General features: G+C 34.0%; 5 protein-coding genes, 1 long non-coding RNA gene and 1 other non-coding gene across 14 annotated transcripts in view; 4 read left to right on the top strand and 3 right to left on the bottom strand.

The window, feature by feature from the left end:
- Positions 1-5,584: 5,584 nt before the first annotated feature.
- On the top strand, positions 5,585-5,691 carry LOC130499352 (small nucleolar RNA R71). Its single transcript, XR_008938230.1, has one exon. It is a non-coding gene; the product is annotated as a small nucleolar RNA R71 (small nucleolar RNA).
- A 3,193-nt stretch (positions 5,692-8,884) lies between these two features.
- On the bottom strand, positions 8,885-11,647 carry LOC130499147 (uncharacterized). The gene is made up of 6 exons (XM_056993081.1): positions 10,857-11,647; positions 10,258-10,676; positions 10,058-10,184; positions 9,659-9,970; positions 9,370-9,582; positions 8,885-9,277 (listed from the first exon to the last, which is right to left on the bottom strand). The coding sequence occupies exons 1-6, from the start codon at positions 10,857-10,859 to the stop codon at positions 8,963-8,965; spliced, it is 1,389 nt and encodes a 462-aa protein (XP_056849061.1). The 5' UTR covers positions 10,860-11,647; the 3' UTR covers positions 8,885-8,962.
- Positions 11,648-12,683: 1,036 nt separating this feature from the next.
- Positions 12,684-16,296, bottom strand: LOC130499146 (uncharacterized). 2 transcript variants are annotated; one of them, XM_056993079.1, is made up of 5 exons: positions 14,345-16,296; positions 13,706-14,249; positions 13,523-13,622; positions 13,125-13,459; positions 12,684-13,055 (listed from the first exon to the last, which is right to left on the bottom strand). In XM_056993079.1, exons 1-5 carry the CDS (start codon positions 16,071-16,073, stop codon positions 12,722-12,724), a joined length of 3,042 nt encoding a protein of 1,013 aa, XP_056849059.1. In that variant the 5' UTR covers positions 16,074-16,296; the 3' UTR covers positions 12,684-12,721. The 2 variants fall into 2 exon arrangements, with proteins under 2 accessions (XP_056849059.1, XP_056849060.1); XM_056993080.1 differs by lacking the exons at positions 13,125-13,459; positions 13,523-13,622 and having other exon boundaries at positions 14,345-16,295.
- Positions 16,297-32,620: 16,324 nt separating this feature from the next.
- On the top strand, positions 32,621-33,208 carry LOC108820128 (uncharacterized). The gene has a single exon (XM_018593108.1). It carries the CDS (start codon positions 32,621-32,623, stop codon positions 33,206-33,208), a length of 588 nt encoding a protein of 195 aa, XP_018448610.1.
- Positions 33,209-39,478: 6,270 nt separating this feature from the next.
- Positions 39,479-41,443, top strand: LOC108819240 (uncharacterized). Of its 7 annotated transcripts, XR_008937525.1 has the most exons (6): positions 39,479-39,724; positions 39,797-39,908; positions 40,225-40,320; positions 40,434-40,592; positions 40,665-40,791; positions 41,154-41,443. It is a non-coding gene; the product is annotated as an uncharacterized LOC108819240 (long non-coding RNA). The 7 variants fall into 7 exon arrangements; XR_001944212.2 differs by having other exon boundaries at positions 40,434-40,791; XR_001944213.2 differs by lacking the exon at positions 41,154-41,443 and adding an exon at positions 40,892-41,118 and having other exon boundaries at positions 40,434-40,791.
- Positions 41,444-52,487: 11,044 nt separating this feature from the next.
- LOC108818787 (probable methyltransferase PMT18) lies at positions 52,488-55,243 on the top strand. Its single transcript, XM_018591722.2, has 5 exons — positions 52,488-53,415; positions 53,561-53,771; positions 53,855-54,155; positions 54,279-54,746; positions 54,913-55,243. Exons 1-5 carry the CDS (start codon positions 52,678-52,680, stop codon positions 55,127-55,129), a joined length of 1,935 nt encoding a protein of 644 aa, XP_018447224.2. The 5' UTR covers positions 52,488-52,677; the 3' UTR covers positions 55,130-55,243.
- A 15,753-nt stretch (positions 55,244-70,996) lies between these two features.
- LOC108820129 (uncharacterized) overlaps positions 70,997-72,089 on the bottom strand; it is a 4,708-nt gene continuing 3,615 nt past the window's right edge. Inside the window, exons 5-8 of the mRNA XM_056992900.1 lie at positions 71,917-72,089; positions 71,732-71,821; positions 71,214-71,612; positions 70,997-71,067 (exon numbers count right to left, since the gene is read on the bottom strand). The exon at positions 71,917-72,089 is cut by the window's right edge and continues 748 nt beyond it. Coding sequence (XP_056848880.1) covers positions 70,997-71,067; positions 71,214-71,612; positions 71,732-71,821; positions 71,917-72,089 — 733 coding nt within the window. The remainder of the gene's footprint in view (positions 71,068-71,213; positions 71,613-71,731; positions 71,822-71,916) is intronic.

Raw genomic sequence — 72,089 nt, forward strand, 5'->3', positions numbered from 1 at the left:
GCCCTAGAATTGCACCAAATCGACCCGATTTTCCCCAATTCAAAACCCAAACCCTAGGGTTTCAATCCAAAGAGAATTTCGGACCAATACCTTGGATAATGAGAGAAATGCGAATGAAAACAGATGGAGGGCTTGAAATCGAGTGGTTTTGGGCAAAGATTCAATGGAAATCGTCAAGAATCGAGAGAGAAAAGGGAGTTTTAAGATTCGGCTAGGGTTTGCGAAATAAGGAAGAAGAGGCGGATGTCGAGTTAAATGAGAAGTTGCCTCGACATCCCCGTGTCGATCGATACAACTTGTTGATATCGATCGATTTTATGCATATGTGAAAGTGAATGCTTTGAAAATAATTAAAATGTTACTAACTAAAGATTAAATTTCTAACTAAATGAATTAAGTAAAATAAATATGAATATAAATGAAATTAAAATTGAAAATAAAGTTAAATAAGGATGAAAATATGAAATTAAAATAAAAAAAAAAAAATGGGTTGCCTCCCATTCAGCGCTTAGTTTAAAGTCTTTAGCTCGACTTAGGATAACTGTTTTTAGTTATCACCGGGTGGTAGCAGCGGAAGGGGCTTTATATCTGGTGGTTTGGCCCAATAATGTTTTACTCGCTGCCCGTTTACTGTGAACTCGTCGCCTTCTTCACTAACGATCGTTAGTGCTCCGGAAGGTTTTACTTCCTTGATTGTAAAAGGTCCTGACCAACGAGATTTTAGTTTTCCAGGGAAAAGGTTTAATCTGGAGTTATATAGGAGAACTTGATCATTCGGTTCAAAGTGTCTAGATATGATTTTCTTATCGTGATAAGCTTTTGTTCGTTCCTTATATAACTTCGAATTTTCATATGCCAAATGTCGTATTTCATCGAGCTCGTTGAGCTGAATTAGTCGTCTCTCGGCAGCTGGCTTAATATCAAAATTTAATAATTTGGTTGCCCAGGCTGCCTTGTGCTCCAGTTCAACTGGTAAATGGCATGATTTTCCGTACAGCAAGTGAAAGGGTGTCGTTCCCAGTGGTGTTTTATAAGCGGTCCGATATGCCCATAAGGCATTGTCTAGTTTGCGAGACCAATCTTTCCTGTCTATTCGGACAGTCTTCTCCAAGATTTCCTTGATTTGTCGGTTCGAAACTTCCACTTGTCCACTGGTTTGTGGGTGATAGGGTGTAGCCACTCGATGGTGGACACCATTCTTCTCAAGCAATCGGTCGAAAACTTTGTTGATGAAGTGTGATCCACCGTCACTAATGACTATTCTGGGAACTCCAAATCTTGGGAAGATAATGCTCTTGAAAAGTTTGATAACTACAGATGCATCATTTGTTGGAGAAGCAACTGCCTCAACCCATTTTGAGACGTAGTCTACAGCGACCAGGATATATTTGTTGCCATAAGAAGATGGGAAAGGACCCATAAAATCTATTCCCCAACAGTCGAAACTTCTACTTCCAAGATAAATTTTTGTTCCATCTCATGTCTCTTGCTTATTTTTCCTCTCCGCTGACATCTGTCGCATTGTGCTATATGAGCATGAACATCGCGAAATGTTGTTGGCCACCAAAATCCTGCTTGGAGAATTTTGGAAACTGTTTTAAAAGTAGCGAAATGTCCTGCGTAATCAGAGCTGTGACATTGGTAAATAATGTTCGGAATTTCAGCTTCAGAGACGCATCTTCTATATATGCCGTCAGAACAGTGCTTGTAGAGATAGGGCTCATCCCAATGGTATCTCTGAACTTCACGAAAGAATTTCTTTCTTTCATAACCTTTTAAATTTTCTGGTTCAAAATCAGCGGCTAAATAGTTGACTATATCGGCATACCAAGGGCGATCTTTGATGTTCCGTCCAATCGCGTTTGCTTCTTGTAGAGAGACATCAGATATATTATGATTCAAAGCATTACAAGCAACCTTAACTGGTATGTCAATAAGTTCTGTTGATGTTCTATCGCTGATGGATATGATTGATCTTACATCAGTAGTGTCGGTTGTCAATTTGCCATTTGATTCGTCCAGCAATCCGTCAGATATGAGCGATATGTGACCTATGAATGACGTGTCCAAAAGAGTTATATTCTCTGTAGGAAAGAAATCGTCTATAAGAACTTTATCCTCAATTTGAATCCTGGAAAGATGATCAGCGACACCGTTGTCTACTCCTCTTTTATCTTTGATCTCGATATCGAACTCTTGGAGTAGTAAGATCCATCTTATTAGTCTTGGTTTAGCATCTTTCTTCTGCATTAAATATTTGATGGCAGCATGATCAGTGTGGACTATAACATGTGCTCCAACTAAGTATTGGCGGAATTTTTCGAAAGCATAAACCACTGCTAGTAACTCTTTTTCTGTGGTAGAGTAATTCCGTTGCGCTTCGTCGAGTGTGCGACTCGCATAGTAGTATAGCATGTAGTTTCTTATCTTTTCGTTGTCCTAGAACCGCTCCAACTGCGAAATCACTCGCATCGCACATAATCTCGAAAGGGAGATTCCAATCTGGTGGTTGTACGACTCGGGCAGTTATAAAGACTTTTTCAGCGCTTCGAAAGCTTCCTTATATTCTGGCGTAAAATCGAATTTAACTTCTTTGCACAAAATATTGTTCAGGGGTCTAGCAATTTTACTGAAATCTTGTATGAATCGTCTGTAAAATCCAGCATGTCCAAGGAAACTTCGTATGTCTCTATCGTTTGTGGGTGCCGGTAGACCAGTCATTACTTCAATTTTAGCTCTGTCTACTTCGATTCCAGCTGTGAAAACTTTATGTCCAAGGACTATACCATCGTTTACCATGAAATGACATTTTTCCCAATTTAGGACAAGATTCTTTTCTTCGCATCTTTCCAATACCTTGCACAGGTTGTCTAGGCAATCCTTAAAACTTGATCCGTAAACCGAAAAATCGTCCATAAAGACTTCCATGAAATCTTTGATCATATCTGTGAATATTGACATCATGCAGCGTTGGAAAGTGGCTGGTGCGTTAAATAGTCCAAATGGCATTCTGCGATATGCAAATGTTCCGTAAGGACAAGTAGAAGTTGTCTTTTCTTGATCTTCAGGATGTATCGGTATCTGGAAAAATCCCGAATATCCGTCAAGAAAACAGTAATATTTATGGCTAGCCAGTCTTTCGAGCATTTGATCGATGAAAGGTAAGGGAAAATGGTCTTTTCTAGTAGCAGCATTCAGTTTCCTGTAATCAATAGACATTCGATGTCCAGTGACAGTGCGTGTGGGGATAAGTTCATCTTTATCGTTTTTAACCACTGTGATCCCACCTTTCTTTGGTACAACATGCACAGGGCTTACCCATTTACTATCTGAGATAAGATATATAACTCCAGCATCCAGAAGTTTAATTATTTCCTTTTTCACTACCTCTTTTAGGTTTGGGTTGAGTCTCCTTTGCTGCCTAATAGATGTTTTTGCATCTTCTTCGAGGTGGATGCGGTGCATGCAAAGGTCAGGAGCTATTCCGGGAATATCATCGAGAGAATACCCGATCGCTCTCCGATACTTACGCAGCTTGTTTAAAAGAAGCGCAAGCTCTCCATTCTTGAGATTAGCGTTAACAATGACAGGGTATGATTTATCGCAAAGGAATGCATATTTCATGCCAGCTGGAAGTGGTTTCAGTTCCACCTTGGGCGCTTTTTCTTTAGTCCATTTGGTCGATGAAGAAAATGAACAATCAATAGTTTCCTTAAGGAATTGATCCGTAATGATTTCAGAATCATCAATTTCTTCATTTGCATCTCCGATACTTGCGTCCATAAGGTTCACATAATCTTCTGTTCTGCTATCTACGTTCATAATTTCTTGTTCATCAGGAGTGAATGTGTCTTCTGATGAATTGGTAGCACATATATACGTAAGGTATTCTTTCTCCAGCTCAGAAACTTCTTCTGTGTAAAAGGCGTGATCGTCTATCAGAGGACGTTTTACTAGTTTTTCCATGTCGAAGTTCATTGATATATCTCCGACATTTAAGTTAATCTTTCCTCCTTTACAATCTATTATTGCTCCTGCTGTAGCCAAAAAGGGCTGACCTAATATAAGGGGGTCTTGCGGCAATTGTTTATACTTGAGTACAACAAAATCTGCTGGTATGAAGAAATCATCAATTTTGACTGGTACATCTACGAGGATTCCCTCAGGTACCTTAATAGAACGATCAGCAAAAACTAGCGTAATAGGCGTTGGAACGAATTTATTATATCCTAGTGAAACTGCCACAGAGTATGGCATGAGGTTTACACTAGAACCAAGATCACATAGAGATCGAGGAAAACGTGTGTTTTGTATCTTACAATCTAGGACAAAACTACCAGGGTCAGACCTTTTGATTGAAGTTTCTCCTTTTATCATCGCACTTACTTCCTCTGACACCAGCATGACGCTTTGTTCTCCACTCGAGGATATCATATCTTTTACGTACTTTTTCACCGAGGGGGCTATCTTAAGAGCGTCACTGAGAGACATCTCGAGAGTGATCTTGTCGAAAGCCTTTTTGCAGATTGCATGTTCCAATGCTTTCTTAGTTTGTGGTTTGTTTGGAGGAAATGGGGGAGGAGTTCTATAGACTCTTTCAGTCCCGGTAGATTGTGTATTGCTATTGCTGGTGCCGCTAGACGGTCGATCGTTTTCCTTCCCAGAGGATCGATCGACATTTGGTTCGTCCAGATGGTCGATTTCGACTTCGGCATCGGGATTCTCTTTGTCTAAATCTATAGTTTTCCCCTGATTCTTTTTATTTGAAGAGATTTTCCTTTGTTCTGATGTTCCTGAGTCGGAGTCATTGTCGAGAAGTTCTATGGGGTTGGAATTTCTTTTTCCCGCGTTATCGATGAATTTTTTATTGCTGGCATATTTTCTGGGATTCGTTTCAAGGTATTTTCCGCTTCGTAACATCACGACATATACCTGGCGTTTTGCTCCAGGGTTAGCATCGGTCCTTCCAGGAAGACGACCTATCTCTCTTTTTAGAGTAGTTGCAAGGTTAGCAATTTTGGCTTCCATTCCCCGTAGGTGTTCAATTAGAGAATCCATCTTCTGATTTAGCTCACCGTAAACACTATTTACTTTTCCGTTGAATTCGGATTTCATTTTATGGTTTCCTGTAAGAGCCTGTTTTAGATTGTACTTTTCTCTTCCAGTACGAGACTGTATACAGATTTCATAGTCTTGTGTAAAGCAGTCGACGTTAAACACAGAATGAGAATCAGTATCATCTAATTCTTCTATAAAGTCGAGCTCATTGTCTGATATAGGAGGAGTTTTATTGTAGTACTGACTTAGGTTAGGTGGGTTTCGATCTGTTAGAAGGGAATGAAACGAATTTATTGAATTTTTAATCTCGGCTAACTCAGTATTTTCTATTGAGATTATAGTTTTTTCTTTTTCTTTTTCTTCATTCATCTCTTCATAAGATCTTCCTGTTGCCATGTTTTCGATTAGGCGTCTTGCTTCCATAGGATTTCTAGTAACAAAATTCCCTTTGCTTGCTGTATCAAGCGTTGTCTTATAGCTCAGAATAACACCTTTGTAAAAGATCTTAAGAAATTGTGGTTCTGGATAACCATGGTGGGGGCATTCGAGTTCGTAACTCTTGAATCTTCCCCATGCATTTTTGAATGATTCCTGAGGATCTTGACGGAAGGTAGAGATTTTCCTCCTCACTTCCCAATAACGAGTATCGTCGAAGAATTGCTTAAGGAAAGCATTTCTAATCTCTTTCCAGCTAGTCAGGGATCCTCTTGGTAGACAGTTTAGCCATCATAAGGCTCCCCCTTCTAATGAAAATGGAAAAAGTCTGCAACGAATATACTCGTCTGGAATTAATTCCTCTAGACCCTCGATGTGGTCTTGTGGATGTTCTACAGAAGATCCTTTAAAAGGGTTTTGACGCATCATATTATAATAATCAACATTAAACTTGGTTTTCGAGGTGACGTCGTCAGGTATTCTGATAGCGGACCTATTGGAATAGGTCCTATCGGGGTTTAAGTAGTCTTGCAAGGGCAATTTAATTTCGTTACCTATGTTCAAGGTAGAGTTTGACTTAACAGGGATTTCAGTCCCCTGTTTTTCATTAGTTTTGCTAGAAGTGTTGCTTGATTGACCTATTGGTTCAGTTTGGACTACTTTCTCATTATTAGCGTCGGTAAGAGGGTACTTACCTGCTTCCGGCTGAGTGGTATTGATCGATAACGTTCCGGATGAAACGATCGATTCTTCCGTATCTGCGTCGCTCGATTGACAATGTTCCGTGTCGATCGATGCTTGGCCGACATCTGTATTCTCCATCCTTTGTGTTGTAAAACAAAAGAATAGAAAATTAGCAAAAGTAACAAAGTCTATGCTAAATTCTAAATTAAATCTAAAAGTAATAAGAAAGAGTCCCCGGCAACGGCGCCAAATTTGATATCACTCAAATTACCCTAAAAAGTGAATTACTCTCTCAAATAAGAGGTTCAGATGCAGTACTTAGGGATCGAATCCACAAAGACTCTAGGATTACTTGAAGGCTTAATTAAATAGAAATAAAGATAGACTTAAGGTTTTATATGTTTTAAAGCAGTAAATATTAATGTGAATAAGGGAGTTGTTCAGTAACTTAAGTGAAGGTTGTTTCTAAATGGGGGAGAATAGCTAGATTCAGGTATTTCTCATGTATGAATTTATGCAGTTTGAAAGCGACATTAGGGCTTTAGTCCTTTGAACTCAATCAATTGGTACGACCAGTAGGGTCTCCTTTACTAGATCCCGGATCTCAACTGTCGTTTGTTGATCTCGGAAAAGAGTCGATCGATACGATTTTTGTCTTAATCGATCGATACACCTTTCATACAGTCGATCACTACAACGATGGTTGTGTCGATCGATGGTAATTCTAGCAAGCATTATCGATTTGGTTGAACACGTTCTCTAATGATCTAGACCACCTTTCGCATGAGTCTAGTCAGTTAGATCACTTTAGTTTGTTTCAGTGTATTGAGAGTATACAGTTGGTTATCTCTTCAATCCTAAGATCTAGATTTAAGGGTGATCAATCCTAAATCTAGTATTAAGAATAACTAAGTGAAAGAACTAATTTAACAACCCTAACAAATATCTCAATCTCATCACATGATTCACCCTTATGAGAAACCTAAATCTAACAATTAGGTTTACTCAGACATATTCATGAGAGACAAGATCATGATGGTTTGAATAAAACTTAATATGAAATAAGGAACACAAAGAGTAATGAGTAAGATAAAAAGGGAGTTCAAGATCTTCTCTGTTTTGCAGTCTCAGATCTATCTCTCCAACTCTAACTCTTCTCCTAAGGTAACCAAATTGCTTCTCTTCTCCAATAGGTCTCTAGGCAAGTCTGCCTCTAAAATGATACAAAACCCTAGTATATAAAGCCTAACAGGCGGCCACTGACTAATTGTGTAAATAGCACACTTTATGATACTTGAAAATCTTCTAAATCGTAATCCATCGAATGGCTAAATATCGATCGACACTCTTCCATCTCTGTCGATCGATTGTAATTGACTCTAATCGTCCGATCTCGAATGATTCCTATCGGTCGATTCTTCATTCGTGAGAATATTCCAAAAATGCCTTAAAAGTATTGCTTTCTTCAATTAAGTACCTGTGCCTGAAAATACTCTAAAACACTTTGAAAACGTAATAAATATGATTGAAAACTCTCATATACCATGGCTAAAAACGAGTGAAATTCATGGTATATCATATAGACACATAATTTGTTGTTTTAGTACCTATGAGGAAACATTCTTGCAGCGATCCACTCATAACCAACTGAAAATATTTCAGACTTAGAAACATGTCATCATTCACATGATTCGATCTAGTTGTTGTGTTATGAACAAAGCCATTTTGTATGAATATTCAGTTGATCTGTACATCCGTGTTGCTGGACTGAAAGTGAAATTTTGAATATTCCTCCAAACTCCAACTGGTAGAAGCCGCCCCTTACTTTCCCGGTACATCTTTTTGCACGAAGCATGAATTTAGCATCTCTTTAACATGTACAAATACAAATCAGGAATAGGTAGTTATTTAATAGAATTAAATGAAACAAATAACAATAAATCTATAGTATACAAATAATTAAAAACATACACGGTCATCTGCTGAGATGATTTCAAGTGTTTCTCCAGAGACACAGTTGTACTGTTTCCACGTATGTAACACTTTCACATGCCCTTCCAACTGGTTTTGAAAGGCTTAACATCACCCAAAGAAATTCAGGCAAAAGAACCACTACAAGAAAACAAATAATTAACGAGGGCCATTTTCCTCGTTAATTCCTCGTAAAAGGAGGTTTACGAGGAATTAACGAGGAAAAGCCTTTCGTCGTTTTTCGTCCGTCGTAAAAAAGGATTCGTCGCCATTTCCTCGTAGTATAGCGAGGTTTCTCTTTCCTCGTAAAGACGAAGTTAATATTTCGTCGTAAGTTCCACGCCCCATTTCCTCGTAAATCACTCGCCTAATTTCCTCGTACAAACCACGTGAACCTCGCGTCGTTACTTACACGTAAGATCCTTGAAATCATATCCTCGTAAATTCGATGTAATATCCTTGAAAGGATTTCCTCGTAAAATCGATGTAGAATCGTTGAAAGGTTTTCCTCGTAAAAACCTCGAAAGCCTTTCCTCGTAAAGACCTCGAAAGACTTTCCTCGTAAAAACCTCGAAACTATTTCTTCGTAAATTTCTCGGAAACATTTTCGTCGTAAATAACTCGTAGACTTCCATTTTTCGAATTAATAAAATATTATTTGATAAATATAATAATTATTAATTTAACAAAATAAAAATATTTAAATATTGGATTTATAAATAAATTTTAAATAAAATTCACAAGCAACAAAATATTTTATATATAATTAAGTTTTGGATTTTATAATACATAAACCGAAAAAAAACTAAAAAAACTAAGGCTCGTTCATCGCCTCGTAGAATTCCTCGCTCCTCCTCGTAACATCCTCCTCGTTATGTGTGCCCGATGACTCGCCTGGAATGGGATTTTGTTGTTTCATGTTCCTCAACAAAGCTTCCCATTCCGGATTTGTGGACGCTATAACGTCGATGAAGGCTTCGAGTCCACTCACACGGCTTTTGGTCGCGCCCAGCTCGGAACGCAACTGAGTGACTTCTTCGGTCTGTCTCTGAGCATAAGATGATGTCGCTCTCGGGACATCATTGACGGAACCGATCCCCAACGTACGTCCCTTTTTCTTAGGGACAACCTTAAAAACAAAAAAATTATATTTGTTAGTTAAATTTAAAAGGGAAATTTAATCAATTAATAATTAAAAAGATATAATGTTAAAAAATTTACCTCCTCGTAAATCTTATCCACTTCAGTTGTGGATAAGGTAACTGGTAATCCGTCGCCGGACTGCTGGGTCAGCTGAGTCTGGCGCTCCTCAACCCGAGCAATTACGTTGTTGTAGATTTGCTCGGACTTGCCATCTAAAAACTGGCCCGCCTTGTTTTTGTGGGTCCGCTCGTAAAGTTCCGGAAGAGTCGGGAGACGTCCCAACTCTTTGGCCTAAAAACATTTAAGAAAATTGTTAGAAATATATTTAATTATATTAAAAATAATAATTAAATATTTAATTACGTACCATTTTCAAACGGACACCGGCATGTGGTTTTTGGCCCGTAGAGTGTAGCATCGGGCCGTTACCGTGCTCGTCTACCGTGTTACGGGCGGCAGCACAAATGTTTGCGATCCTAATGGAGTTAGGATCCTTCCAGTAACGGATGAGGCCGTCCCAAACATCCGTGGTAAGCTCAGCGGGTTTGCCACGGGTGTACCCCTTGACGATCCAGGCACCCTTCCAGTTGCAAACCGTGTCCGACAAGCGAACTTGCGCCTTTTCGTAAAACGCCTTCCTCACTCTCTCACTGACCCCGATGGACCAATGATACTTTTGCTGCAAAAAAAAATTAATAATTAGTTAATAAAAAAAAAATTAATAATTAGTTAATAAAAAAAAAAATTAATTAATAGAATTACTTACAGCGTAAATCTTGAACCACGTCTTTCGGATGTAGATCGGCGTCAATTTCCAGTTTGGATGCGCCATGGAGAAGTAACCTTTAATCGTCTCGGTTACATCTGTCGCAAGGGAATTGTCAACCCCAAACCTGGAAAAAAATGAAAATTTAAATTATTTAATGAAGTTATAAATTAAATTAATTATTTAAAAAATACACTTACCATAAAGTCCCGTCGGGTCTGTCGGGGTCTATGATTGGTAAACCAGCTCTGCCTGGCATACCAAGAATATCCTCGACAGTGTACTGCGAGAACGGAACAGTAGGTGGCACCATGAGATCGGGATGAACAGCGGCGGGGATCTCAGGAGGAGCCATCGGAGGAGGCACCGGAGGAGCCATCGGAGGAACCATCGGTTGAGCCATCGGCTGAGCCATCGGCTGAGCCATCGGCTGAGCCATCGGCTGAGGCTGAGCCATCGGAGGAGGAATCGGAGGGAAGAAATGCTGAGTCTCGGGAACAGACTCCTGATCTGAAGAACCTGAACCGCCGGCACCTGAAGAAGAACCTGGCGGGTCTAACTGACTACCAGGCTCACCGAATATCTCCCTGTAGTGAGCAGTAAGCATGCGCTGGCGAACCTGCAAAAATATATTTTTTTGAGATTATGATCATCAATAATTAAAAAGCTATCATCAATAATTTAAAAATCTATCTAACAAACATAAAATCCGTAAACCTATCTAAATTCTCTAAACTAACCACCTAAATTAACCACCTATCTAAATTGTCTAAACTAATAAAGGGGGCGAGGAAATTACCATTTTCGGAGGAGAGAGGAATGGGAAAGGAGTTAGAGACGAAATGGGGAGGAAGTGGAGAGGAAGTTGGGAGGAATGGACAGTGTGAGGTTTGTGAGGTTGTATATATAAGTTACGGAGGTCTCGCAATTTCCTCGTAAGTTTACGAGGAATTAAAGAGGCCCGTGTTCCTCTTTCTCGTAAAAACCTCGTAAGCTTACGAGGAAATTGCGAGGCCCGTCCCAAATTAAACGATAAATTAGCGAGGCCCGTCTTTTTGTTACTCGTAAAACCCTCGTAACATTACGAGGAAATTGCGAGGCCCGTCCCAAACAAAACGATGAAATTTCGAGGCCCGTCTTTCTGTTCCTCGTAAATGCTTCGTAAGTTACGAGTTATTAACGAGGTTATTTTCTAAACCTCTAAACTCTAAACCCCAAACCTTAAACCCCATCTTTCTTATATTCTACTTCATATATTCATAACATATCAAACCTCAAAATTTATAACCACAATTCTTTAACTTCTAATATCAATCTCTTCTTCCTAATTTAAACTTATACAAAATCAAATTATTTATTTAAATATAATCATTTGAAGATTTGAAAATATAATCTTTTGAAGATTTAAAAATATAATCTTTTGAAGATTTGAAAATATAATCATTTGAAGATTGAAAATATAATCTTTTGAAGATTTAAAAATATAATCTTTTGAAGATTTGAAAATTATTAATGGGGTTTGGAGTTTGGGATTTAGACAAAAGAGATAAGAAAGATGGGGTTTGGGGTTTAGGGTTTAGGGGTTTAGACAACATATCTCGTTAAAACCTCGTAAACCTACGAGGAAATAACGAGGAAATAAAAAAAAAAAAAAGCCTCGTTAATTCCACGTAAGCTTACGAGGTCGTTACGACGATTTGTGCTTACGTGGAATTAACGAGGCCCGTGTATTTCTTTTTTTCTACTTTCCTCGTTATTTCGTCGTAAATTACGAGGAATTAACGAGGTTTTCTTTCTAAACCTCTAAAATCAAAAACCCCAAACCACAAACACCATCTTTCCTATCTTCTACTCTTCATATTCCAATTCCAAACCTCAATCCTTTATTTTTCATTCAAAACCTCAAACCTCAATATTCTTAACATTTCAAACCTCAAAATTTATAATCACAATTCTTTAAATTCTAATATCAATCTCTTCTTCCTAATTTAAACTTATACAAAATCAAATTATTTATTTAAATATAATCATTTGAAGATTTGAAAATATAATCATTTGAAGATTTGAAAATATAATCTTTTGAAGATTTAAAAATATAATCTTTTGAAGATTTGAAAATATAATCATTTGAAGATTTGAAAATATAATCTTTTGAAGATTTAAAAATATAATCTTTTGAAGATTTGAAAATTATTAATGGGGTTTGGAGTTTGGGATTTAGACAAAAGAGATAAGAAAGATGGGGTTTGGGGTTTAGGGTTTAGGGGTTTAGACAACATATCTCGTTAAAACCTCGTAAACCTACGAGGAAATAACGAGGAAATAAAAAAAAAAAATAAGCCTCGTTAATTCCACGTAAGCTTACGAGGTCGTTACGACGTTTTGTGCTTACGTGGAATTAACGAGGCCCGTGTATTTCTTTTTTTCTACTTTCCTCGTTATTTCGTCGTAAATTACGAGGAATTAACGAGGTTTTCTTTCTAAACCTCTAAAATCAAAAACCCCAAACCACAAACACCATCTTTCCTATCTTCTACTCTTCATATTCCAATCCCAAACCTCAATCCTTTATTTTTCATTCAAAACCTCAAACTCAATATTTTTTTTTATAATCGAATCACATGCATTAAGTCTGAAAATCAATCATATTAAAACACAAATACATCAATCAGATACATTTTCGTCATCACTAGAAACATCATCATTTTCATTAAACTCGTCTTCAACAGCTTCATCTGTGCCATCGTCGGTAAGATCTTCATACTCATGATTATGCGGATCAATGAGAAGAATGTCATCAATTTGTTGTTCAGGTTCCTCGACTTCATTTATCTGTTCTTCTTGCAATGGTGGTTCTTCTCCACTTATGATTCGTCCTCGAGGTGTAACTTTGATCACGGATAACCAATTTATTCCCGATTCTCTCATCCGAGGGTATGGAAGGTAGCTAACTTGATCTGCTTGTGAAGCTAAGATGAAAGGCTCGAATTTGTTGTACCTGAAAATAAAGAAAACATAGAAATAAGCTTATTCTACTCATGTATGCCAAATAAAGAATTTGTTGTACCTTCTTCCACCATTGACATCAACTACACCGAATTTGTTAAACCGAACACCTCTGTTGACGACGGGGTCGAACCACTCACATTTGAAGAGGACGCATTTCAGCTTCAATATCCCTGGAAATTCCACTTCGATAATCTCTGTCAAGATACCGTAGAAATCGGTTTCCCCTTTCACACATATTCCATAGTTACTGGTTGCCCGCTGTCTACCATACTCATATGTGTGAAAAGTATAGCCTCGTGTGAAATACATCTGTGAAGTGGTGACCTTTACATGTGGAGATTGAATTACTTCATGTAACCACTTAGGATAATCTGCATCGTCGTCAAAATCAACCTGCAAAAACAAAGTGAACGTTAAAATACAAATCATTTATGAATAAAGAGTTTGAGTTAATACCTGACTCTTCAACCATTTTATAAAGTGTTGATCTTTCCTTTTGTCTACGTCAGTTGTGGATATACCAGGGAATGTTTCTTCGACTTGTGAAACAAATAGGCTGTAAAATCACTTTTTATATTAATTAATATTTGGCAATTATATATATGTGTTAATTTATATATACGTGTCCATTTATGTTACCTTTCAAAATAACGAATCAATGGATCCTCACAATTAAGTAGAATATAGGTGTGTGCACTATGAGCGTCTTCTTCACTCGACCACCAAACCTCTTTTGATTTTCCACCCAGTCGCCCAATCTGGCTAAAGATGTCTGGAACACCAGCAACTGCGTATGTTGGCGCGACACCACCATCATCATATCTCCTTGGAGCTCTTTTCCGAGTACGTACTTTTGACGCAAAGTAGTACGATGTGAAGTGAGAAGTTTCTTCCGTCAAACTTCCAGCAATTATAGAACCTTCAACCTTTGCAAGGTTCTTTGCTTTTCCCTTCAAATATTTCATGGCTCGCTCATACTGATACATCCATCCGTAATGTACAGGTCCACGAAGCAATGCCTCATATGGAAGGTGGACAGCTAGATGCTCCATTACGTCAAAAAACCCAGGAGGAAATATCTTCTCCAAGTTGCACAATAAGATGGGAATGTTCTCTTGAAGCTGTTCCACGACTTCTACTTTAAGGGTGCGGGTGCTCAGATCCCTGAAAAATGCTCCAATGCCTTGTATATTCCAAAAACAATTATACACATATTAGTCATATATATTTCAAACTAAATCATTATATATAAAATAACTGCAATAATAAATATAGTACCTGCAAGTGCTTCATGTACGTTTGTAGGAAGTAGCTCCGCAAAAGCAAAGGGAAGTAGTCGTTGCATAAAGACATGACAGTCATGACTCTTCATCCCAGAGAACTTTTGACCCTTTTCAACGCATCTAGACAGATTTGAAACATACCCATCGGGGAATTTCACTTCTGATGCTACCCAGTTGAACAACACCGACTTTTTTTCTGAAGACAATCTGAATATCGGAACAGGAACTTGCCCATTGCTGTTTATATGTAACTCGCTTCTTGAGCAAATATCCGGCAAGTCTAACCTTGATTTTATGTTGTCTTTTGTCTTCCCCGGGACATTCAATATTGTATTCATGATGTTCTCAAAGAAATTCTTCTCTATATGCATCACATCGAGGTTGTGGCGCAGAAGAAGATCCTTCCAATATGGCAACTCCCAAAATATACTCTTCTTGTGCCAGTTGTGATGAACACCGTAAGAATCAGGCATATTAGGGGGAACATGCCAATTACCACCACGAGGAACTGTTTCCAAAACTCCATAGTAATCGAGTTGCTTTTCAGTTTCTTCTCCAGTTAAATATGGAGGAGGAGTGTCTCTCACAACCCTTTTGTGCCTAAACAATGTCTTGTTTCTTCGGTACGGATGGCCAATGGGAAGAAATCTACGATGACAATCGAACCAACTTGTCTTCCTCCCATTCTTCAGTTGAAACGCATCTGTCGCTCCATTACAATATGGACAAGCTAATCTCCCATGTGTAGTCCATCCCGACAACATCCCATAGGCAGGAAAGTCACTTATGGTCCACAAAAGCATCGCTCGCATCGTGAAATTCGTCTTCGTTGAGCAGTCATACGTCCTCTCCCCTGTTGACCACAAATCCTTCAACTCTTTTATCAGTGGTTGCAGGAAAACATCCAGCGACCTTTTAGGATGTTTCGGACCAGGTATTAATATGGTCAAGAATAGCAACTCCCGTTGCATGCACATCTCCGGTGGCAGGTTGTATGGCGTAAGAAAGACTGGCCACAATGAATATTGTCTCCCTGACATTCCGAATGGACTAAATCCATCTGTGCATAATCCGAGATACACATTCCGGATATTGCTAGCGAATTCCGGATATACTTTGTTAAAATGTTTCCAGGCTCTTGCATCTGATGGATGTGTCATCTCACCATCCGTCTGAGTATGCTCGGCATGCCATCTCATCTTTCCAGCAGTCTGCTCTGATTGGTACAATCTTTTCAATCTGTCTGTAATTGGTAGGTACCACATCCTTTGGTACGGTACCCTATTACGTCCCCGTCCTTGCGGCTTGAATCGTAGCTTCTTGCAGAATCGACATTCTTCTAACTTCTCATCATTTCCCCAGTAGATCATGCAGTTGTCGATGCAAACATCTATCATCTCCGAAGGCAACCCAAGACTATACACCAGTTTCTGAATCTCATAATAAGAATCAGCAGACACATTGTCTTCCGGCAAATACTCTTTGAACAAGTCTGCCCATTCATTCATGCAACTTTCCGGTAGATTGTGATCAGTTTTAATATTCATCATTCTAGCAGCCAACGACAATTTAGAGAGACCTTCTCTACAACCACTGTAAAGTGGTTGATTCGCCGCATTTAACATTTCATAAAACTTTTTTGCATCTATGTTAGGTTCTTCATCTTCGTCATGAGCTACAAATGCATCAGTTACCATATCATGAACCCTATCAAAATCTACCATCTGCTCCTCCTGATGGTAACTAGGTTCATTATGCAAATGAAGAGCAACCGGTTCTTCCTGAAAATTGCTATTACTACTACTAGCTTCATTCTGATCATAATTATTATAACCTTCTCCATGTTGAAACCAGATATAGTAATTTGGCGTGAAACCTCTATTTATTAAATGCTTCCAAACATTTTCACGATTTGCCAATTTCGAATTGTTGCATTTCCGACATGGACAGAACATCTTACCGCTTTCTAGGGCGAGCGGTGTGGAATCTGCTTGATGCATAAATGTCTCCAGTCCCGCAATGTATTCTTTCGTCACTCTCCCGTTAGCATCTCTATGCATATACATCCACCTCCGCAACTCGTAGACATTCCCAGAGCCTGACATTTTTTTCCTTTCACGTTTTTCTTTTTTTTTCTTGTTGGTGTGTTTAAAATGATGTTGAAACTTCCATATTTATAGAAAATTTTCGAATCTGGTAGTTGAAGTTTTGCGATGAATTTGCGAGGAAAAGGTAGGTAGCAAAAAAAAACGTGCTTCAAAATTCTTCGTTAAGTTCACGTATATCATTTCCTCGTAAAGGTGACGTAAATTTACGTTGATTTAACGAGGAAATTATATTTCCAGTTTTCCTCGTAAAGATAATGCAAGCTTTACGTGGTTTTGACGAGGAAAATGTATTTCCTCGTAAAGACCACGTAAAGTTACGTGGGCTTTACGACGAAATGTTATCTTCGTTAGTTTACGAGAAAATAACGAGGTTTATTTCTTTCGTTGTAAATTCCTCGTAAGTTCCTCGTACATTTACGAGGATTATATTTCCTCGTTAACTTTCCTCGCCAAAATGCTGTTTTCTTGTAGTGAACATTCATAGTGTTTTTTTCTCTCTGTACGGGAATGGTTGTGAGTTTAGATATTTTGTGACTTGGTTGTATTTATCAAGAATCTGAATAGAGCTACGCCACAAACTAAATTTTATTGTTAGAGAATATCTAAGCTTAGTTTAATAAGTTGCAGATATTTTTGTGAATATGCATTTCCTAAATAACATTTATACAGTTAAGATAATATTTAGGCAATATTTTTGACACATACATGCAGATCAATTAACATTTTGAAAGTTAATAGCGACATTTCTTCTGTAAACAACAATTTTTTGTATTTAAGTACATTAGTTAATTACTTAATAATATATGTTATAGAAGACATGGAAGTTCTCATATACATTAGTTAATACATTGACAGTCGCCCAAGTTTCACAATGATATAAATATTAGTTTCCATATTAAAAATTTGAAATATAGCTTCGAAAACGTATCACATGATTTCATTTAAATGTGAAAAAATATTCAGTCAAGGTAAAAAAATAAATATCTATGACTGAAAAAAATTAAAACATTGATACAAAAATGGTAGTATTGTTAGGATTATATGAATTCTGGATTTTAAAAATAGTATATGGAAAAGAATAATCACATCAGTTAGCATTGTGAGGAATATTCGGACTGTATAAATATTATGTAAACAGTTTTTAGGGGTTGGGTTCTTATCAATTAGAATATGTTCAAATTTATGGATTAGTCGAAAGAAAGACATAATTTCTAAGCCGTAAATGTTCAGATCAGAGGATTAGATGGAAGAAACTGACTTCATCTACGTATTTAATATTCATAATTCTATTTAGCTAGTAATGTGGTTTAAGTCAACGTCATATAATTTCATTTAGGGATTGGAACCCTAACTGTTTTTTATTTAACATTCAGTATATTGTTGTGAATGTTTTTTGTAAGTTTATAAGATAAAGCTGTTAATAAATATAATATTGCTATTTACAACACATATGTCATACAATTATATTAATCTGTAAATTGAAGACTGCGAATAAACTTAATATTTGTCATAAAATTGAAAAGAAAATAAAGTTAGCAATAAAACCACCATCTTATTTATTATTTCAAAAGCCAAACAGTAATCCAATGAGCACATTAAAATCTCAATGAAAATTAAATAAAACTTAAAATCAAAACAAAATAAATATATTGACGACATTGCTTCAAATCTTCTTGCTAGAATTCGTCTAAAGCTCCTACATCTTCTCAACTTTGACTACTTTTGAACGCAGATTTCTGGTCGATGAAGAGATGTCAAGTGCACCAATGGAATCATCTTTGCGCTTAGTGGCTGGAGTTTACATTACCTCGGTGTTATCTTGTCCATCGTTAAGATGTAAAACCCTCTAAGACATTTTAAATATATTCAAGTCAGATTCATAGTTAAGAAAAAATAAATATTCAAATCTCATGAAGACAGAATTTAATACCTCTTCACCACTCGTAAGTGTCACTGCTTTGTCTGAAAGAGAATCCGTTTGAGTGCCGTCATTGTTCAAGCATTCCATTCTTTCTTTATAGACCTACAAACTTTGTAAATCTTAAAACCATATAAACAATGTGCTCCTTCTCAGCGTAGACTCCAAAAGTGAAAGCCTTGCCAACAACCTGAGTTATTGCGTCATGCAAGTAATCAGGATCTTCAAACTGATAAAAGAACTCAAATTATGTTTAAATATTCCAATTTATTTTAAAAATAAAGCAATGCTATGTATATGTACCTCGTCAAAAGAACCATTTAAAAGTTCTGTAGCAGATTCAGAAATATATCCCCTCGCCACCATGTCGAGAAGCATGAACTTTGTTTCTCCTATATCATCATTCACCATCAAATGAAGCTGAAAGTTAAAAAAACAATGTATTAAAGAATGTTGAATATATACTAATAATCGACATGATTGTGTAACATAATAAAAATTATCTTTTACAGTAACATTTTCCTCGCATACCTCACACCACCAAATATGCGAAGTAATCACTTGTCCATTAAGAGTTTTCGTATTAGTTCCCACTTTAAAAACCTTTTTTTGCACGTCTTTTAACCAAAATAATACCATTCCCAGTCCGAATCAATTGCATAGACAGTACACATGACCAAGTTTTTTTCAGCCTACTATTCAATTACAAAATTAGAACTGTTTTAAATCACAATTTACTGGAAAAGATAATAAATATTAACAAAACATACTAATGAAATAGAATGTTAATAACATCACTAACCTCAAGACATCATGTTAATTCATGGATGCTTCTTTGCGGGGATAGCAGCCATTTATCACACTTATCTTGCAAACCAATAACAAATTCTAGCTCAGGTTTTTCATCTCTTGTCTCGCAAAGAGTAAGGGGTTCTCCTCTTCATTAAACCTTTACAGTGTATTTATAATAATAAATTTATGACATTTAAAAAGCTAATGATACAAAATGTAAATCTACACTATTATAATGACTCCTTAAAATTCTTTGAATGCATTAGCTTCTACTATGGGAGGATTTATCATGATGTCAGACGTCTCAAATGCATTGCACACTTGAATTTCTCCTATCAAATACAAAACCAGTTTATATGGAATAAAATTAACTACTCCCATTATCATACTTTATAAAAAATACAGTTAAAAATATTAATCAAACCACTAAATCGTCCGATCTTAGCAAATCTGATTAGACAAATTGTCATACCATCTTCGTTCTGTGTGCAAACTTTTTACATGATCTCGACATACTTCCCCCATAAATAACTTGGAATCTTTGAATCACTGTATTGCACAAAAAGTGAGTATTACATAATTAAAATTCAATGTATAGACTGAAATCATACAAATCTTATAACATTATAAATATATATTTTATGGATCATACTTGATGTCGCGTAGATGGAACTCTAGCTAGTTTCCTCTTTGGTTTGCCTGAAAACTGAATTGTTTCAAGCTCTCTCAACTCAACAACCTGACCAACAACGTCTGCAAGTTTATATTAACCAATTAGATTTGTCAGAAATTTTTTTAACAAAAAATTTAATCCGAAAGAAATGAAATCATGGTTCATAATACCAATGAGGAAACATGGTTGAAGCGATCCACTCATAACCAACTGGAAATTGACCAAACTGAGAAACATGTCCTCATTCACATGATTGAATCTGATGACTGTTGTATTATGAACGAAGGCCATCTTATAGGAATGCTTACTTGGTCTGTACATTCCTGTTGCAGGGCTTAGTGAGAAATTTTGAATCTTTCTCCACGCTCCAACCAGTAGAAGCCTCCCCTTGCTTTTCAGATACGTCTTCTTTTACGAAGCATGAATTTTGCATCCCTGTTACATGTTCATATACAAATCGATGATAGTTAGTAATGTCATGATTCAAACGTCAAAATATTATATACTCTACTCAATAATATTAAAAAATAACAATGAAATACTCAAAACATACACGCTCATTAGATAAGATCATTTTAAATGTTTCTCCAGTTACGAAGTTGTATTGTTTCCAACTATGTAACACTTTCACGTGAACCTTCCAGCCACATTTGAAAGGCTTCACATCACTCAATAGCGTGAACAACATAAGATAATTCATGTTGTTGTTTTTTTGCGTCAAAATGATTGTAAGTTGAAGTCGATGGAAATTATTGTATTTATAAGAGAAGGTAAATAGGGTGTTCACAAAACCTAAATTTTATTGTTAGAGAATATCTAAGCATATTTTAGGAAGTTAAAGATATTTTTTGAATGTGCATTTCCTAAAAAAACAATTATACAGTTAAATAATATTTAGGCAATATATTTTTTAACCTATACTTGCGGATCAATTAACAATTTGAAATTAATAGATATATTTTTTTCTGTAAATAGTGATATTTGCCTTTAAGTGCATTAATTGATTACTTAATAGTATATAGTGTTAGACGATCGACCAAGTAAGTAATATGCTTTAAGTAGATATGGAAGTTTGCATATATACATTAGTTAATAAATTGACCCTCGCCCAAGTTTTATAACGATACACAAACTATGGAAGGTTACAGATTAAAATTTTAAATTATACATCGTAAATGTATTACATGATGTAAACTAAATGTTAAAAAATAAATCAGTCAATGTGAAATAATAAATATCTATAATTCAAAAACTTTAAACAATTGAGATAAAAACGACAATATTGTTAGGATTATATAAATTCAGGATTTTATAAAATAATATATATTTTATAAACTGAGCTGTAAACAGATTAGGGGAAAAACGAATAACGACATCGATTATCATTGTGATGAATATACAAAATATGGATTATTTAAAGATTATGTAAACAGATTAGGGGTTGCGTACATATCCATTATGAAATGTTCAAATTTAAGGATTCATCGAAAGAAAACTTCATTTCTATGATGAAATATTCAGATGATTGGATTGCATTGAAGAAATTACTTGATTTACGTAGTTCACATTAATAACATTTTTTCAGTAAGTAACATTTCATTGTTAATACATACGACCAAATAATTAATTCAGAAAGAGGGTTCAAAGTTTAGGTTATGTAGTTTTAGTCGACATCATGTCATTTGCATTTACGGATATGAAACCTAACTGTTTTGGGATTTGACATTAGGGACTAAATCATTTCAGACCGGGTTTGAATTAGGAAAATGCGGTCTAATACCAAACCATTAAAATGGTTTAAGTGAAAACGAAGCAGTTTCACTCAGGAATGGCTCGAAAAGTGCAAAAAACGACGCAGAATCAAAAAGGAAAATAATCGCAGTCCGGATTAGAAATAGGAAAACGCGGTTTAATACCAAACCATTAAAATAGTTTAAGTGAAAACGACGCAGAATGTCCTAAATGTCTTTAATGAAAGAGAAAGTCAGACCAACCGGTAGGAGCAGTTAGAGTAAAAAATCTGAAGTATCACTTGTTTTAATAGTATAGATGTATTTTGACTAATAGTATAGATCTATAATTAATAGTATAGAAGTATCACTTGTTTTAATAGTATAGATGTATTTTGACTAAAGTATTTTGACTAAAGTATTAATTAATGGTAGCTTACGTTATATACTCTGAATTTATCTATGTATAAAACTTAGTATCCGATTTCTAGACTAAGTAGATAACCAGAATGAGTATTCTAACTGTAGCTAGAAGATATAATAAAAATGATTCCAATTTCTTAAAAAAATTAAACATATATATTGTCATACTTATTTTTCCAACAGTTTTCATATTTTTTTACATTTTTAAAATTCAATTTACTATTTTCCCATTAAAGAAGGGTAAAACATGTCCAGAATTACCAAAAGTTTGAGAAATCCTATTGTGACAAAAAAGGTTCAAAGTGTTCCATTTTTCCAGTTCTCTCAATTATATATAATAAGTTTAGTTCATTAAGAATAGATTTTTAGTTAACCATTGTAAGAATGAACATGAGTACGACAGTAAGAAACTGACTTATCAAATATTGTTATAGAGATTAGTATTTAGATAAGTTAACATAACTTTAAGTGGTCTTAGTGGTTTATCAACTTTATCTTTTCTCCAACTATAGCTTTGTTCACGGGTTCTATTCCCATGACGACCAGTTCCTTTTAAAATTTTCAGAATGACTTCATATGATTTTAACACAATTTATATAGTGGTTAATCATGTTAATCATTTTAGAGATATTTTAAAAATTGTTTAGTGAAAATAAATTACAGATTAAAATAAATAATCAAGATGAATTGAAAATTTAAATAGTCCATTAAAAATTTATACCTTTTCAACCAAATTTTAGTCTCTGATTTAATTGAATTTTTTCCAGTTGATCTAACTATCAAAGTATTAATAAGACAACTTTTTGTGGGGAAAGTATTATTGAAAACAAAGAATGTGTTAATGCGTGTTGAAAAAAGAGAGATGAGAGAGAGAAGGAGAACGTCTGGCTCTCCCCTCACCGCGCGTCCGTCCTGTTTCCGTCGCCGGCCACCTCTGGTGGCCTCCTCCCTCCGCCCCCTCCTGTTCCCCCGGAACCCCCTGACCCTCACCCTTCCTCCCTAGCTGACTCCCCCCTGCTTTCTGCTACTACTCCTCAGAAAGCTCGGTCCCCAATGCAATTTCTCCTACTAAGAGGACTGCATCTAAGCCGAGTCAGTCTGGTTGTTCTACTGATAGTGTTCAAATTACCCAGTAGAGCTTACTCTCTCAAATAAGAGGTACAGCTGTAGTACTTAGTGATCGAATCATGAGGAGCTAGGGAACCAATTAAATCTAACTAATTAATCAATCCTAGGTGAAGTTGGTTTTAATGATGAAAATGTAAATAACAATTCCTAAAATGAGCAAGGTAGTTGGTCTAACTAACAATATGATGGGTGTTTGAATGCAATGAAGAGTGCTAGACTTAGGGCTTTTATTCAGGAATGGAGATTATAATATCTATAAATGCCTAACAAGTTGCTTGCATGATACCATAGAACTCAGTCGCTTAACTCTCAGTGATGCCTCACTTGTTAAATAATCTAGATCCATGGCCTCAACTGTCGTATGTTGACACAAAAAAAAGAGTCGATCGATATCCTTTAGAGATATCGAGCGATACACCTTTCGCTCGGCGATCGATTCACCTGTCGGGATATCGATCGACGGCTTCTAGATATGCCTAGGCGCGAGCCGATAATGAACACTAGATCTCAAAGAGGGCGGTTAGCTCTTCTCGAAGGAGATACTAGTTCAAACAGATAATTCAAGATATCAAAGATCCTAGCGATCTATGCTCTAGTTAGCTACTCTAGAACAAGCTTAGGGTGCAATCTATTTGATGAATATCACAACTTAGCAATTATAGTTTGGGGCTAATCCCACAAACCTATTTAAACCCTAGATCTAACAAGTAGACTACTCAGACATAGCTAAGCAATTCATAACAATAGATATATGAAAGAATTGCATAGATAGATAAAAGTAGAATAACAAATAGAGTTCACAAATCTCTCCAATCTCTCAAAACATATAAAACTCTAGTCTCTCTCTCACACTCTCTGCTTTGCCTCTCAAGACATGCTTTTCTTAGACTCTTCAAAGCTTGCCGTCAAAAACACTTAGGATGAATATTTAAGCATTTCCATTAGGTTAAAAACTCGTCAGGAGCAATCTCGTAATTGGTGAAGTCTTGGTGAAGTAGTCGGCTAAACCATTTCGTCCTCGATATCGATCGATAACACTAGATGTGTATCGGTCGATTATAATCTTCTAGTACGCGGATCTTCTCAGCTACATCGATCGACAACGCTGGATGAGTATCAATCGATTCTTATCATAATGTTGACTTCCGACTTGGTCTTGAATGGTCAACTCGGGTGTATTATCTCTTGTACTCCAAAATGCTCCAAAAACATCACTTTATCACGAAACACTCCTGAACCTGAAAACATACCTAACATGCTAGAAAACACATTAGTTATATAATAAAATACTAGTATACCATGGTAGAAAACGGGTGAAATCCATGGTATATCATCTACTCCCACTGTTGATGCCTCCTTGGCTCAGATTCCACAGATCTCCTCTTCTAGATCTAAGATCTATAACTCCATTTCAAATGGTACTGTTCACAATTACTTTTTGGGGTTCAAAACTCTACCTCGCAAAGCTTCATCTCCATTAACCACAAACCTTGCTTCTTCCTCCCCACCTTCCAAGCCCAAAAAACTATTCCTTTGTTAGCTTCTTTTAAGCCTTACCATTGCCCTCCCAAATCCCTAACCTAAATAACCCCCGCCCAAACCCTCTACCCACCTACCCTCATCTTCTCCTTCAAACCCATCTCCTTTAAACCCTCCTACTAATAAAAAACATACTAAAACTTCTCCTTCAAACAACTCTACACAACCAAACTCTTCCCACCCTAAAGCGCCAAATCAACCAAAAACTACCCAACCTCCAACTTGGGCAGATAAAGCAAAAATTGGAGCTGATCGATCTCTATCTCGTTTGGCCCCAACAGAGTTTTCAAAAACGGTAATCCCACAAGTTACTGCCCCCGATGCTGTATTCGAGCGAGGAGCTGCATTGCTTCAAGATTATATCGTTGGTTTCTTCTTTCCAAAAATTCCTTCCTACAAGGCAATAGAAAATGTGCTCAATTATCTGTGGGGAAAAGGTGTCAAGCTTGAGATTCATGCCAATAAAATCAAGCGTACAATGCTAGTCAGAATACCAAATCAATTCATCAGAAAGAAGGTGATTGAAAAATGTCTTTGGTATATAGGCACTGCAATGTTCCATGTTTCACCTTGGTCAGCAACAACTTCACCTATTGCTCCAAAACTGAGCTCCATCTCAATCTAGGCTCATCTAAAAGGAGTACTGATATACCATGGATTTTACCTAATTTTAGCCATGGCATATAGGAGTTTTAGGATAGATTAACTATAATTTGGAGTCTAGATAGCATATTAACAGATTCAGGAGTGATTGGAAAAAATATGGTGATTTTGGAGCATTTTGGAGCATTTTAGAGATTTCACCTAAGATGACCATATCGACCATCACTTGAGGTCGACACGGAGAGAGACATGTCGATCAATGCACACCTGTGACATCGATCGATGGAGAGCGCGCAGAAGCCTAGTTTGGTCACAGCCGACTTGGAGCCCAAAACTCCATCTAATTACCAAAATACCCATGGCGAGTTTTAATCTAATATTTACAATAATTATACCTTGCCTAAGTGTTTGAGGCAGAGAGAGGTTTTTTAGGTTTTTCATACTTTTCATAGCAAACATTTTTACGGTTTTATAGAGAGTTATCTTTGAGAGCTTTCTTGTACTCTATTATTTTCTATTCATCTATCTATTATATGCAGTTTTATTTAATGATTATGATGTTTTGCTTAACTATGTCTGAGTAAACACCTTGTTAGCTTTAGAGTTCAAATAGATTTTGAGAGATTAGCCCCAAATATGAATACTTGAGTTGTGATATTCATCTTTGAAGATTGTTCTTAATACTTGTCTAGGATTATCTAACATATACTTGAATAGCGGATTTATCATCTGATATATTTTCTCTGAGCTAGGACTTGCTAGAAACAAGCGAGAGCTGATTTAGCAACCCTAGTTAACTGTTATCAACCCGCGCATAAAGCTTACTAGAGGCGCGTCAATCGATTCTCCAATAGATACATCGATCGATTCTACGCAAAGCTATGTCGATGATACGTCCACATCGATCGATGCTTTCCTGATTATGATCTGCGCGTGTAGTGAATCATTGAATCTAGTAATAGATAACCCAGAAAATGAGAGTGGTATCGGTTGTTGTTACTGTTGGGTTCTTTAATATCATGCAAGCATCTCATATAAGCATTCATATCATTATAATCCTGATAAACTGAATAGAAACCCTAAGTCTAACGCCTTCATCATAACTGTTAAACCTCAAAATCAATCAATTTAGTAATTCTCTCGTTTACTGTTTTAAGTTTACTTGCAATTTACTGTTTTTGAATCTTCAACCTATCTTAGTTCTAATAGGATCTAGTGTGCATTCCAACTCCCTGTGGATTTGATCCCTAAGTACTACAACTTGACCTCTTTTGATGAGAGTAAAGTTTCTCTAGGGTATACCCACACTGTATATCCGCTGGTTGGAGGCCTGCGTTTGTACTGCTTCTTTCTCGATTAGGATACAATGGAACGGTCCAAGGGTACTTCAAGAGCAAATGAGGTATCCGTCAAAGAGATTCCCTATCTCCTTACTTGTTTGTTGTAGCAATGAACTGCTTATCTACTCTCCTCAACAATGCAGCGGCAGAAGGAAGATTTGGATACCACAAGAAGTGCATGGATACTAAACTTACGCATTTCTGCTTCGCGGACAATATGTTAATATTCACGGATGGAGAGAAACAATCAGTTAAAGGAGTGTTGGAAGTATTAAATGAATTTGAAAGGCACTCTGGTCTTGGAGTTATTCTATCAAAAACCTGTTTTTCACTTGTGGCTTGTCTCAGACAGAAATCAGGGAAATTGCTGAAGAAATGGGTCTGTCTCATGGAACTCTCCCAATCAGATACCTTAGAGTCTCCCTCTGCAACAAAAAATTATCATTGTCTAACTGTGAGCCTTTGATATCAAATATTAAAGGAAAAATAAACTCTTGGTCAGCCAAGCCTCTTTCTTTTGCAGGAGAATTATTACTTATCAACACAGTTTTAGTGGGCATCACAAATTTTTGGTGCATCACATTCACACTGCCCAAATCGTGCATAAAGATAATCAACTCCATGCATGGTGCTTACCTGTGGAAAGGGACATTAGAGGGACATTACACGGCTCGTGTTGCATGGGACACCATCATTCACGTAAAGGAGGAGGGTGGGTTAGGCGTTAGGGATCTTGTCAGCTGGAACAAAGCCACTTCTATCAGATTCATCTGGCTTCTGTTCTTCAGCTCTGGTTCAATTTGGGTCGCTTGGTTTGCTGAGGAAAATCTTTCAGGAAATCGCTTCAATTTCTGGACAATAAAAGAATCAAATAATCATTCTTGGCTTGTTAGGCGCTTACTTTGCATAAGGCCACTGGTGTACAACTGGATTCGTGCAAAAGCTAGGGAATGGAAGACATACTCATTTTTGGAACGATAATTGGTCCCCATATGGTAACATTTCAGAATTTCTACAACTGCAGCCTCACTCAAGACTAGGAATCCCAAGAAACGCCACCATCTCCGACCTCTTCATTGATGGCAATTGGATACTCCCACCGGCTAGATCAGAGGCTCAAGTGCTTCTACAATGCTTCATCTCTGCTGTTACACAAAACCGAGATGAAGATCATTATGATTGGGAAATCAACAACAAGATATATACATCCTTCTCTACTGGAATTGTATATTCAGAGCTTAAGCATCACAATCCGATAGTTCCTTGGTTTACCATTGTTTGGCTGCGTCAAGGTATCCCAAGGCACAGCTTTCTGTCATGGCTCATGTTCCTTAACAGTTGTCCTACAAGAGATCGTTTTTTGAGATGGGGACTCCCTACCGATTCCACCTGTTTTCTATGTAACTACGCACCAGAAAGTCGTGACCATTTGTTCTTTGCCTGCAACTACTCCTCGTAAATCTGGTCGGCAATAGCACGAAGAAGCAATTTCACGCCCTCTACGTCATGGATAAAACCATCTCTGATCTTCAACTGACGCATGGAACACGCCACAAACGGTATTCCATCCTCTGTTGGCAATGCTCGATGTACATGATTTGGTCTGAACGAAACAACATATTGCATAGGCAAATCTTTAAACCTCCTGAAACAGTTATCACCTCCATTGAGGCAACTATCAGAGACAAAATCTCAGCAATCAGACACTCCTCTCCTCGACTCTCCTTCTCTGTTTTCTCTGTCTGGAATGCATAAAGTCGAAGATTTTTTCTCTTATAATCACTATGGGCCTCTATCCTTCACAAGCTTAAGGCTTTCTTAACATATCAGTTGAGTTTCAATTATATTCTATAATTTGTAGGTTTGTAATATGGGTTACCCAAGACCCAAAACATATTGTTGGCAGGCTGTGATTTTTTTGTTTCTTTCTGCAATTTAACTAGAATGCACTTTTTCAAAAAAAAAAGTGTTAATGTGTCTTTTTAAGTAAAATCAATTCCCTCAAATAGTTTTTTTTTATAAAAAATTGTCAAAAAAGAGTTCTGGAAGAAGAAAATGACCAGAAAAATTCATTAAAGCTGTAAAAGATCTTTCTACTCCTTGCTTTATAGATATATAAATAAATAATAAATGATTAAAAATTAAAAATTAAGGAAAAAAATTTAATTTTTTAGAGTTTCGAATTATATGTTTTCAAATTAGAATTTTATATAGTTTTGAATATTTTTTTAAATTTTGTTTCTAAAATTCGAAAAATATTTTTGATAATATTTTACAATTTTTATTTTATATTTTAATATTTACTTTTATTTTTAAAAATTTTAATCCTAACCCCCAAAACCTATTGTTTAACTCTAAACCTTTAATATTGATTAGTTAACCTTGAGAAATAAATTTAAATTTACCTTTAAAAAAACTTCTTGTGGTTATTTTTCTCTTTGAAAGCTATTTTTGTAAAAATAAATTAAAAAGCTATTCTAGAGAATTTCTCTTTTTAAATAGGGAAAATTGCCAAAACGGAACAAAAATTCAGCATGGTTGTCCTTATAGTATAAAACTATCATTTAGTTGTCCTTTTAGTATAATTTCTTTCATAATCCCAAAACTAACCCTTGATTAATCTAATTAAACACATTAAATTAATAGAATTTTAAAAAATAATAATTAAAACATTTAAAAGGGAAAATAAAAATAAAAACTTATATTTTTTTAATAAAAATAAATTTTGTAAAACTTAATAAAAATAAAAAAAATAATTTACAAATTTTTTTAAATAAAAAACGTTAAATCAACCTAATAAAAAACAGTTAACAAATTTATATTTTTATAAAAAGTTTAAAATGTTTGTAAACTTTTTAATTTTATCAAAATTTTTAATGAAAAAAATTAAATGTATTTTTATAAAGTTTGTTTAAACTTTTTATTAAAAACTTTTTGTAAGGTTTTATTTTATTTTTATAAAATTTACAAATTTTATATAGTTTGTGTAAAGTTTTTATTAAACACAGTAAACTAAAAGAATTTAAAAAATAATAATTAAAAACGTTTTAAAAAGGGAAAATAAAATAAAACTTTTAAAATTTTATTTAATAAAATAAACTTTGTAAAAATAAAAATAATTTACAAATTTTTTTAATAAAAACGTTAAATAAACTTATTAAAAACATTTTACAAAGCTTTATTTTTATAAAAAGTTTAAAACTTTTTAAATAAAATTGTAATTAAATAAAAAATTTAAAATTTATAAAATAAAATAAAAATTTACAAAAAAATTAATAAAAACTTTAAACTAACTTTATAAAAAGAAACATTTTACAAAGTTTTATTTTTTATAAAAGTTTAAAACGTTTGTAACCATTTTATTTTATCAAACTTTTTAATAAAAATATAAATTTTAAAATGTTTTTAATAAAAATAAAATTTGTAAACTTTATAAAGTAAAAATAAAATTTTACAAAAAAATGCACCTAATTTCAAAACACCACATGTTGTATAGATATGTATCATAGTGAACAAGAGTTTGTGAAAAAAAAACAAAAGAAAACTATGGAAAAACCATAGATTAATGAATAAGACAAGGGAAAATCATTTTTTAAAAAAATTTGACAAGCAAAATCGAAAATAACACGTTTTAGGAAGTTAGAATATTTTTAGAAGATTTTTAGAATATTTCCATAACTGAAATTTTCATTAATTTTCGCAAAAATCAGGTAATCTTATCCGTAGAAGGCGCATTCTAAAAGTTTAGAACATTGACAAAAATCCAGAACACGCATTCTACTTTTAGTAGACGGAAGAGTACATTTTAGAAAACACATTCCGCGAAATTTAGAATACTTAATAAAAGTAGAAGATGCTTCCAGACGAAAAGTAGATAGCTTTAGGATTAGTAGAATGCGCATTCCACTTTTTTAGAAAATTAGTAAACAGTAGAATGTACGTTCTAAAAATAGTAGATGACCATGTTTATTTTAGAAAACGCTTTCTACTATACCATTTTCCGTAGAAGGCACATTCTACCTTTAGTGGAACGTATTTTCAAATTCTTATTTATCAACTTTTTGAAAACAAAAAAAATATCAGCATGTGTATATTGGTGTTTTATTAATTGTTTGTATTTTTAATATTTTTTTTGATTCACAAAAGTATTTATTTCATTAGTTTTCAGAAATAGAAAGGGTAAAAAGGAGAAAAATTGGACAAAAAATGATTTATACCAAAGGGACAACACCCTTGTTTTTTTGTTCTCTATTAGCAATTTTCCCTTTTAAATAAAGCATCTATACTATTAAAACATGATCCTATTGGTTTTTATATTAGATTTTTTTACTAAAAATACCATTTTCTATATTTTATTAAGGGCAATCAAGTAATATTAATAACAAATCTATATTGGATCTTTTTTTTTGATCCAACCCACTGCCAACATCAGATCTCTCTTGGACCATTTGGGCCGATTAAGAAATCAGATTCAATTCTTATTTTTTTCAAAGTTCAAATAATTTCTTTTCAACAATTCTTAATATTTTGTGTAGTGAACAAAAATTAATCACTTAATTATTATGTTTTTTTCTTTTTTAATATAATTTAAACATTCATAAAAAAATTGATTTTTTCATTGAAAAATATAAATATTTATTAAAAGTATATAATTTTTTTATTTAAAATATTAACCACATAATAAAATTAATTTATCAGAGTTATACCAACTTAATTCTTTCAAAAATAAAGTTTAATTTTCTAAACATAAATACTCATTAGACCTGGACGTTCGGGTACCCATTCGGGTAAGGATCAGTTCTTTCGGGTATCGAGTTTTTCGGGTTTTGAAATTAAATCTCATTTGGGTATTATAAAATTTTGGGTCGGGTTCGAATCGGGTCTTTCCGGGTCCGGGTGGGTTCGGTTCTCATGCATAAGAACCTGAAAAATAACCAAATAACCCCGGTATTTTATTCGGTTCTCGGTTCGGATCAGATTCGGGACCGATTTTTCGGATATAGCAATTTAAAACTCATTCGGATATTTACTCCGGGTCTGATCGGGTTCGGGACCCTGATTTTCGGGTCGATTTCAGGTTGGTTCTTCGGATCCGGATATCGTACTCAAACCTATATTCATTTAAAATAAAACACGATAAAGAAAGATAAAATACTTAAGTCTTTTATTAAAAAAAAATATATGAAAATATAATGTTTACTAAATATTTACCAATTAAAAAATAAATAAATAAATCCGTGCTTTCTAGTTCTTAAGTTAGTCTTAAATCTTTCTTAAGTAAACCAGTGACTATATTTTCATAAATCAAATCTAGACAACCATTTTCGGATTAATATGTTAATTTATTTTTAGTTGACAAAAAAAGTAAAAAAAAATGTTAATTTATTTTTAATTTTCGTTACATCTAAGGACGTGCTGTTACATGACGCATGCCATATGGAAACAAGATAAAGTAAAAGAGAAATCGTCTCCAATGCCCGTGGAAGAAAATTTTAAAGCTACAATATCCTTGTTATAACGTTGATTTTCTTTTACATTTATTTTTAAATCGAGAAAAAAGTAAATTACGAACAAAGAATGGAAAGTGTCGATATTTACAGTGAAAACCAGGATCAAACCCACCCATCCAGTAACCCGTCGGACCTAAATGGGTAAACCGTAAAAAAGTAAACCAACCCTAAAATCAAACGTGATTTCTAATCACTCTCTCGTTTCCCCTCTCCTTATTTTCTCTAAGTGACTGTTTAGTTTCCCTTTCACATCTCTCTCTTCTCCTTCTCAATCCCGATCCTATCCTCATCCTCTCTATCTCATCTCTCTTGCGAAACTAGGAGAACTAAGGGGGAAAACGATCTTGAGGTAAGGTTTCTGGGTTTCTGAATTCGATTTCTGGGCGTTTCTCTCTCGTTCCGTCGTGTCTCTTTCGATTTGTCTCGGTTCTCTCGTTGTGGTTTGTATCGATTCGTTTCTGGTCTCATTTCCTAATCCTCTAATTATATCTTTAGGTTTAGGGATGAATGGCAAAGATAAGGTGGACTAAGAAGAGAAGAACGAAACCACTGAAGGATATAACTTCTCCTCCTTTAAAGGAAGCTACCGATGTTTCTCAACCGGAGGCGGAGTCTGTTGAGAATGAGAAGAGAGAGAAGGAGAAAGGAGGTCCTCAGGCGAAGGAAAGCAACCGTGATGTAGATGTAGATGTCTCGAACGAGAACTGTAATGAAGATGCGATCCCTAATGAAGATGGAGATGCGAACCGCAACGAAGATGAAGAGAATGAGAAGTCTCACGAGAGCCGTGAGAGCCCCATTGAAGATGCGAACCCAGTTGAAGAGAACCAGAACGAAGAGGTCTCTCCAGGGAACCAAAGTGAAGATGAAGAGAACCAGAATCAGGAGGCTTCCCACAACGAAAGTGAAGATGAAGAGAACGGAAACGAAGAAGCCTCCGAGAACCAAAGTGAAGAGGAAGAGAACTCAGAGGAGGAAGCGGCAAACGTGGATGGAAATGTAGTACAAAGAGAGGAAGAGAACTCAGAGGAGGAAGAGAACTCAGAGGAGGAAGCGGCAAACTTGGATGGAAATGGAGTACAAGGAGAGGCATAGAACTCAGAGGAGCAAGCGGCAAACTTGGATGGAAATGGAGTAGTAGGAGAGGAAGAGAGGTCAGAAGAAGTAGATCTCGGTAGAGATGGAGGAAGTAGCAGTGAAACCGAAAGCGAGGTGAGAATCTCTATGTTCCTTATTTTCCTGTGTCAATTATGCTAAGGATAACTGGTAGAACTGAGGATAGAACTAAGATAACTGGTAGAACAAAGGATAACTGATAGAACAAAGGATAACTGGTAGAACTGTGGATAACTGGTAGAACTATGGATAACTCGTCTGTTTGTTATAGGAAGAATGGCAATGTCTTAGTTTTGGTTTGATGGAGGATGTGTTTGGTGTTTGTTTGTGTGTTTGTTTGTTTGTTTGTAGGATTCCGACAATGAGGCGTTAAAACCCTTGGGCATGTACTTCCAACCGTCTGAGTATAGGAAGAAGATCAAGATCTCGACTAGGTGTTTTATTGCTGATGTGAAAACCTTTGGCGAATTAGTCCCTCCAATAACTCCGGCAGAGAAGAATTGGTTTGTGAATCATCCACAGTTCAAGCACATATTCCACATGCCATAGGCTGGAAACCACAAGGTAATGGGCATGTGGATGCTCCTTCTCTGAACCACTCGCATTGCAAAAGAAAAAGAGGCATGGTTTGTCGTGAATGGTTGTCTGATCCGCTATGGTATCAGAGAACATGCTTTGATATCTGGATTGAACTGTCGGAACTATCCATTGAACTACAAGGAGGCCGGAGACACGAAGTTTGTGAGGAGATGTTTTGGGAGGGGAATAATAAGATATCAAGACGTGAAAGCTAAAGTTCTTGAGGGAATGGAACCTTCTCGTGATAGGTTGAGGCTGTTGGTGTTGTATTTTCTATCGAGTGTTCTTCTTGGACAGACGAAGAGCGGAAATGAAGCCCCTCCCGTGGATCCATTCTTGCTAAGAGCAGTTGATGATCTGAATTTATGTAGAACTTTCCCTTGGGGTTGACTGTCCTTTGATTACATGATGAAAGAGATTGCACACACTATGGCTCATTTCGATGGGGAGGTGAAAGAAGGTATGATATGGCCAATTCCCGGTTTCTATCTTCCAATGGAGGTAAGTCTTATAAGTAATAACTCTAATAGAGACTTCCTGTGTGATATTGAGACTTACTATGTTTTTGTACATGTGTAGATGCTAGCATTTGAGGTTATTCGTGAATTGGGTGGTAAATTCAGAGAGGCCGTTGATGACCCAGACCCAACATGTCCAAGGATGTGCCAAACAAAGTTCAAGCAAAGTGAGATGAAGGGATTTCCGCTATGGAAAATAAACAAAGCACTTGGTAATACTCAGGTTAGTTATCCATCCTCAAAATATACAAAGAAACTTTCTTTGAAATTCGTATAAGGCATTGACTCAACATGGTTACTCTGTAGGACATTGATAACGTTTTGGCTGTCAGAGAAGAGGAACGGAGTCTACTAGAGTAGATAACAGAACCAGTGGATAACAGAGATAAGGATGATGCAATTGTCGATAGCTGGATGAAGAGGGTGGCTCGTGGATATGTTGTAAGATTTGACGATATGTTTGCGGAGGATGTGGCAGCCCGAGAAGCCCCTCCCCCTCCCACTCAGACTGGTGGAAACGACATAGAAGCCAATGAATCAGCAGAGAACTCGGTGCAGCTAAAAGAAATATTAGAGGCTGTTAAGAAATTCAGAGAAGATGTTGGAGAGCGGATGGACAAGATTGAGAATAAGGTTGGAGAAGTTGATTTAAGGCTCGCAGTGTCAGAGGCTTATATTCACGAACAGATAGCACTTGGTAAGAGGAGTAATCAGGAGACGCCTGATAAGGAGGTTGGCTGTAATAAGAGGTCAAAGAAAAAGTGAGAAGGTTATGTCTCCTTTTGGTTTGTTTTAAAAGTAGACTTATGTTGGTTGCTTTTGGTATGTTTGTTTTTTAGACTTATGTTCTCTTCTTTCTCTTTTGAACTAAATTGTATACATAAAAGAGTTTCAACGAAATGTAATATTTTTGTGGCCACATTTACTACCCAACATACACTTTTGTAGTCACCTACACTAGAGGTCTTGTATTCCATCTTAGGTCTATTTGGTAAAACTCTTTTATGTATACAATTTAGTACAGGAAACACCAAGAATCAGATTATTAGAACAATTTCATTATCGTAAAACTATGAAAACAAAACATAAGTACATGTATAACTAAAATTATTGAAATTCACCGGAAGTATAACTATTTGTAATTTCTATACAACTACTATCCTGGGTACAACTACTTGTACTTTAGGCGGGTTTATCAAAAATTTCAACTTTGGCGGGTTTCTAAAATTCTAATCTCTGATGCAGAGAAATAATTTCGTTTTTTTATTCGATAGTAATATTACAAAGAAAAGTTATATTAATAGTAGAGTTTTCCATAGTTTTCCATAGTTACATTACAAATCAGAGGCTTCCATAGTTATATTACAAATCAGAGTTTTCCCAATAACACAGAGTGAAACTCATACATTTCGATTTCCAAACAGCAACCACTGCAGGCTTTGTCTTGGACGCCTTTTATTTTACGTCCTTGGCCGCCTTCACCAGCAGATGGAAACCTTTTCACTCTCTTTCTACCCCTCTTCTCAACGCGCTTTGGAGCTATGATCTTCATTTCTTTGATGTAATCTGGGACATCCCATTGACTCCTATCAGGAACAACATAAATAGACCTGTAATATGCCAATGCCCACAGCTCTGTCCAATAGTATTTAGAGATCAAATCTTCTAACTGGAAAACAGAGCCACTACCATGACTGCTAGAGTAGAAAATGTAAGCCGCTAGTCCGTGGACACAAGGATACTTTTCAATATCAAAGAACCGGCAACTGCAACTTTTTCCACGTAAATTCACCGAATATGGCTTCCCATCTGATGCGACGACGCTGTATTCCAGGTCGAAAGAGTTTATCTCCGAAACAATTAATTTCCTCGCCTCTGACCATGTGTCATGCACATAGTTTTCCACAAGAGGCACTTGTTTCCGCTCAGTGGATCCTCTTACGGTTTCTTTCCTATGGTCATTAAACCAATCAGCTGTTTTTTTAACGATCGTATCTAGCAAGGGTATTAAAGAGTACTTCCTCGCATCCCTGAAAACGCTGTTCATCGACTCGACAACGTTGCTTGTGTCGATGTTGTATCTTTCTCCCGGAAACCAACACCTCGCCCACTTTTCTTTCTCACTGCTCTCCTCCAAATACTTGGCAGCTGATGGATATCGAATCTTGAAAGCATCATATTCAGTCTCGAATTCAGGAACTGTGTAAATCCGAGCAATCTCCATAAATTTCCATTGCACAACTTCTTTATTGACGTTACTTACATGACCTTAAACATTTTGAGCCAAATGCCATTTACAATGCGCATGATGAGCCATCGGAAATACATTAGCTATCGCATTGATGAGGCTTCCATTTCTGTCACTCATAAACACCAACTCCGATGAATCTGGCACAACAGTCTTGAACATCTCGAAAAACCAACTCCAACTGTCCTTATTCTCACCATCTAGCACACCAAAAGCTAAAAAATAGTGGTGCCGATTAGGATCTTGGGCCGTTGCAAAAACAAGTACACCACCATATCCATTTTTCAGAAAAGTAGCATCCACGGTTACAACTTTCCTCATCACTTTAAAACCTTCGATGCTAGCTCCCAGTGCTATGAACAAGAACTTGAATCTGTCAGAATCATCCAATTTCACACTCGTGATTGTCTGATGATTGATCTTCTCTAACATGTACAAATAACAATACAACATCTGATAGCTTTCTTCGGGAGTCCCACGCAAAACGTTTACAGCTTCGTTTCTACCTCGCAAAGCAGTGGAGTATGATATATTGACACCCAGTTTTGTCCACACAAGAGCCTGGATACTGCTAGGCCGAGGAGTTTCTATTTGCCCTGGATAATCTTCACGCAATAGAGATGCAACCAGCTGTGGCGAGCCTCTCCTCTTTAAGTTGCAATTACTCTGACTGCCATGCGAGCATGTATGCATCTTGTTGTACGTTCTAATAGAGAACATTTGAGATTTTTTAATCTTCGCAGCACGTACTCCCCATTTACATCCTTCCTTAATGCATTTTAGCACTAACCGCTCCTTATCTGATTTCACCATATTAAACCCAAATGTTTTCGTGCATGCGCCTCTATCCACCACTTCTTGCACTGCCTTTTTACTAGCAAACTCTTGTTGTATTTTCAAACCAAGACCGTCTTCCCATTCCTCCATAAACGGAATCTCTTTGCCAACAGGTGGAACATCGATATTTTCATCCCTCCTTTCTGTGTCTTCACGACCATTATCCACATTACCATCAACATTTTCATCCACATTGCCATCAACATTTCCATCCACATTGCCATCACCATTACCATCATCAATGCCCGTGTCATTTGCCTCCACATTGCCATCAACATTTACGTCTTCGTCACCTTTTTCCAACATCTCCTCAATCGCCACAATCCCCCCAATCCCCCCCTCGGGTTGTTTATCAACTTGATTGTTGCCACCATATAAAGTTATGGCTTTATCTCCGATTTCATCTTCATGCCACACCTCATAATTCATACCTAGAGAACTTTGTTTCCCCACTCTTGAAAGCTGTCCTGGTAGTACTGCCATTTTGATCACTTCCACAAACAAAATGCACCTCCGGTTATCTTTATCAAGGGACAAAAGATAACTCAGCAGATCCTCATCATCACAAATGGCGAATTTCTCGTCACTCCCAATCAGCAGTGGAATGTAGCTCAAATTCAACTTCACATTACATTCATTAACCTCAACCTTTTTGCATATGCGTGCTTCTAGCATTGAAAGAGTTATTTCCTCAACAGCATGCTTGAACACTAAACAATACATCTGACCTTCGCATCTGAAGTGTATGATGACGTTGCTCATTCTAACCTGCCAAAACCATTCAATACAATCCATTATTCATAGAAAAATCACCCCTGCGAATACCAGTTTTATACCAGTTTTACTAGTTCTGCGACAATTTCGGTTATACTAGTTTTCCTAATTCTACCAGTTTTACTAGTTCTGCAACAATTTCGGCTATACTAGTTTTCCTAGTTCTACAGTCGTACAGATTTTGAATTTGAAATCTACATTCACTGGCCTACAAATCGAACAATGCAACCATTCTCCTACTCAATTCAACTCATTTTCCATTCTAATACCAACCTCCAACATCTACATCCATTCAAATCAGCTTTCTCAGCTCATTCAAGAGCTTTGGAACCAAAATCATACCTTTTCTGCGGAAGAATAGACCGGCGATGGACAGAGATAAGATTGCCCCTTGCACAGTGGCGAAAGACGACGGAATAACAAGCCTGAGTCGCAGCTTTCGAATAGGTGAGCTCTGGAGGGAGATCTTGCTCTGGAGGAGAAGCTCGAAGCTCGACGTCGTCTCTCGTTTTTCACAAACGCACAAACCAAACAAACGCAACTCTTTTGCGTTTTTCTCTTTCTAATTTCCATTCTTTTTTTTTATCTGAGGCTAAATTGGTAATTGTCATCTTTTTAATGAATCAGAGGGATATAAAGATTTAAGGGGGATATAAGTGATTTAAAATGTTCATATAAGGGGGATAGAGATGATGTTTTACAAAAGTAATAGCCAGGTGCATGCCATATGTGCGTCGTGTCTTTTTTCTCGTCAACACATTTTTTTATTGTTAAAAGTTAAAACTAGAAGACTTTTGTCGCAACTACTATAAATTTAATCAGATTTGTTTGCAATATTTAGTAGAACCTAATGCTGTTAAACTTTTCAATTGGTTTCCTATTCTATTGGTTCTTATTACTACAATATCCAAAAAAGTATTCCATATAATATGAATATTATAATAAAAGGAAAGCAAAGATGACGACAAGTTTGTATTATTTACCGAAAATGAGTTGATTTTTAGTGGTGTAATTTTAAAGCTGTTTTGTTTTTTTTTTGTCAGGTGGTAATTTAATAATTTCTGAAGTAACCGAAATAGAAATATAATCTTATCTAATACTATAAAAATCTAATACTATAAAGAAAAGCACTCTCTTCTTTGAGAGTGCCACGTCACTAAATAGGATCACCAGAAAGCGCCACGCGTCTCTCTTCCTTCAAAATTTGTGTTTCATTTAATAAGTTTTGGGTTTATTTGTTGGACTGCGTCTACATTATTTGAGCCCATATATTGATAAATATATCCATGACTTCCCCCGATAATGAAACGCTGCGTTTTCAAGTGTTTGTGGTGTCTCCATCTTCGCGTCTCTCCTCCTCATCGCGCAAGCGATCTTCCATCTTCTTCCTTCTGTCGCGAGGTGGTAACAGTAACCGACATGCTCTCTTAAATCCCTCCATTAATCGACCACTCAAATCCCTCCATTAATCGACCACTCACGATCCATATTCAATGCGACTCTTGCGACTGGAAAGCGGTGGCATTCCACTATAAAAAGGTATTGAGTTCATGCTTTCAGAATCATCCTCTCATCTTTTCTAATGCTTTGGTCTTCCTCTCCGTTTTAAAGAATAGCCGCTCTTCCTCCACCATTCAAGTTCGCCTGCTCCGTTTCTGGGACCCAGGAATGTACGCCGTGGTGGAGATCTCATGGGAGTCACATGCTCCTTCTTGATTCTCAGGTTATCTATTAAACTCCGATTTTAGTTCATAGTCTAAATAATATCTCCGGTTAAATTCTATACACATATCTGCCTTATTGAATCCAGAAATTATTTTTTTCATTGTGTTTTGAAGTTTCTGTTATAAGATTTTGGCTGCGCCATTCCCAACTTTTGATGATTGCTATGTCATTTTTTTAAAAAAAGTTCATATTTTAAGGTCTGTGTAATTTCTCCGGTTAACTGCTTTACACATCTCCGCCGTTTTCAAATTAATTAATGAAATATGAAGAATGGCTAATTGTGTTCTCCTCCTCGCTGATTTGAAGTCTGTCAGTGATCTACTGCTTAGGTTCTGGGAGCAAGAAATATGATGAGCGGAGGCAACCATATCGGTGTATACCTTCTCCTCCTTGATGCAAAAGTGATTCCGGTGAGAAACTCATTGATCATCAAACTATTTCTTGAAAAGATTGAGTTTACCTGTTTGGAAGATGATTTTGGTTTGTTTGTTAATTTTAGTTTGGTTTGTTGCCGTATTTGTAGGCGACTCTCATCTAAGTCACCGTCCGCTTCATGGCTGCACCTCTGTCTTCGGTGAATGCTTCTTTATTTACAGGTCAAACAACTCCTCAAAGCATCAGTTGAGGAAACGAGGGGATTAAATATCTCAGATTACACATAAGGCAGGGCTTATTAACTCAGGTAACTTCTACTGTAGTAAAGTAGCATAGGATCTACGAATGTGTCAGACTATGATTTAATATCCTAAAGCAGGAAAGTATGGAACATAAAAGGGTATTTTCTATCGTTGGTGATGGATTTGTAAGAGCTATTTAGAGGGTATAACATGACATGAGTATGGATTATATTAAGGGGACTTCAAGGATTCTTATCCGAAGAGGTACCTAAACTCTCTATTTCACCATTGATCGCATGATTCTTTGATCATTGTATGTCAACGATGATTGTATTGTATGTTTAAAATAATCTTTGAACTCCAGTGGACGTGTGTCTTGCATCCGAAGAAACATTTATATCTAAAGACCGAAATGTGTCTGAATCAACGTTTATGTCATTGTGGTTACTTGATATTTTCCACGACCAAACCTAGCTGACCAACTTTGACACCGTAAACCATATAGTGTTCGTTCATTATCTTTTTGTAATTCAAACTTATAAGCTTTTAACTCCAGAGAGTTGTTTTAACTGATAAAGGCTTTCACTCTTTCTCTTTAATTTCTATTTAATTTGTGATGTATATAGAGATTAATCCATTTTTCACGACATACACGGCAATAAAAAAAAGAAGAGGGCGATAATGAAAGAAAGACAACAACATTACACATTCGGGTTCTACAAAAGTTTCACGTTTGAAGAGAATGGAAAGAACAACAAAAACATCATGCAACTCTGTATCTTAGTCTTATCATTATTATCTTCACATTTTTATGCTTTGTCAAATTATAGTTTATTTGCATTTTTTGTATACTTCATTTTTATTTATCTGTATCACACTCATTCGCTCTATAAATATGAACAGATAAGTAAGCTTATGAACTCATCTTAAAGAATACTGATAATGCTTTTTATTTTGCACGTTTGCAATAATTTGCTATCCAGTACATTCATGTAACGAAGATGTTGTTAGCAAAAAAAATGTAACGAAGATGCTTTCGTAAATTGTATCTTACATTTTTTCTACTAATGATGCTTGAAATATTGGTACAAATACACGTTAAAATATCCAAAAACCTCAGTGTTAGCAATCTCTTCATTACATGAAAAAACGACAAGAAGTAAACAGGTTCTAAAAAAAAAGTGTTTCAAAAACAGAAGTACGCTATTGCTCCTAATGATGTTCCAACAAACTTATAATATTTCGAACTCTTAACATAAAAAGGTTTTTTATACGAACATGGTTTCTGTAAATAAAGTACTCATTTTTAGCTATCACAAACTTAAACATGAATCATGATACTTTATACCATGATTCAAATTATTTTAGAAAATTTGTTAAAATTGTTGTAAAAGAATTAAGAACGTGGATCATTTTTTTATAGTTAAAAGTAGGTTAAATATTTAAAACAAAATTATATTATTAGTTTATTTATTCGCCCGCCCGTAGGGCGGGTTTACCCTAGTGAATTAATAATTATAAAGACAAACAAGCTTTCACATCTGACTAGTCAATATAAAATAAAATTTTAATAAAATGATAAATTAAAGAGAATTATTAAACGGTAGAAGACACCCCTAGATAGATTTTACTTCCCTTCTCCAACTATATATAAATAATAACAGTTGTGTAAAAAATAGGAAAACAGAGAACGAAAAAGAAGAATATAAAATTCGATGAGATAATAAAGTAAGCAAGAATGTTGCTGGCGACGGTACTGGCTGAGATGGTGAAGGAATACACGGTGGTGCTCGCCGCAGTTGTGGAACATCTCTTCTCTCAGGCGCCTTCTCCAAGAAGAATCCGTCTTCCTATTTTACAATCTCTTCCTTTCCATAATTTCAATTCCTCTCAGCCTCTTTTCCATCCTTTATAACTTGATGACTTTTTTTTTTGCTTTTCCTTTTTTGCTTTGCTTTGTTATTTTTATTTAAGGGAGATGTGTAATGTAACCCGGAGCTTTTGGTGTGAATAATATATTTTCAGTTAATGTATGAAGAATACAAAAAAAAATGTTAAAAAAATATTTGTTTTTGATAGACAAAACAGTAACGAGATCAGTTCAAAGTTTTTTTTTTTGTCAACTTTTCCATTTATAGGAAAGCCCAATGGGCAACATAGAGTACAAGTAAAGATGATGGCCCGTCGTTCACCCATTACAGACCCTACAAATAAAATTAAAATCCAAAGTGTTCAAGCCCAATGTATTGATCGCATCACCGCTTCGGCTGCCACGCCACAACACACATGTCTTTCATGCTATTTTCCTCTTGACACGTTACTCTTCACGTTCCACGCACTTCAGAGAACACATCCGCACGCGTCGCTGCATGAGGTGAAAATACTGAAGGCTTCACCGGAAATTTTACGATCTTCAAAGCTAGCCGCTGGACACAACCATCTTGACTTGTAACAACTCCTTTCTCCGGTCGCCTATGATATTAGAAGAAAACCTTCCCACTAGCCAGAGATAAAAATTGCCAATAGCTTCAGAGATTCAAAGAACATATTTTTGTCAAAACACTAACTTTATGGTCAGCTTTGACTAATCTAAATCTGCTTCAAATCAAAAGCACTATCAGAAAAGCTTAATCTTTTGCCCTTTAAGGACACTTTGCCCATCTACAAACAGCAAAGATTGACTCCCATCCAAGCTAAGATTAAGGATAACCAGCTAGAGACAAAGACTCTTCAAATATCAATCGGGGTGTGAAAGTAAAGAAGAAGAAAGGAGAAGGATCATAAGATCTAGATTTATTAAGATTCAAGCCAAACTGAAATTAGAAAACATGAAGAACAGTTTCAAAGTTGGCTTTAAAAACCACAACAAAATCGCCTATGCGAAATTTCATTACAAATCGCCATAGCGAAGAACAAACATCGGCTAACCGAAAGAAAAGTTCGATCAAGTGATCGAAAGTATTTGACAGACAAAAAGACTTCATCTCTTCTCTTTCCCTGTGAATGATTTTAGTGAGAGAACAGGGAGAAGAGAGAGAGAGAGTTGTTTCTTCTACAAGATCAGTTCAAAGATAAATACCACAAAATGAGATACTAAACAATATCAAAAAAAATATGAAAAGAAGATGAAAAATCTACACCTAAAAACACATATCTATACTATTAAAGCAGAATCCTATTTGAATTTTTACCTAAATCTACCATTCTATTATAAGAAAGTCGCAAGTTTCATTAAGGATATTTCTGTTATTTTGTATTATTTTTAATTAATGGGTCTTTTAGTTATAGGCCCAAACTTTTTTTGTTCCTTTAGTTTCACGGTTTTGGGCCATTTAGACCGATTTTAATATTTATCTAAGTTCACATTTTTCATTTGGGCCATTTGGGCCAAGTTCTAATATTGATATTAACAAATATTTACACATAATTATTATTATTTATTTTCCTCAATATAATTAAAACTTTCTGAAAATATTTTAATATTGATAATGAAAGACTTAAATTATTAAAAGAATATAATATTAATTTATTCACAAGTTAAATCTGTTAAAAATTATATCTTTCAAAAATTCAGTACATAAAAGTGAAAATTGATTGAAAAAATTTAAAATATCACTTCAAATTTTTGAAAAAAAATTCAAGTTCAATTTTAAACAGAAATACCCATTTATACAATAAAAATAAAAATAAAACAATACAATAAAAATAAATGAAAATATTTCATTTCACAAACTTATTCAAAATTTATAAAAAAAAAAGAAAAATAAATCCGCGCTGTTAAAGCGCGGGTCAAAACCTAGTCTATACTATTAAAACAGGATCCTATTGGTTTTTTTACTAAAAATACCCCTTTCTTTAATAACATTGTATATTTCATTAAGGGCAATCAAGTAATATTAATAACACATCTATATTGGATCATTTTTCTAAAAAATCCAGCCCATTGCTCACATCATCTCTTTTGGGCCATTTGGGCCGATTAACAAATCAGATTTAATTTTTATTTTTTCGGATCGGGTTCGAGTCGGATCTTTCCGGGTCCGGGTGGGTTCGGTTCTCGTGCATAAGAACCTGAAAAATAACCAAATAACCAAAATATCTAAAACGGGTTCGGTTATTTATACTCAGAGTAACCAAAGTATCCGATTCGGTTCAAATTTTTGTATCCAAATTACTCAAAAGTAACCAAAAGGAACCAAAAATATCCATTATATACAGTTTTTGGGTAAACTTTTATCCAAACTATCATATTTTATCCAAAATACTCAAAAGTACTAAAAATGACTACTATAGTTAACTTATGATATTAATTTAAAATATTAAAATAATTATAAATATAATTATAACATATATTTTTAGATATATATTCACATTTCGGGTATCTTCGGGTACTCATTTGGTTCTCGGTTCGGATCGGGTTCGGATCGGTTCTTCGGATATAGCAATTTAGAATTCATTCGGATATTTACCCCGGGTCTGATCGGGTTCGGGACCCTGATTTTTGGGTCGGTTTTAGGTTGGTTCTTCGGGTCCGGATATTGTGATCAGGCCTATACTCATTAAAAATGAAACACGATAAAGAAAGATAAAAAGCTTAAGTCTTTTATAAAAAAAAACAAATATATGAAAATATGACATTTATTAAATATTTGTCAATTTAAAAAAAAGATTAAAGAAAATAAATCCGCGCTTTAAAAGCGCGGGTCAAAATCTAGTATACTATTAAAGCAGGATCCTATTGGTATTTTTACTAAAAATACCATTTTTTACTAACATTACCTATTTCATTAAGGGCAATCAAGTAATATTAATAACACATCTATATTGGGTCATTTTTTTTTGATTCAGCCCACTGTCCACATGAGATCTCTTTTGGATCATTTTGGGCCGATTAAGAAATCAGATCTAATTCTTATTTTTTTCTCCAAATTCAAATAATTTATTTTCAACCATTCTTAATATTTTGTGTAGTGAACAAAAATTAATCACTTAATTATTATGTTTTTTTTTTAAAATATAATTTAAGCATTCATAAAAAAATTTGAATTTTTTCATTGAAAAGTATAAATCTTTACTAAAAGTATATAAGTTTTTTATTTAAAAAATTAACCACATAATAAAATTAATTTGTCAGAGTTATACCAACTTAATTCATTAAAAATAAAGTTTAATTTTCTAAACATAAATACTCATTAGACCTAGACATTCTGATACCCATTCGGATACGGATCGGTTCTTTTGGGTATCGGGTTTTTCAGATTTTGAAATTAAACCTCATTTGGGTATTATAAAATTTCGGGTCGGGTTCGAGTCGGGTATTTCCAGGTCCGGATGGGTTCGGTTCTCATGCATAAAAACCTGAAAAATAACCAAATAACCAAAGTATCTAAAACGTGTTTGGTTATTTGTACTCAAAGTAACCAAAGTATCCGATTCGGTTCAAAATTTTGTATCCAAATTACTCAAATGTAACCAAAAGTAACCAAAAATATTCATTCTATACAGTTTTTTAGGTAAAATTTTATCCAAACTATCATATTTTATCCAAAAATACTCAAAAGTACCGAAAATAACTACTATAGTTAACTTAATATTAATTTAAAATATTAAAATAATTATAAATATAATTATAACATATATTTTTAGATATATATTCACATTTCGGATATCTTTGGATACTCATTCGGTTCTCGGTTCGGGTCGGATTCGGGACGAGTCCTTAGGATATAGCAATTTAGATCTCATTCGGATATTTACCCCGGGTCTGATCGGGTTCAGGATCCTGATTTTCGGGTCGGTTTCGGGTTGGTTTTTCGGGTCCGGATATTGTGCTCAAGCCTATACTCATTTCAAATGAAACACGATAAAGAAAGATAAAAAGCTTAAGTCTTTTATAAAAAAAACAAATATATGAAAATATGACATTTACTAAATATTTGTCAATTTAACAAAAAATAAAGAAAAAAAAATCCGCGCTTTGAAAGCGCGGATCAAAATCTAGTCTATACTATTAAAGCAGATGCAATTTTATGAATCTGCCCCTGAAATTTCTAAGTAATTACAAAAATTGCCTATATTTTTTTCAGCATTATTTGCAACCAATCAAAAGTCATTATTATGCAATTACATTAAATAGTATTTAATATAATTCAATTCTTAGCCTTTTTGAAAATTTTGTTTCCTAAATGTTTGCAACATATCTTTCCAAAAAATATTTCACATTATTAATTATTTGAAAACATTTATTAAATGAAACCTCAAAATAAAATCAAGTTGAAATAAGAAATGATTAAATCAACAAAATCATAATACGATCTGAATTATCTCAACTCCTTAAAAAATAGTTTCATTTAAAATAAAAACTAAGTCACATAAACTAAATTTAATAAAATTATAGAAAATATTTTGAAACGCATAAATGAATTTTTCAAAACAACAGTGTTAAAGATATAAAATACTTTATTTAAATTAAAAAAATCAGTGTAAATACATTTAACTTTGGTTTATATAAATAAAATCAAATTATGGGTTAGAATTATTTAGAGTCTTCTAAAATTTAGTCATATTTAAAATAACAAAAATAAGTCATATACGTAAATTTAAGATAAATTTCTTAAAAAGTTAAAATATATAATTTATCAAAAATCATAATTTTTATTACGTAAAATAATTTTCCAACAAAAAATATACCCGCCCTTTTTAAGAACGGATCAAAATCTAGTTTTAACTTATGATTTAAACTTAGAAACACATCTCAATTTTGAATGTGGTTTGTCCCTTTTACCTCTAAACTAAGTTAACTCTATATATTTTTCTTTTCTTTTCTAAATAAACAAAACTTGGTCCTGTAACCTGATAAACAAAATAAGAAACTACTTATTCTCGAGATTTTTTCAATAGCTCTCCTATCTTGAATCTTAACCAGTTTACCAAACACAAAAATCCTAATTTTTTTATTTGGGATTATCATGATTATAATTTGATAAGGCTTACAAAAAGCCAATCAAGGAGTATCAATTACGACCATGAAAGATTAACAGATTCCCTAGATTATGAGTGGGGACGCAAGGAGAGATCGAAGAGGAAGAGGAGAGATGGTTGGAACAGGAGGAAAGGAGCAAGAGCTGTACTTTGTATGACCCAAGGAGAGATGGAGGTGGAGATGGTGGGAAGAGGAGGAAAGGACCGAGAGCCAACGAAGACCCTCAACTTCGTTTCCTTTTTCGTCCATTGATCTTCCTCTCTGGCTGGCGGTTTATCTCACCGCCTCCGTGAGAGATTTTGTCGTTCTCTCCTCTTTCATTTGATGTCCTCTTGTTTGGTCTCTTACGCGATATGGGAGTTTGTCGTTCCGTATCGAGGTTAGCAACAATGGTTTCTTCTCCGCTGCATGGTGGTCGATTTTAGATTGGAGAAAGAGATCTGAATTTGAAGCAAAGAAGATCTTGTTTCTCTATTTACTTTGTTTACTTTGCAATTCTATTTTATTTAAAGTATTATTCAGAAAATCCTAACCATGTTTCTTATAAATATGTTCGAGTAGTTCTATTGTTAGATTTAGGGTTGTTCAAATGGTGATCTATGTGCTGCTAATCATGAAACTGTTGTTAGGGTGTTTTAAATAGTTCTTCATTTCAGTTGTGCTTATTGCTAAGTCTTAATATTGATCACCTTAAGCTTAGATCATAGGATTGATTGCCACCGGGATTTTGTGTCGAGGACAAGAACAAAGTATGCAGATTGCACAAGTCTCTTTATGGTCTCAAACCAGCGCCAAGGTACTGGTTTGCGTAGTTATCAAAGGCATTAAAGGACTACGGTTTTGTGCAGTGTGTATCAGACTAGTCTTTGTTTGTGTATGAAAGCGGTGAGATTCAGGTTCATGTACTGATTTATGTGGATGATTTGATTATTACGGGAAGTTCTCCAGAGGTTATTCCAAAGTTTAAGCAGTACTTGAGCCAGTATTTTAAGATGAAGGATTTGTGTATTCTTAAGTATCTTTTTGGGGATCGAAGTGGCTCGTAACGGATCAGGTATCTACATATGCCAACGAAAATTTGCTCTTGACATCATCACTGAAGCAGAGCTTCTTGGAGCGAAACCTGCATTGTTTCCTTTGAAACAGAATCAGCGACTTGCATTGGCTAATGTAGCCATACCTTTTGATCCTAAACAATACAGACAGTTAGTTGGAAGATTGATATATCTGCGTGTGACAAGACCGAGCTATCATACGCAATACATATCTTATCTCAGTTTATGCAAGCGCCAAGGCAGGAGCGTTGGGATGCAGCTATAAGAGTAGTACGATACTTGAAGTGGAACCCGGGACAGGGTATCTTACTTAAGGCTGGTCATCCTTTAACTCTGAACGCGTGGTGTGATGCCGACTGGGGAGCATGTCCCATCACAAGCCAATCCTTAACAGCCTGGTTTATTCAGTTAGGTGACTCACCGGTTTCGTGGAGAACATTCAAGCAAGACACAGTCTCGCGATCCTCGACTGAGGCGGAATCCCATATTTCATGAGAAGACGAAGCATGTTCGAGTGAGTTACCATTTTATTCGAGATGAGATAGTGAGAGGTCTAATCACAACGAAACATGTTCCAACAGAGATGCAGTTGACGGATATCTTGACGAAGGCATTTGGAAAGAAGGAATTTGCAACATTTTATGATCAAGTTGGGAGTTTGAAATCTACACTTTCCAACTCGATGGAGGGTATTACGATATGTACATATCTAGGAAGTATATATTACGTTAAGATTTGACATGGTTGCACAGTTTGTGTATCTCCGTTTATGGATAGGAACTCTTGTATGAATAAGGTCTTAGACCTTAGGAATAACATAGAAAACTATTTTCCATATACTCTGTTTTCTGACAAAATCAGAGAACCCAAAGGCTGGATATTACACACCAATATCCATAGATCTCAAAACAGAAATAAGAAAGAACAAAACAAAGTTTTTAGACTGAAAATGGTTACTCTCATTATAATTTCGACCATGATAAGTAAACAAGAGGCTTATACATGCACAAGGTCTTGGAAATTGACAAAACAACTTAAGTCTTTGCTCCCCACAACTAACTTAAACTACAGATAGTTATAAAATTCATAAAGACAACATAACTTAAACTTAAACTAAATAAAACTTAGATCGTCATAAACTACTCCTTGGCCAACAATTAGATATAAAGTAAGGTCAAATGTGACCTCGCTAAAAACCTATTGTGGAAAAGCCAATGGGAAAAACAAGATTGGGAAAAAGAGCACACACAAATGCCTTTCCTAATTGTTGATCAGGTTGTTCTTGGAGTGAACTTCGAGATAGTTAAGGCATTAATAATCCCTTCTTGTTCTGGTTCAAGCTGCCTATCCATGGACAGTGGCAGAGGCAGGTTGTTAGCAGGTGGGTCAAAATGATCCTGGTGGATATTAATTTAAAAAGTTACTTGTATAAGTTTTTCAAAACCTAGGTAAATCTTGTAAATTTAGGCTAAATGACCCTTGTGATATATGCTAATTTAGAAATTGACTCTCTTAGAAGTTTTTCTTACCTCTTCCACTGTCCATGATCACATCAAATTGCTACAGAGCCCCCCTCCCTTCCCCTCCCCCCGCAATTCCCTTACACTTTCCCTATGGAATCGCGAGGTTTACCTTGAAATTTTCTTGCAAGTCTAATAGTTTGTGGTTTAGAGTTTTGTTGATACTGTGAGTTAAAAATAATAAATATCAAACAAAATTCTGTACCCAAAATGTGTAAAATCCATCTGTATCTAGTTGTAGAATTTCTTATCTTCAAACGAAACCCAAACAAAATATAAAACTTGTGAGGGATTGTTAGGGAACCCTCACAATTTCCTAGAAAATTTGTGAGGGAATTGTGAGAGTTTCCCAGTAATTCCCTTGAAAATCCCATAGTTTGAAGTTATAATTGTGGTTTGGGGTTTTGTTGAAAACAAGAACAATCAAATAAAACTCCAGACCAATAAATATGTAGAATGCATCTACTTCTAATAGTAGATTATTTTATTTTCAAACGAAAACCCTAACTTCCTTGCAATTTCTATGAAAATTTGCAAAGAGAATTGTGAGAAACTTTTGCTATGAACTATTGATATATCTACTTCTGTAGCATGTTTGCAAGGATAATTGCTCCATCCCAATTTGCAAAGAAATTTTTTTTCTCAAAATTTTTGGGAGAGAATTGTGACCATTTTGATTTGTGAAAGTATCAAAAAGTTTTCCCTTCGTAAATCGATTATTTTATTATAGTGTTTCTTGATTTAATGACTTTTTCTTACAACAATAGATGATTTTTTGTTAACAATATTTACCATTCTTAACTCAATAATGGTGTTAGGCAAGAGACAAATGGAAATATACGTTTGCAAACTGTAGCATTAGAGAAAATATGTGGACTTGTTAAAATTGTTGAAAAAAAAATTTTACATCAAACGGCTAATTTCAAGTTAGAGATGGTTTGAGTAACCATACCGAAATAGAAAAAAATAATTAAAATGAACTCCTTACAAAATTTGTCGGTAAGATGTTGACTAATAGAATTTGGCAGAGAAACTATATCAATTGGTGAAACTTTATGAACTAGTTATTGGTTATTATGGTTCTCTCCCAATTAGGTGTAATAAAATTAGGTTATAACTAACAGGAGCAAGGAACACATGGAGTAGCTTATCCCCTCTCCACACGAAATTTGAATCTTGTATGAAGAATTTCTTTCTGACAATTACGTATGACGTTAAAAGCAAATTTTTCTTAGTTAGTGAAGATGGTTTCAGAACCATTTTGCGATCGTTCATGTACTCTGGACTCAGAACATAAAGGTGAACAATTTTGCACGCAGTGCTCAGCGTCAACCTACCTACTTTGTCTTTATAGACACAGAGTATCCTCTTTAGTGAATACAGTATTAATCGAGTCTGTTTAACCTGATGAAAAAATTAATGAATACAATAAAAGAGATCAAACATCTCTCTTTGGCAGAGCCGGTCCTAGGAAATTCAAGTTCAAACCAAGGTTGGAGACAAGAAGAGTTAATAACCTTCAGATTACACCACTAGACCAAAGGAAACTGTAAATTTGTGGGAGAATATTTTGTTATAATAAAATGGATTGAAGCCAATGCTTCCTTGGCTTGGTCCAAGGACCGGCGCTGCTTCTTTGGATATTGTCTGCATGCTCCGCTCCATTCAGTTTGCCTTGCAGCATTTTCATTGGCTTCTGTAACCACGAGGTGAGAGATACTCAAATCATGGCAATTAGATAACACTTCACATCCACATCCCTTGCCTCGAGTTAGCCTCTAACGTATAGTTTTTCCTAAACACCCACGAACCGACACTCATGTTTTCACATGTGTGTGTATAGATATATTTAGTTATAACTTTATTTGTATGTCACGCACAATGAATTCCTGTGCTCAGTCAAAAATTCTAGCATTGGTTTTGTGGGGCAAGAATATTCTGACATTTTATTTGCTTGGCTAGAATACAATGTTTTATCCTTTCATATGTTATCTAAATGGAATGATAACAAGGGCCTAATAGTTATTTTCTATTTTCCAAAGTTATGTTCGTGTCTCTGTAGCACTAAGTGCATTTTCCTGGCACGGACAGCCGATAGGGTTTATCATAAAAAAACGAAGTTATGGGTGCCACCACGTGAATTTGTTTTTGTAGTTTTTTATCTTGATTTTTTTACTTGTTAGGATTTCACTCTCTTGATGTCGTACATTTGCATAATTGATTTATTATTATAATTGTTATTAGAAGAAGGGTGTGTATGCAATACATGGCAGAACGAAAAATGAGGCTAGTCATCCTCCAACTTTATCTCAAATTCAAATATATTGTCCTTCTCTTTGGACCACATCTAATAAGTGTGGTTCTTGTCCTTTGCTAAAGAATAGATACCAAATGTCCCTTTTTATACAAACAAATTCAGACATAGTTGTTTCTTTATCACTATTTTTCTTGATGGTGGATCCCTTATCCTCGGTGTGTTTCGAGCTCCACTATAACCATTCGTACATGTTTTGACATTTTACGTTGATGTTTAGCTTTTAGCTTCACAAAAATCAGATAAAAGTTGCAAAGTCTTTTGCTCATCTCTACAGAAATGACGAAAGAGAACACTAGTCATCAGCATGCAGAAGCGAAGAGAAAGAGACTCATTTGGATTCTCTGTGTAAGTGGATTCTGCATATTGTCTTACGTTCTTGGGTCTTGGCAAACAAACACAGTCCCGTCTTCTTCCTCTGCGGTCTACAAAAGAATGGGATGTGATGAAACCAAGACTCAGACAAAACTTTCTTCTTCTTCTTCTTCTGCTGATAACGATGATGATAATCCCTCCACTTCCTCTTCTTTGTCCTCCTCTTCATCTTCAGAACCAGTTGAGTTAGATTTCGAAAGCCATCACAAACTCGAGCTCAAGCAAAAGAACCAAACAATAAAGTATTTCGAGCCATGTGACATGTCTCTCAGCGAGTACACTCCATGTGAAGATCGAGAGAGAGGAAGAAGATTCGATAGGAACATGATGAAATACAGAGAGAGACATTGTCCTTCGAAAGATGAGCTTCTCTATTGTCTGATTCCTCCTCCACCAAACTACAAGATTCCATTCAAATGGCCTCAGAGCAGAGACTATGCTTGGTACGACAACATCCCACACAAAGAGTTAAGTATTGAGAAAGCTATCCAGAATTGGATTCAAGTCGAAGGTGAACGGTTTAGATTCCCTGGTGGTGGCACCGGGTTTCCACGTGGAGCTGATGCTTACATTGATGACATCTCTAGACTTATCCCTCTTACTGATGGAGCCGTAAGAACAGCTATTGATACAGGATGTGGTGTACGTTTCGATTTCCACTACTTTTTTAGATGCATCAAGCTTTTTTTTTTTTTTTAACTGGGGGATCTTGACGCGTGTATTCTTGCCACTTAAGGCATCGATATTTGACTAGTTTTTAATTGATTTGGTGTTGTTGATTGTATAGGTTGCAAGCTTTGGGGCTTACTTGTTGAAGAGAGATATCTTGGCTATGTCTTTTGCGCCAAGAGATACTCATGAAGCTCAGGTCCAGTTTGCGTTGGAACGTGGAGTTCCTGCGATTATAGGGATTATGGGATCAATAAGGCTTCCTTATCCAGCCCGAGCTTTCGATCTTGCTCATTGTTCTCGTTGTTTGATTCCTTGGTTTCCGAACGGTAAGCAAATTTTCTTGGTCTTTTTTCATTAGGTTTCTTGATTATTATTGGAACCAAACCAGCAACAACTTAGTTGTATGTAGATGGTATGTACTTAACTGAAGTGGACCGAGTTCTAAGACCGGGAGGTTATTGGATCCTCTCCGGCCCACCGATCAACTGGAAGCAACACTGGAAAGGCTGGGAAAGATCACAAGAGGATTTGAAGCAAGAGCAAGATTCAATAGAAAATGCAGCTAGAAGTCTTTGTTGGAAGAAAGTTACAGAGAAGGGTGATTTTTTAATTTGGCAAAAACCAATTAATCACATTGAGTGTAAGAAACTCAAACGAGTTCATAAATCTCCTCCCATATGCACAAAAGCAGTTCAACCTGATTCCGCTTGGTACACAATTTCAACCCCTCCCAAAAGTTCGAAATCAATATATGTTTTGTTAAATTTTATGAATTATGATGTCCCGTTCCGGTATGAGACACTTTAACATAATTCATGATGTACCTGTGACAGGTATAAAGAATTAGAATCTTGTGTAACTCCGTTGCCGGAAGCAAAAGGTCCAGATGAATTCTCTGGAGGTGCATTGGAGGATTGGCCGGACCGAGCATTTGCGGTCCCACCTAGGATTATCCAGGGAACTATACCGGAGATCAATGCTGAAAAATTCAGAGAAGACAATGAGGTTTGGAAGGAGAGAGTAGCATACTACAAACAGATAATGCCAGAGCTTTCAAGGGGAAGGTTCAGGAACATTATGGACATGAATGCATACCTCGGTGGGTTCGCTGCAGCGATTGTGAAATATCCATCTTGGGTTATGAATGTGGTTCCGGTAGACGCAGAGAAGCAAACGTTAGGTGTGATTTATGAGAGGGGATTTATAGGAACTTATCAAGACTGGTGTGAAGGATTCTCTACGTATCCAAGAACTTATGATCTTATTCACGCTGGTGGATTGTTCAGCATTTACGAGAACAGGTAAATGCTTATGTTTAGAGTTAACACTACTTATGTTTATATTTCAAAGTAAATCAACAAAATTAAGCATTTTAAGAATTTTTTTTTGTTAATCCTAATTAAACGTCAAATACAAAGAGAAAGATAAACAGAAATGCAAATGCTAATGTTGTTGTTGTTGTTGAAGGTGTGATGTGACGTTGATCCTACTTGAGATGGATAGAATACTGAGACCAGAAGGAACAGTGGTGTTTAGGGACACTGTGGAAATGTTAACGAAGATACAAAGCATAACCAATGGAATGAAGTGGACAAGTCGAATTATGGATCACGAGAAAGGTCCTTTTATCCCTGAGAAGATCCTTCTCGCTGTAAAATCCTACTGGACCGGTCCTTCTTCTTAAGCTAGTTTCAGTTTCCTTTTAGACTCTTTACTTTGAACTTCTTCATCCTCTGATTCTTTCCAGGGTTGGGCATGAATACTCGTTACTTGCTTTATATTCGTTACTTGATCCGTATTCGCCTCATTTTTTCAAGTACTCGTAGTTGCAAAGTCAACTATCAAAACTCGCAAATACAAAGCAAGTAACAAGTATCATAAAAGAGTTAACGACTTTCCTTGATACTACTCGTTACTTGTTTTACGACTGAAAAAATAATAATCAAACCATAAAAACCAAAGTCTAAACTGATATTTCTATGTTCTAAGAAGTAGCCAGTACTTTCATATCGAAATATATATGTTATATTTTTTTTTATATTAGGTGCAAATATTTTACTTGAAATAACTCTTTTGTTTTTACCAAGTCGAGTAAACATAGCGAAATTTTATAACCTTCTCTAATAAGATATTATCTACTAAGTAATTTTTAGAAACTTGAGAATATATCCAGATAATTCATAAGTATTTTTAAGTAGCAAGTAATCGAACAAGGTAAGTAACTTGCAAGTAACATTTTTTAGTCAATTACTCGAAATAACAAGTACTCGTTTCTGACAAGGCAAGTACACGCCGAAAAATTCATTACTCGTTTTAGGCAAAGCAAGTATCAAGTATACGTAAAAATGCAAGTACTCGCTTTGCGCCCACCCCTAATTCTTTCTCATCTCTGCCTCTTTTCGTTTTTTTAAGACTACTATGATTATTTGGGAAAATACAGAGAACATTTCAAAGAGTTTTTCTTACTTTTATTTTGGGAAAATACAGAGAACATTTCAAAGAGTTTTTCTTACTTTTATTTCTTACAAGGGAAATAGCATCTTTATATGTTTTTTCAGAAAATAAAATATGCATGGGACCAGCGCAGACCTTTTTCGGAAATATGATTCCTAATGCTGAACAAAGTTTTAAAAAAAAAAAAAAACTTTGTTCAAATTAGGAATCATATTTCCGAAAATGTTGAACAAAGTTACAAAATTTAACACAGAAAAACATTACACTAAAGTGATATATAATTTTCTTAGTTCTAGTTTTGCTGCTAAGCTGTCAGCTCTTTCATTGGTTTCTTTTCTAACTCTACGGATAAGAAATTGGTTTTAAGAATGCGTTACTCACATTTGGAAGGATTGACTGACCTTCATGTTATACCTTTTTTACACAATCAACTAACCAAAATCGGGATTCTTTTGAATGCTACTTTGGTTTCACAACTTAAACCATGATTACATCAACCATCAACATCTTGAGAGATGGTCCTTGCTTTTGACGTCATCGTATCTCCTAGACGCTTTGACTAATTCTTCTTGACTTTTTCTGGAGAAACATTATCTTCAACATTACTTGATTCGTACGGCTCTTTACCAAATAAATATTGATTTGTTCCTTTTGATTTTGATTGTCACCGATCGATAGTAGTGAATATCACACACCAGCATATGAAAGAACCCTTCTTTGCATAACCCATGAAATTCACAACTTTTCAATAATTGGTGATAATAGCATATATTCTAATAAATTTTTAGACTTTATTAACTATGTTAAACCAAGAAAATAATTTTGTTAATTAACCTGATGAACATAAAAAAAATATTTGATTAGTGTTGCTTTAATTTTGTATTTGTTGATGTACAATTACAATTAATTATGGAAAATTTTATATATTTATAAAAATATAATATATAAGTTGATATAGAAATTATGTTACAGCTTCGTTTACCTTATTTTTATTAATCTAATTTATAAATATATATATATAATATATATATATCATATTAAAGTAATATATATATATATATATATATATATATATATATATATATATATATATATATATATATATATATATATATATATTACTTTAATAGTGATATATGAGTTGTTAATATATTTTAATAATCTTACCAAAAAAATATTTATATAGAAAATTTACATTAGTGATAATATAGAAGTTAATGGTTATTACAATATTTAAAAGAAACTTTACCAAAAATATAAATCTTTATAAGAAAAATTGTAAATGTCACAATTATATTAGTGCCGTGTCATTTTTTTCTAAAACCATGTTATTTTTTTTCAAAATTGAATGTGGTGACGATACATGCAAATCACTTTTCAAATAATGTCTAGCGGACATTGAAATCAAACAAACAACAACAAGAACAGATTCACCAAGATGACTAGGCATGTGCGTTCGGATGCCTAATCGAATTTGGTTCGGGTTCATTCGGGTTTTGATTCTTTAGGAACATAAAATTTAGCTCTTTTAGGATATTTTAAAGTGTAGTTTACGATTTGGTTAGGTTTTCTTTAGTTCTAATCATGCATAGTAACATATCGCAAACCCAGTTGGCCCCATCTTAATTTTGTGTTTGGCTAATTTGGGTTTCAATTACCTAAATACATTCTGTGACTCGAAAATATACGTTTTAATTCACAAACTTGATAAATCTAAACAATTTACACTGATAAAGGTTTGGTACCGTGACTGTATAAATATTATTTAAACTTCAAAAATAAAGCAATATTATTTGGACTTTAGAAACAAACTTATTCATAATCCAACTTCAAATTAAATTATCAAAAAGTAAAAAATAATATTTGACGCTTACACAATATATATATTAAACTGGGTGTTTAAAATTAATTATTCATGCAATATATAATCATTTTTAGGTACTCATTGATATTTTTGAGTATATTGAGTATTTATCTGAGATTAATTTTGAGTTTGACATGATTCTCTTAAGTTTTTGAATTCGAGTTTGTTTGCATATCCATTTCAGTTCTGGTAAAATCCAAAACAAAAATATCATAGAACAAGATATGCATTCGGTTTGGTTTGGATTCATTTTTTAGATTGGTTCAGTTTCCTTTTCAGGTTTTTTTGTCCAAAATGTAAAGAAACAAAGTATTAAAGAGAGAGAACGAGAAAGTAATGTAATGTTATTGTCATCACTATTTTCAAAATGCTATAAATGAGATGCCCAAAAATATTGGCATCAAATAAGAGAACGATAAAGTAATGCAATGTTATTGTCATCACTGTATTCAAAATGCTATAAATGAGATGCCCTTAAATATTGGATTTTGTCAATGACTAGAAAGTTCATTTCTATTTCAATCCTTTGAACTAACCAACTTTCAAGGTATAGCATGTAAGAGTGAAAAAAATGTTAAAGAATTGACACCTTTTCCACAGTTTATGAGTTTATTCTTTTGAACACACTTAGGAAAATAAATTCCTTCTTACAGACAAGATGTTCCACAAAAAATGCAGAAGTTGCAATCACACTCGATAGATCTGGTGGCGCTACGGCAGTGAGAGGAGCTGCTATTATCAAGAACTAACCAACTGTGGCGAATCGAGATTGAGGATCTCCCCGGTAATACAATGGTCCACCGGAAAGCGAGTACCGGTTCTTAAAGGCACTTGGAGCTGGACTGCTCTTGAGCCCAGGCCGGTCTTGAGTCCATACATGAGAAACCACCGTATGGGTTCTACAAATTTTTGGCTCTAAATGGTGACCAAATGAATAAATAGGAATAGATCATTCATCTTCATTCCTTAAATTTGATATTATTTATAAGGAATATTTTTTTCAAATGTTCGTTCTCATTCTTTTTAATTTAAGGATTCATAGTGTAAAATTATTCCTTATCGGCAAGGAACAATAAAAAATAAGTATTCATATTATTATTTTTCCTATTATTTCTTTGTTGTCACCAGTTAGAGTTTTTGGGTCTAACCTATGACCAAAGAATGAAAGAAAATAGTGCATTTTTCACTATTCTTAATTTGTTTTACCATTTATAAGGAATAGTTTTTTCTTTTCCATTCATTCCTATTACTCTTATTATAGAGGAATATAGAACAATTTTTTTCCTCACAAAAATTGATATGGAATAATCTTCCTCTTCATTCCTATAATTTCATTTCTCTGCTTTTTTTCCTACTTTTTCTTAATGTTTCTATGATGGTAACCAGTTAGATCATTTGTTTCTTTGGTTGTTAGCAGAAAAATATAAATAGGATTTCAAAAAGTAATTCAAACCTATAACAAAATAAAATCTTGAATATATTCTTTATTTATATAAAGAAACATAAAGAGTTAATTTAAAAAACTAGATATATATTTGTTCTAAGGGCAATTGCAAATTTGAAATATATTTATTATTAAGGGTCTATATATTTAGTTTTATATTGGACCCAAAATATCTCATGACCGGCACTGGTCTTGGGATTCGAGTAGGAGGAGACAACCCGCTTAGATGGAGGGCCGACCGGTGATGCGACTGAGGAAAGAGACCATCATAAATCGAGGTCGATGGCGGCTGCCTTGATAAATGGGCCTCGTTGTAGGAACGCCAATTCTACAATAGGGAAAACTGAATAATTTGTAAAGCATTTGCATAAATAAATTGATAAATAAAAAATATTGATACAAGAATTCGGAAAGAAAACGGGTTTGCAGAGGTGAGATACTTTTTCCTTAATTCTGTAAATGGCCCGTAGTGTGATGGTTGACATGGCGTTCCAAAGTCCCAGGATACAGTTACATATATTTCTCTCTTCCATCACTGAAGAATAGAACCTGTCGAACCTAACTTTTGTATTGTACTCTCAAACGTAAAATCAAAAACCTCAAATTATTCAAGTAGGGGAGAGTAATTTTGTGTTGTTGAATACATATTTTCTATAATGGTAACAAACTTTTTTATAGAAAACAATGAGAAACATAAGTTTCAATTTTGGACATAAAATGAAACCTCCATAGTGCACTAATGGAAACTTTAATTCTTGTCAATTAGTATGTGAATTTATTCCACATTTTTGACCAAGAAATTAAAAAATAGAATTACTAATGTTTGACCAATTCAAACAAAATAATATACATTAAAATGAATTTCTTTTTATATTTTATCAATATAAAAGATCAACATATATTTGGTTTAAGTTAATAAAAAAGAAGTCCAACTAACAAATCAAAACCCAAATCCAAATTCAAATATCTAGAGTGTATATTTGCTACTTTGTACACGTTTCTCAAATCACACACATTAAACTTCCATTTATCATTCAAATAAAATTTTATTTTTGACATATGAATACACTATTCATACTATTCAAAAATAGTTCTAAAAATCTCCCGCATGAATAGAAATAACTATATACACTAGACGACTCGACAAACTAAACTTCCTAGACAAGACTTAATATACCATGAATTTGACCCACTTTTAGTCATGGTATATTAGTATTTTAGGATATATTCTACCCATTCTTGGGTCTATATTGCATATTTATAGGTTTAGGAGCTAATGGAAGAAAGATGATGATTTTGGAGCATTTTGGAGCATTTTAAAGTTTACACCCGAGAAGGACCGTATATGGTAAGTAAAGCTTCTCTCACATTTCTTGAGATAGCTCCAAATATGCATATTTACATTCAACATCTCTTAAGAGTTTAGAAAGTTAATCTACAACTCCTTTAGATTTAGATGAATAAAAAGAAATTTTGAAAATTATTATAGTTTCTTAAGAAATGTATTTCACTCTGAAAATGTTACATTTGTCACGCAACTACTTTTATAGTTTTCTCAAGTTGATTTTTAAATCTAACTTCCATGCTTTGGAACTTTCTAAAACCATATTTTTGCTTTTTAGCAAAAATACATAGTATTACAATATACTATTTGTACCATCAAAACCATCATTCTATATGGTTATTGTTAATCATATTGACTTTAGAAACTACAATACTTATGTCAATTTCACGCATATTGATATGAGATTGTTCATTATTTTGGCTTTGTTAATCTTTTTATTATATGACTCGTGTTAAGAATTGACAAAATATGAATGTTTTAATCATATCAACAACATTATATTTTTAATGGCAAATGATTGATATGTGGTAGATCTCTCCTAAACTTAATTTAGGGCGTCGACTCACTAATCTATTTTCATTCATATAACATGATCCTTTAAGAATCAAAATGTTGTTTCTGACCATGGTTTCACCGTATCTGAAACTTAAATCATTTTTCTTTTCTCATGATCAAGCACTTAATAATTATATTAAGTTGTTCCAAAAAAATCTGAAACAAGAAATCAAAACGTTAGTCATTCTCATTCTTGATAATTAAAACAAATAAATTGTCTTTAACCAAGTCAAGCCTTTACATATTTTTGACTATTTAATAATAAAAGTGAAGATACCAAACAAAATATCTATTAATCATGTTTTATTTGAATACCAGTTGCAAAAAAATTTAAGGTCACGATCAATTGTGATATTCGATGCAGTATTTGTGGTGCGGAGGAAGAATCAATTAATCATGTTTTATTTGAATGTCCACCAGCTTTGCAAACTTGGGCTTTATCAAAAATATCTTCTTCTTCTGGTATTTTCCCAACTTCTTCGGTGTTTAATAATATGGATTATCTCTTCTGGAGATTGCCAAAAGAGTATGATTCTAGTTACTTTTCATAGATATTGTGGTATATCTGGAAAATAGAAACAATAAAGTTTTTAATAATAGGGAGGAAAATCCTCAGGAAATTCTTAGGACCGCGGAAGTAAAGGGTGAGATATGGGCAGAGGCTCAGCTCACAATTCCAGAAAGGCAATGTATGGTCCCACAGACCCTTGACTAGCAATCATCAGGACATTCGAGAATCTGTTTTATAGATAGTGCATGGAAAGAGAATGATAAATTCTTTGGGCAGGGGTGGTTCTGCAGAGCTGTGGGATCAGAAGAGAAGATAATGGGGGCGATGAATCTCCAAAGAAGCTTATCAGCTTTAAATGCAGAATGTGAAGCTTTGATATGGGCTATAGAGTGTATGAAGACCCTTGACTATTCAGACGTAGTTTTTGTGACAGAATGTTCTCAATTGGTGAAGATGGTGTTCTCACCTAGCGAATGACCAGCTTTTTCTACACAGATGGAAGAGTTTCGACGCATTAAGACTTTCTTTCCTTCCTTCAAGATTCGACAGATACCAAAAGCAACTAATCTAGTGGCGGACAAGCTTGCACGAGGTGCTCGAAGTTCCCATTCAGCTGTGTTTTCTGTTGGTTCCTTAGCACCAGTTTGGCTTTCTAAACTGGTAGAACTTATATCATAGTTTAGTTATTGTTGTCAAAAAAACCGTTCGAGCAATTAATATATTGTAAAAAGAATCAATTGACCACTAAATTGCTAAATGAAACCAATATGCCAAGAAATTTTCTTTTTTTTTCTCCAATTTGATCAGAAGAATAATGAACACTTCCATTATAATGAATTCTCCAAATCTTGTTTTCATAACAACACTTCATAAAATAATCAGTTTTTGTTAGTATAATAATACAAACAAAAATTTAAAGAATTAAAATTGTAGGAACACAAATTTTATAGTAGGGCGAACTGAATAATTGTAAAGTATTGGCATAAATAAATTGATAAATATAAAATATTGATACAAGAATTTGGAAAGAAAATGGGTTTGCAGAGGCGAGAAAAGAATTCCTTAATTCTGTAAACGCCCTGTAGTGTGCTAGTTGACATGACGTTCCAAAGTCCCAGGATACAACTGCAAATATTTTTTTTCTCATCACTGAAAAATAGAACATGTTGAACCTAACTTTGTGTTGTACTCTCAGACATAAAATAAAATAAATAAAAAAAACTAAAAGTATTCAAATGGGAGAGAATGATTTTGTGTTGTTGGATACATATTTTCTATAATGCTAACAAGTCTTTTTATAAAAAAAGTGAGAAGCAGAAATTTCAATTTTCAACATAAGATGAAATCTCCATGGTGCACTAATGGAGACTTTAATTCTTGTCAACTAGTATATGAATTTATTCCATATTTTGACCAAAACATTAAAGAGTAAAATTATTATTGTTTAACCAATTCAAACAAAATAATGTCCTTTAAAATGTATATATTTTTATATTTTATCAATTTTAAAAAATCAACATATATTTGGTTTAAGTTAATGAACATGAAGTCCAACTAACAAATCAAAACCAAAATCAAAGTTTGAATATCTAGTGTGTATTTGCTACTTTGTACACGTTTTTTAAATCACACACATTAGACTTCCATTTTTTATTTCAGTAAAACTTTGTTTTTGACATAATATTAATATAAAAGCGAGTAATACACTATTTCCATAGAATTTCTGGTCAATTTTGACAGACATGGATATATTGGTTTTTAAGAAAACAGTAGATTTTGATATGCGCTTCCGAAGCGCGGATATTGTATCTTTTCATATAGTATTTTCTGAAATACGTATGTTTCGGTTGTATTTATAGGAGGTTATATTTCTATGTGTGCAAGTTAAATCGAACACCACTACTGAGAAAGTTGTATAAGCTTTTGCCATAGTCATAATATATCAATTTACTTTAATAGTACACTAAGTGATAACTTGCGCCATGCACATGATGAATGAACTAAAAAAGTTATAAATTTTAATATATATGTATTAAAAATGTAAAAGTCATAGTCCCACTACTATATATTTTATAATGAATGATCGAACGGAATTGTGTATATCTAAATAAGATAACCTTCGTTTTTAAAAAAAAAACTTGTGTTATTGGTTGTGTGTAATTGAAGTATAGATCATGGGAGTGAATTTATATGAGTAATCAAAAACTTATATAAAATTAGTTATTATTCTCAAAAATAAATAAAATGTATTTATATTTTACATCAATATGTCATTTATATTTTACATCTTTTTATTTTTAGTATATATAAAAATAAAAAAAGGGAAGTTTGACTAAAACATGATAACAAAGTTTAACATTAAAAGTTATTCCTTATATGGTAGCATTTCACATTTATTCTAATATACAATCAAATTAAATACTAAAATAACCAATTTCTCGCATGATTGGATTCTCAAAAGATCACAGTAAATACGACTATAGTAAATATTGCCGGTAAAAAACAAAAAAAATTGGAGGTCACGACTTAAGAGGTTTGTCTCTCTTTAGCACATGTAATCAATATAATCCAGACTAAGAAAAAGACAAACAATATTGAGATTCAACCCCTCTAATTACATAATATGATCTTTGCTGTAATATTATTATAAAAAATCCATGAGACAACAATGAAACCCATAAATACAGCCATGTACATCAAAAAAATATCTTAAAATATTAGTGGCAAACATAATGTTTGGATCCAACATGTGTCATTTAGCTTATATGTGAACACAAAATAAAATATGACAAAAATGTGAACATCTGAAATTTATGTTGGAGTAAAAATTGTATAAAAAAATTTATCGCACATGCAGAATGCAAGTTTATCACCACGGCCACCATAAGATTAGTGGGATTCCGACGAGTTAAACAATGCCATCTTAAAGCGCTTCAAATCGGCAACTGACTTTAACAATGCCATGAGTTTCGTAGGAAAGTTTAAATGTGGTGTAAAGGTACTTTTGAGAGGTGACAATGGTAAATAGATCAAGCTATAAGACACAATATTTATATATGAAAGGAGCATAGTTCTAGGGTAAATGCGACGCAATTGATGGCACTATATGATATTTGTATCCGAGATCGTAATGGAAATATTTTAATTGCTTTGTTCCTCATATTTTACGATTTGTTTGTTGTAATTATGGAAACTAACCGAGTGTCTGATATTCACCAAATAAATTTAAATGGTCAATCAGTGTCAATCACATGTACTTTCTATATTTGTATGATTCGACAGTGCATATGAAATAATAATACTATGTCAAAATTATTTTTAAAAATTGGAATACAATCAATAGGTAGTTATAACGGGGTTTACATTCCTAAAATGTGATAAATAGAGGAGAAAACAATTCCAAAGCAGAAATATTCCTACGTGATTGACAGAGCATTGAAGATCTTTTATTTATCATAAACCAATCAAAGGGATAATTAAGCTAATTAATGACATAATTAACATAGGAAGATTGTTCAAAATCATTTTGGTTTTTACAGCCAGGAATTATGTGATTGAGAATTCATAGTTCTAACTTTATGAAAATACATCAGGATGAATAAATGGCCAATTATAACGTACGTTTTAAATTTTTAGTTAATTAGAATCAGATTCTTTTAAAAATAACTTGCATCAAACTTGACTAATTTAAAATCAGCATTAAAACATAACTTACAATAATTTTGATGATTACATAAATGGATGTCTTGATTTGTTGAAATCAAACCATTCAGTTTTATTACGATGATATATTATGGTTTTAAGTTACAACATGTTAGCATCATTGGTCCAAAAATTTATTTTATATACTTAGGCAAACCATATGATTCAGAACCTCAAACATGAATGACTTAGTATATTAGAGCATCGAATCATACAAAATACATAATCCCTTAATATTACATGAAAATAATGATTCTGGATCGTTTGATGATAACAAAATATTCTACTCAATTATAATAATTTCAAACTATGCTTTTAAAATATTCTACTCAATTTTAATGATTTTAAGCTATGTTTTTAACGGTTGTATTGGTCGTATAGTGAAAAACATTGTAAACTTCATAAAAAGTCATCTAATAATCAAAATAGTATTTAACCATGTACGGTTTAATCATGAAAGCCAAAAACCCTATAATAGAGTATGTTCCAGAATATTTTTAGTCTCTAGTAAGACTGAAACAAACAATCGTATTTACCATATTTCTGGTTTGGTAAATAATAATGCGAAAACCATGTAAAGAATAATGGAATGCATCATAATTAAACCATGTAATAGCATATGGTAAATAATAACCGAAACTATATATCGTAGACATGACTTTTTTTTTACATGACTTATTTGGTTAGTCAATAAGTAAAAGCTTAGAGTATATTACTTAAGTTTCAACTAGATTTTGACCCGCCATTAAAAAGGACGGGTATATTTTTTGTTGGAAAATTATTTTACGTAATAAAAATTACGATTTCTGATAAATTATTTAAATTTTTATGAAATTTATTGTAAATTTACTTATATGACTTGTTTTTGTTATTTTAAATATGGCTAAATTTTAGAAGACTCTAAATAATTATAACCCGTAATATGATTTTATTTATTTAAACCGAAGTTAAACTTATTTTACACTGATTTTTTTAATTTAAATAAAATATTTTATATTTTCAACACTCTTGTATTGAAAAATTCATTTGTGTGTTTCAAAATATTTTCTATAATTTTATTAAAATTAGTTTATGTGACTTAGTTTTTATTTTAAATGAAACTATTTTTTAAGGAAATGAGATAATTCATACCCGTATTATGATTTTGTTGATTTAATTATTTGTTATTTCAACTTAATTTTATTTTGAAGTTTCATTTAATAAATGTTTTCAAATAATTAATAATGTGAAATATTTTTTGAAAAGATATGGTGTAAACATTTAGGAAACAAAATAATAACTTTTGATTGGTTGCAAATAATGCTGGAATATATTAAATATTCTTCAATGTAATTTTCAAAAAGGCTAAAAATTTTCAAAAAGGCTAAGAATTGAATTATATTAAATATTCTTCAATGTAATTGCAAAATAATAACTTTTGATTGGTTGCAAATAATGCTGGAAAAATACAGGTAATTTTTATAATTACTTAAAAATCTTAGGGGCAGATTCATAAACATGCATCTGCTTTGATAGTATAGATGTTAAACATAAAATTTATATAAATAAGTAATTTATTTGTCAATGGTAAAATCGTTTGTATGCAAATTATATATTTAATTACGATTTAATATAATTTTATCTTATAAATGAATGATATATGATTTCATTTATAGAAATCAATTTATTAGGGTAACTAAATTATATGATGTATTTTTGATCCTAATCAGGTATGGAAAGTCGCAGGTTTTTAGGCATAATTGATGTTGTAATCTTTTTTAGTTTGTACTATTAGATTATGGTTAGTTTTAAATTAAATTAGGAAAAGACAAAAAACTAAAAGATGAGATCATTAATTACTTCAGTGGCATTCTATTGTAAATAAGTTATAAGATTTAGGGTTAATTTTTATTTGTACTTCTGTTTTAATAGTATAGATGTAATGACCAATGGCAAGTTATTGTAATTAATCTAGTTAACTAAGGGTTTTCAAAATAGATGGTGAGAGAGCTTATGGTGATGACACCTAGGAAATGACACAATTGTAAATCACATATGAACCTAAAGTTACTTATTTCTAATGCTCCTAAATAATATATAAGGGATATAACTATTTATTTATTAACTTCAAAGTCAAGGTAAATTATGATATCTGTTCTTTTGAAATTTTAAATAATGAATAAATTTACTTGTACAGTAATAATATTTATACTAGATTTTGACCCGCCCTTTAAAGGGCGGGTATATTTTTATTTTAATTTAATTCTCATATTTGGGTTTTTTGTGACTATATTTGTATTTTTTGTAATAATATTTGTGTATAAATTTTAATCAAATATATTTTATTAAATAATAGCAATTTAAAAATTGATCCGGTAGATTGCCGGTCGAACCCGTCAACCCGCGGGTATATTGCCGGTCAAACTCGCCAACCCGATGGTTTCAGTTTTGTTTTGGTCAAAAATATGACGCGTACAACCCGCAAACAAATAATTTGTACCGGACCCGCCCCATTTAATTTTTGGTTATTCGCAGGTTATAAACTTTTTAAAGCTAATTATTTAATTTAATTATTAACAAATATAAGACAATATATTTATAATAAAAATATATATTTTAAAATTTTAAAATTGTTTTTTAAATTACCATATTTTAAAAAAAGTGTTTACTTTTCTATTTTTATTTTTAAATACTTTTTCGGGTCGGCGGGTACCCGCAATCCAAAATCTATCAACCCCGCACCCACCCTGATTTTTAAATGAACATATTTTATCATAAGTTTCCTTAAAATCTAGATTTTGACCCGCCTTTTTAAAGGGCGGGTACATTTTTGTTTTAATTATTTTGAGAAATTTAATTCTATATTTATATTTTCTGTAATTATATTTGTAATTAATATTAATTTTATTTAATATAATTTTTGGTAACTATATTAAATATGTCAAGTTACATAACTATATACTTGTGTCATATGCATTTCAGAAATTTTCATAAAACTTTATTTCTAAAGTTTACAACATATTATACTTTCTTATTAGTTACCTAACATAATTAGTTAAGAATATTTGTACCTAAAAACCCGATTCAGAATCGACCAGAAAATCAAAGTCTCATACTCAGTGTTTCGAAACTCGATTCGGACCTGCAGTTGAACCGGTAAATCTGGTGACCCAAGATAAATCCGGTTTAGGTTTTTCACAAAAAATTAAAAACCCAGTGAACCTGCAAAAAATCACTAAAATCCGGTTGCCGGTTGAATTACTGGTTAATTAAAAGATAACTTTTACTTCTTTTTTTGGTTTTTAATAATGTTTTGAAAATCTATTTTATATAATTTTAGTAAAGAAATTAGGTTTTTTATTTTTGTTATCTACAATTTATTAATAATGTTTTACTTCTGGTTTACTTTGGATTTGAAATTTAATTTTATTATTCACATTACACATATAAATATTTATGAATTTTTAAGTTCTGATATTATTTTTTAGATGTCATAAATTAACTTGTTACAAAAAAAAAATCTAAACTATTTTGATATTTTTTCTATCATGAATATAAATGCTACTAATTGTTATTGATAATATATATACAGAATGATATTAGGCATGGAGAAATAAAAACATCTAATGTATGAATTGTTTGCTGTCAATGATTGTAGTTGAATATTCTTGTTTTGCATATATATATATATATATATATATATATATATATATATATATATATATATATATATATGTATATATATATATATATAGTTAATGTATACGTAATTTTTTCACAACAAAACAAAGGCATCCGAAATTGTAGGAAGTGCAGGGGAGGAGGTTAAAATCAGTTGCAAAAAAAGGGGAGGAGGTTATAAAATATCACGTCTCGTTACTGTAAGTTAATTATTTTGGCAGCTAAATAAGGTGTATTAAAAATGTATTAAAGGATAGTTATAAAATTTAAATGGTGGACACAACCTTTAATCAATTGGTCATACTGCAAAATTAATAGAATAGATATGGTAAAGTTTAAGTTGGGTTTATATTCCACATATGGTTCTTTATTTTGTCGAATTAAGATAACATATAGTAGAGACAATATAAATAAACACCGTAAATTAGAAAATTAATTTTATTTCCGAGAATAAACATCGTACATTGGAGCTTGTCTAGTTATGGTTTTTTCATTTTTCGTTTCAAGAGATATAAAAACGGTTCAGTTATTTATCAATTTGAGTTTAGTTTTGGTTTAGTTATTTTTTTTGGTTTGGTTCAGAAATAAATATGGAACCCAATAAAAATTTAGATGAATTCGGTTTTGGTTTATTACCGTTTTTGGATATTTCGAACAATTTGGGTTAAAATAACATTTCGATAAAATACTGAATAATTCGTATTAAACTATATATTTCTGATAGAAATATTTGAGTGTTTTGTCTTTTGCGAAAATTGAATAATTTAAAATATTTTGGTAAAAGGAAATAGGGTAATCAAAAAGGAAATAGGGTGATCCTGGGTTTTGGCTACTTTGGTTTATAAGTAGTATTTTCAGAATATTTGATAATTTAAACTATATAATTAATATTTTTAGGTATATAAGTTTTTATTTTTGATATTCGGATTTCTCATTCGGTTTCAGGTTTGGTTTTAGTTTGGTTTGGTATTGATTCGGTTTGGAATATTTGATAATTGTGAACATTGATTCGGTTTGATTCGGTTCCGTTCTTTAGTTCTGTTTCAATTTGTTTTTTTTTTGGTTTTGGATTTATATCCCAATGCCTATATTTGTTTGTGCCATATTTTTATATTTTTATAAATAACTGAATTATTTTTAATGATAGATTTTATAATAAAATCTTAAGACTATTATCATATTAAAACCTTTGCAAATATCGACTTAATAATTATAAAATAATCTAAATAGTTTGATGTTTATAACTATGAATTTTTAAATAGTAATTCTTTTTTTTTGAATGAATGCTAAATTTTATTCATCAAAAAGCCTTACTACAATCTAGTGCATACTGATTACTTGAGAACCAGGTGAAAAGAACTAAGCAACAAGAAAATGAAAACCTTTTCTAAAATTTCTCCAAGCTCCCAAATCCCCCTCAAACTTAACCATGAGAAACAAATCAAGTTTGGAAATGCTATGAGATTCTCCTCATTAAAACCTCATTAGAGAAAACTCAAATGGGACAAAATTCCAATGAGGAAAAAGAGTAAGAACCCCATAGCTAGGGGATAATATCCACAACCCTGACACCGGAAAGCCATGATCCAACTGAGAAGGATCGAAGATTACCCTTGAACAACCAGAAGAAACCGCATTATCTTCAAGACCACTATCTTCTTGTTTCAAACCAATAGCAGAGCACCTCCCCCATACCTTTCTTCCCCATCATTCTGACCAGACTAAGCTTGTTTCTAATCCCTTTATCAGTGATCTTCTTGAGATTGGCTATAGGCAAGCAGTCTCTCCATGCTTCACTCTATTTCTCTCTCTCCAAATAGCATAGATTACTGCATGAAAAGCATATCTCAAACAGAATAAAGCCTTCTTGTCAAAAGAGCTACCGAAACTTTATGGACAATTAAAGTCCAGTCCTCTGTATAATTACTTCCAAGAATACCTCCCACCATCTCACTCCAAATTTGAGCAGAATAAGAGCACTTGAAGAACTGGTGATCACGAGTTTCCATCTCACTATTACAGAGAACACACGTAGTATCCACGCCCCGACTCCATAAAGATATTCTGTCTAAAGTTGACAATTTGTTCTGCATTGCCAACCAAACAATAAAAGCAAATCTCGGGGTCGCTGATGAGAACCAGACCCCACGAGTCCAATTTTTTTGTTCAGTATGCATTCTAATAGCAGACCAAGTCTCTTTAGCTGAGAAACTTTCTTTGTAAACAGACTTACTTCTCCATAAGCTCAAATCTTCTTTATCACAACAAAGCTTAAGCTTCGCTTCTGCTAATACCTCCTCCACCCTGTTCAGATCATCATTGCGATGAGTTCTTCTGCTCCGAACACCACAAGCTGCTTCTTCCAACGTCGCATTTTTCCTGATCCCTAAGCCCATCATGCCTCTATCACCTAGCAGATCAGAGATAATGCCCAACTCAGACCAGTTATCATACCAAAAGGATATATGTCTACCATTACCAATCTCCTTCTTGAAAAACCGTTTTGCAACATCTCTTAATTTGAGCATTTTTCTCCACATCCAAGAGCCAGATTGAGTATTGCTATTTATTTCCGAGAAGCTTTTCTTTTTTAAAAGATAGATGTTGCTCCACTTGCCCCAAAGTGAGTCACCTGTCAGCAACCTCCAAACAAGCTTAAGCCCATAAACCAAATTCATCTCCTTTAAGCTTCTGATTCCCAAACCTCCCTCCAACTTTGGCTTACAGATTACCACCAAGCGACATTTGCACCTCCAGCTTTCAACTGCGGACCTGACCAGAGAAATGAAGTACAGATACTCTCAATCTCCTTCAAACACTTACTAGGCAATCTAAACACCGCTGTACAGAAATTAACAATGCTCATCAAGACTGCATTTATCAACTGTAATCGACCTGCGTATGACAAAATTTACATGTCCAAGTACTGATTTTGCCTCTGACCTTTTCAATCAATGGCATGTAGTCTTGTCTCCTCATAGATTTAGTCATGAGAGGAAGACCTAAGTATCTGACGGGAAGAATACCCTCTGCAAATGGAAAATTCATCAAGATTCTGCCTTTCTCATCATCCTCAACCCCAGCCATGTAAACCGTTGACTTCTCAATA

The sequence above is a fragment of the Raphanus sativus genome, chromosome 8, assembly GCF_000801105.2.
Source record: "Raphanus sativus cultivar WK10039 chromosome 8, ASM80110v3, whole genome shotgun sequence".
Classification (NCBI taxonomy): Eukaryota; Viridiplantae; Streptophyta; class Magnoliopsida; order Brassicales; family Brassicaceae; genus Raphanus; species Raphanus sativus.

What these genes read in the sequence shown, in the direction of transcription:
- LOC130499147 (XM_056993081.1), bottom strand. An exon ending in CGTGGTTCAAGATTTACGCT is followed by an intron (nt 9,971 to 10,057) that starts GTAAGTAATTCT and finishes TTTTTTTTGCAG; the next exon opens with CAAAAGTATCATTGGTCCAT. An exon ending in TGGATAAGATTTACGAGGAG is followed by an intron (nt 9,278 to 9,369) that starts GTAAATTTTTTA and finishes TTTGTTTTTAAG; the next exon opens with GTTGTCCCTAAGAAAAAGGG.
- LOC108818787 (XM_018591722.2), top strand. Translation starts at nt 52,678, where the DNA reads ATGACGAAAGAGAACACTAGTCATCAGCATGCAGAAGCGAAGAGAAAG. An exon ending in GATTCCTTGGTTTCCGAACG is followed by an intron (nt 53,772 to 53,854) that starts GTAAGCAAATTT and finishes AGTTGTATGTAG; the next exon opens with ATGGTATGTACTTAACTGAA. An exon ending in TTCAGCATTTACGAGAACAG is followed by an intron (nt 54,747 to 54,912) that starts GTAAATGCTTAT and finishes TTGTTGTTGAAG; the next exon opens with GTGTGATGTGACGTTGATCC.
- LOC108820128 (XM_018593108.1), top strand. Translation starts at nt 32,621, where the DNA reads ATGGCAAAGATAAGGTGGACTAAGAAGAGAAGAACGAAACCACTGAAG.
- LOC130499146 (XM_056993079.1), bottom strand. Translation starts at nt 16,073, where the DNA reads ATGGTAGATTTTGATAGGGTTCATGATATGGTAACTGATGCATTTGTA. An exon ending in TTGATTCGTTATTTTGAAAG is followed by an intron (nt 13,623 to 13,705) that starts GTAACATAAATG and finishes GTGATTTTACAG; the next exon opens with CCTATTTGTTTCACAAGTCG. An exon ending in GATGTCAATGGTGGAAGAAG is followed by an intron (nt 13,056 to 13,124) that starts GTACAACAAATT and finishes CTTTATTTTCAG; the next exon opens with GTACAACAAATTCGAGCCTT.